Below are 72,089 nucleotides of genomic sequence, written 5' to 3' on the forward strand. Positions count from 1 at the left end.
GCCATCAATCCTGGGTACCATTTTTGTTATGACTCAAATTATGAATGTCTATAATAGTTCCTGTCTTCATTTTAGCCTTTTGAATATACACTTATGACTTTGAGCTAAGAGTACCCAATGGTATGCCTGCCATCTTTCCTTCTTGACCTATGACCTTAAACTAAGCACATTTTTTTTAAAGTACATTTAAACTGAGCATGTTTAGAAATATGCCCACTCCTCAAATGTTTCCTTATATGAACGTGTAAAACATTCCCTAAATAAGATCTCCAGCTTCCTTAGCCGAAGCAAGCTCTGTTTTTTTTTTTTTTTGGAGTAACTCTAAAGTTCTCCTAGCATGTGACAGGTAATAAATTTTGTTATTAATTTGTTATTTCTTTCTGCATTCTTTTATCTTCTGGTTGCGCTTATGGGGCTTCACACAACGGAGAGGAGAAACCACTCTGCTCTGTTGTAATAATGCACTCACCACAAAATCTGTCCAATTCTCCACCTGGTTTCTGACTGTACTGAATATGGCAGAAATGAGAACACCATAGCCTTCGGTCTCCACACAGATTGTTTCTAAATGTGTTCTGGCCCTACAGCTAAGATCTGAGGAGTTATTGTATCATGCAAGGGCAGAGCTTCACCCTAACCTCTATTCTGGGCCTTCCTTTCCTCCTCTGGCCTTCCCCTCCCCCAAACACTTTCAACTCCTTGGTTCTTCATCTTTCCAGTAGCCAGGCCCAAGCTTTATCCTCAGCACACTGCTCTCTGGGCCTCATTTCTGTGGCCACCACCCTCGTGTGGGAATGTTGGCCTCAGTTCCCTCCTCACAGGTGCAGACAATTCTGTGGTGTACCTCACATCACAGAGTTCCCCTGTGGGATCAGGCTGGAGCTACCCATAAGAATCTTTTCCAGAGAGCAAGCCTTTGTTACTTTGGTGACTCACACATCTCGAATACTTCCTTTAAAAATCACCTGCATGCAGATTTTCTTCTCTGAATCTGCTTCAGAAGAACTAACCTTGCCTATTCAAACAAGACTCTGAAACTTTGCCTCTTCTAGTGATACAGAACTAGGAAGTTGTTGTCCTGAAATTTTACTTGTTTTTCTGTGTTAAAAAATGCTGACCCTCTATTTTTTAAAAAAAAATTACAATAAGTTTAGGATTATATGTGAAGAAGGCAATATAATATATAATTAAAAGAAAAAACTAAGGGGAGATTAGTTTCTTTCAAATCCAGTCCAGGAAAATCATGTCCATAGTTAAGAAAAATGGGTATGTCAACAATTCTGGAGTGGGGGAGACTTTCTCTAAAAATTTTTTTGAAATGCTGTGTTCTGAACATGACATGACTATTACACACAGAAACTAAACAGCCGTTACAGCTACCTGCACTATTCCTGTGCAAGACCAAACCAGCTAAGATTCTAGCGCAGATTGAGGGGCAGGGGGCAGGAATGCAAGGCTTCACTCCTATCTGAAGAGCTATTGGGGTTGATGGCTACTGGGGGAGGGATAATCACCTTACTCTAAGGGCAGAGTCAATGGTAAGTTGCCCATGCTCCAATAGATGACCCCACACCCATGAGCATTCAAGCAGCCCTAACTGTACTCAATGAGTTTATGGAGTTGGGAGGGCGATGTGATTGGAAGGTGTAAAGAGATGATGGGGGGAGCAAGCTGAGGGTCGATATTATCAAAATATTTTGTATATGTGTATAAAATTCTCAAATAATAAATTTTAAATATTTAAAAAAAATATTTTTTAAAGGATGCTGAGTCCTTGAGCATATACTAAAGAGTGATTAGATCATATGATAGATTTGCTTTTAGCTTTTTGAGGACTCCCCCTACTGATTTCCAGAACGGCTGCACAAGTTTGCTTTCCCACCAACAGAGAACGAGGATCCCCTTTCTCTGCATCCGCAGCAGCATTTGTTGTCAGCTGTTTTGATAAGTTTGGCCATTCTGACTGGGATGGGATGAAATCCTGAGACTGTTTTAATTTGTATTTCCTTAATTGCTAAAGATGCTGAACACTTTTTTTGGTGTATTTCTCAGTTATTTCTATTTATGCTTTTGAGAATTCTCTGCTCAGAACCACAGCCCATTTTAATTGGGTCATTTGTTTCATTGGCTCTGCTTTTTGAGTTATTTATATATTCTGTATATTAGTCCCCTGTTGGATATATGGCTGGCAAAGGTTCTTTCCCATTCTGTGGGTTTCTTAGTCACTTGACTGATGGTCCCCTTGCCTATATAGAAGCTTTCATAGTTTTATGAGGTCCCACTCTTAAAGTATTGGCATTACCATTGTATTCAGGAAATCCTTTCCTATACCTGTATCTTATAGGGTACTACTGCCTATGTTTTCTTCTAATTTGACACCCTACTCCACAGATACTTGCTCAGCAATGTTCATTACCACCCTTTCCACAAATCAGTAGGAAATGGAAACGATGTAATTGTCTTTCAACAGATGAACGGACACTGAACAAACAGTAGGGAGCTCCAACTAGGGAGGACTGAGTGAGGCCAACACAGTAGAAGGAAGGACTGGGAACAAGTAATACCGAGGTTGTTTGATATAGCTTTATGAAAGGCAGAGAAGCATAAGGGAAAGCCATGGGCATTCTGCTCTTAATAGTAGTGTAATTGTAGCCTGTGTAAAATACAGACATAAACATGAATCATTATAGAAGGCAAAAGTACTTCACAAAAATTATGTATAAATGAATGCTATTGGAGGATTGTTAGCATGGAAGTGTCATGGGTGAGCTCTAGCTGTGCTTAGGAGGTCCTTGCTACCTGTGTGTGTACAAAAGTGACCTGGGGTAGAGTAGAAGGAAGGAAATCCTTAAGACATAGTTGTGGACTGCCCCGGGCTCCAAGAAGGAATCGTGATCCTGACCAGTGCCATGACGGACTGAGCAGGACAAGGAGACCGACATGCAGGCCTGGGGTTGTCTGTCATAGGCCTGCTTGGCACCTCAAGGCACCGAGCAGACGGGCAATACTATGGTGAGCAAATGTATGGTGTGGCATAAAGGAGAGAGAAAGAGACAGAATGGTTCATGTTCTGTGGACAAAGGCGTATCTGGAGAGGTGAAGGAGGTGAGGAGCTGGCTGAAGTGGGTAGCTTGATTGCCACCCAGGGCCATGGTGGTGTCTGGGCCTGGGCTACTGAAGGGGCTTATGTCTGGGTTCATCGTGCTGGTGCAGCTACGGTCTGTGTTGATAATCCACTGCTCCTGATATCACAAAATGCTGAGAGTAGGTCTGTACAGAGTTGGCCCCGCCCCTTCTCTGGCTGCAACACTAGGGAGAACTGGTTCTGCCCCTCAACCACTGAAGCTCTCAGGAAAGAGGGTCCTGCACCTCACCTGGGCCACATGATAGAGCTGACCCTGTTGGCAGGGGCATGGGCGAGTTGGCCCTGAGGGAGCAGGTCGCGCCTGCCATGTGGTGAGGGAAAGATGCCTTCCCTTACCCCTCACTAACTGCAGCAGGTGGGAGACCTCACCCAACCTCTCACCAGCTGCAGCACTCAGGAGAATGGGCCTTGAGGGTGTAAGAGAGGCACAGCTGATACCACCTCCCTGTCTGTGGTATGGCAGTGGGGGTGAGGGAGAGACGCCCTCTCCCCTCGCCCCTACCGCCTCTAGCTGGTAAGGGAACTGACCCACCCCTTTACCAGCTGCAGCACTCAGGAAAGCAGGTCCTGTACCATGTCTAGGCAGCACAGCAGAGTTGACCCTATTGACAGGGGCGGGGGTGAGCTAGCCCGAGAGTGTGAACGTGAGAGATCTGGTCCCACTCCTCACCTGCCATATGGCAGCATGGGTGGGGAGACATGCACCTCCCCCACAAACTCCTCTATGCCTGAGACGGGTGGGAGAGCTGGCCCTGAGGTCCTAGGAGCGGGAGAGCTGCACCTGTCCCTCACCGGTTGCAGCACTCAGAAGAGTAGGCCCTGCACCTCAACAGGACAGCACAGTAGAGCTGAACCTCCTGGTGGAGGTATGAATGAGCCAGTCCAGACGTTGTGAGCATGGGAGACCTGTCCCCATGACTCTTCTGTCATGCTGAGGCTTGGGCAAGAGAGAGATAACCCCCAACCCTCACAGATGAGGGAACTGACCCTCCCTTTACCAGCAATACTCAGGAAAACGGACCCTGCTCCTAGCCTGGGAAGCACAATAGAGTTGACACTGTTGGTGGAGGTGCAGGTGAGCTGGCCCTGAGGATGAGAGAGTGGGGTAGCTGGTCATACTCCTCTCACCTGTCATGTGTCGGTGAAGGCAAGAGAAAGATGTCTTCCCCCGCCCTGCCCCTACCACATGTGGTGGAAAAGGGAGCTCACCCTCCTTCCTATCAACTGTAGCACTCGGGAAAGTGGGTCCTGCTCCTAGTCTGGGCAGCACAGTAGAGCTGACAGGGGTGCAGATGAAACAGCCTGAAAACATGAGCCTGGGAGATCTGCCCCACCCCTCATCTGCCATATGATGGTGTGGGTGGGGAGAGATCCCCCATCCAGCCCTTCACCACCTGTGGCAAGTGGGAGAGCTGTCCCAGCCCCTCACCAGCTGCAGCACTCTGGATAATGGCTCCTGCACCTTGCCTGGGCAACACAATAGAGCTGGCCCTGATGGCGTGGTGTGGGAGAGCAGACCCTGAGGGCAAGAAAGCAGGAGAACTGGCCCCGCCCCTTGCTCATTATTGCACAGGGTGAACTAGCCAGAGCAGTGCTGGAGAACTCACCCTGGTGATGAGGACAGAGAAGAGCTGGTGGGCTGACCAACCCTGCAACTACCCGGGCCCAAGAACCAGGGTTATGAGTTGGCCCACACCAACATCCACCCCATCTATGACCTGCTGGAGCACATGAAGGGAGAAGTACTGCAAACCCAAAGCTCCGGGATATCCGTGACACAGGGCATCAACAGGATAACCAAGAGGAGGCCTAGTGAGGACCCAGCATCAATAGTGTAGCAAAAACCAGAGGCCTCTAACCAGACCAATGACTTGTTGCAATGAACATTTGCAAGTAAAGATATATGGATAAAAGGATTTACTACAGCTTCCATGACGAGATTGATTTTTCCCTTTTTTTTCTTTTTTCTCTTTAAGAAAAGACATAGTATATGTTCAGAAATTTGCTACAATTTTCTGAGGATATGATGAGACAGAAAGAAAGGTAAAACCTTTTAAATAATATAAAATAAAATAAAATAAAATATAATAATATAAAAAAAATAATACACAGGGATGGAGCAAAACAAATAAAAAGAAGGAAAAGAGACCAAGAAAAGGCACAAGAAACATAAAAATACAGAGACCCATAAAAACACTAAACTGGAAGCCATAATATATATGCAAATGACACTGGAAAGAAAAAGTTACATAGCATGAAAAGTTTTATATTGAGCAACTGGGTTAACAGGATGAGCAGCAGTACAGTTCACTGTGATGTAGGGAAAAGGTCAAGTGGTTTTTATGAAAGTGGATTGAGTTGTGTCTGACATGTTACTTCTGAAATTACTGAGATATCCAAGTAGAGAAGTTGAGCAGGCAACTTACTGTGGCAATCAAGAGGAAAGGATGGAGTAAGAGATACACTTTTGAGGATCATTAATGATGGAGAGAGTATTGAAAGTCATGTTGTACCTGGGCGTGGTGGTGTATGCCTGTAATCCCATCACTCAGGAGACTGAAGCAAATGGACTGTGAATATGAGGTTAGCCAGACTACATAGTAAAACTCAAATTTTGTTTTAGGAAACAAAACCCACACAAATAAAACAAAAATAAGATCATATGGCTGAGTTAAATCATGCAGACATTGAGCATTTAGATTATTGGGGCCAGAGGGATGGCTTACCACATAAAGATACTTGCCTTGCAAGCCTTGAGCTCTATCTCTGGAACCCACATGAGGACATAATTCACAAGTTATCCTCTGTCTTCCACACGTGCACAGTGAACATACACGAAATTATAGTATTTAAAAATGTAAAAAGTAGTAAAAGATGATGAAGAAAAGGTAACTTGAACAAAGAAAGAGGAGCAGAATCAGCCTGGGACATAGGAGGAGAATCAGAATTTTATTGCATCTCGGAAACCAAATGCAGACCATATTTCTGCAGTGAACATTGCTCTTCGGAGGTTAATTAATACAAAGATTGAAAGTAGAAATGTAGGCTCTGCATTGTAGAGGTTACTGGGACCTTGAAGAGAGGTGCACGAGGAACAACAGCCATCTAAAAAGAGGAAGAGGAAATAACACACATTTCCCTATTTCCATTTTAAGCATCTGTATTTCAAATGAATTTGAAAAAGCTGTCACAGGCAAAGGTTCTATAAACCAATGATACAAAGGTTTTATCATGGAATTATTTGGGACTCAAGTTTGGCTGGTACCTCTGTTAAGTAATCGATACAGAGTTCACAGTGAGGTATAAGACTTCCAAAATGATGTAGCAGAACGTTGGATTCTGTCATCAGCTGGCCACTAACTTCATATACCAAACAGATGTTGGATAGAGAAAGAAAAAACAAAATAAAACAACAGAAATTCAAGATGAGTTTTTAGATAAAGTATTAATGTTCTGTGATTCCTCCTTACAGCAAAAGCCAAGATACAGCTCCTTTCCTATAGAAAAGTAAAAAGGCATTGGAGCCCATGTGGGGAGTTTAATATACTCCTTATCATGTCAGTAATACTTGACTGACATGATTACTAAGGCCAGGGCTGGCTTTTGATGATAGCAAAGAAGTTACTGTTGCTTCAAAATCACCATACACTCTCAAGTTCAATGAGGGAAAGACACGCACGACTTCTGTACATGGTGTGGCTCACCAGGATTTCTCTTGGTATGACCTAGTGCTGGTTCTAGCCTGAGAGGGTGTGTCAGTTAGGCTCTGTGATAGGACATACAGTCAAAAACTCAGCAATAGCTTAAAAGATAAAATATTTAAGATTTCAATGGACATATTGGGAGTAGTCATGTAGAAAAGCTTGCCAATGAGTTTCCTTTTTCAGTTCTGGCATGACCTTGCCCATAGTGTTGGCAGTGCCAATGGATGCAGGGATACTGTATCAAGAAGTCCCACAAACATTTTCACACTCCACTTTACCAGAGGGGCTGTCCACCCTCTTCTGGATGTGGTGACAACATGGCTGTGGTCACGAACTCTTCCACAATAACAAGGTTATGTGGGTGCTCTTAGCCAGGGAGTAGGCTAAGTAGCTGGTGGTACAAGAGGCATTGACTGTGCTCTTGAGTGAATTGTCATAGGTCTTGTGGTTTATGTCCATCAAAAATCATGGGAGTCTGCAGAATGAGGAGAGAGAATGGTTCTTTCAGCTTCAGCCGTTAAGTGAGCACTGGGATTCTCTGTGGTAGTAAAGACAATGGTGGACTCCACACCAGGCTCTTTAATGGTGTCAAACTATTTTATATCAGTGGGATCTGGCACCTAGAAGAAGGAGATGGCCTTTCACATTAATAACAAGGTTCCCATTCTCAACCTTGGCTGTGCCCCAGAGCTTGATGTGGTCAGAATCACACCGGGACATGAGTTGTATGCTAGGTAGTTCAGGCTAATAAAGGAGTCAGTGGAATTGCACACATCTTTGTTAACAGGGTGTCCAATATAGCCAAACCCATTCATTCCCAACTTCTCTATCATGTGACCTACTCTGCATGAGAAGACATGGCTGTATGGGGAGCAGTGACTAGCAGAGAGCCTATTTATATATTTCTGTGCCTGATCTTGTCTCTAGTTCTATTCCAGTTTCTTAGTTTTCTATTATTTTTATGATCTAAAACTTTATTTGCTTTGATATATTAATATTATTGATAATCAGTATATTTCTTTATGAAATGAAATATTTTCTTTTTCTTATTTTGTGATTACTGCTTTGAATGCAGAATTATATGTCTCTTCTACTATTTAACAGATTTTTCAACTTTGCCAAAGTCTGATAATTAATTTTATTTTATAATTCAGATAAAAACTTAAGCTTACTTCAAGTAATGGATCACTTATTCAGGGATCATAATATTTATCAAATTATAGTGGTTAACCTTCCAAAGTTTTAAGGGGGAAAATTTCTTTCTAAGGCTGTATTTTTTTTTTGTTTGCAAATAGATATTTTAGCAGCTATGTTCGTACATGACTTACAAATACCTCTTCATTCGTTGCACGGAATCTTTAAGACAAAAATAAATAAATGAATGAATAAAGCCAAGGATGTTTATGTAAATTACATAAAATAATTCAAATATCAGAGTATTAACATGTCACAGACATTGTTGTCCCAGCAAGAAACTGCACAAAAACTGTTAATATGCTAACTATAAATCAGTAGTGTCTGCTCTGAAATATAAACTGTGGTGGTTTGAATGAGATGCCCCTCACAAATCTTGGGAATCTGAATACTTGGTTCCCAGTTGGCAGGCCTATTTGAGGATGCTTACGAGACATGTGGCCTTGCTGGAGGAAGTGTGTTGCTGAAGGTGGACTTGAGGTTTCAAAAGGCATGTGCTGTGTCCAGTTCTCTCTCTGTCTCTCTGTCTCTCTCTCTGTCTCTGTCTCTCTCTCTCTCTCTCTCTCTCTCTCTCTCTCTCTCTCTCTCTCTCTCTCCTATTTGTGGCTCACGTTGTGAACTCTCAGCATCCAGCTCCAGTGGCTATGTCTGCCACCTGGCTTCTGTGCCACCCCAATCATTAAGGACCCTAACCCTCTGCAACTGTAGCTCAAAACAAACTCTTGCTTCTATAAGTTGCTTTGGCCGTGGTGTCTTAACACAGCAACATAAAAGTTAACTAACCACATTCGGTTTTTTGAACTCTTATTCTCTGTACTTACACTGAGCTAAGCACTTTTATACATTTTCTAATTGGATTCTCAAATGACTACATGAAACATCCACGTTCATTCTACAGATCAGGGAACTAAAGCTGTGAGGTCACTGTATTAATGAGTGGCACAGGCAGAATTTAAACCAGGTCAATTTGATGCAAAAAACATACATTTTATCAGCTACTCGATTTCTAGAAAGCAAGCAAGTTAAATGATTTATGCGTGTTAGTTTAATTAGGAAGAAATAGCCTATAGAACACAGGACATAACTTAAATGTTTTGGTAACTTGGGTAAGATAGGTCTTCTGGATATAGCTAATAAGGATTTCCTACTGCGAATATTATATATAATTACTTGTGATTTAATAAATTTTAGAATTTGGATTGCACCCTGATTTTTCTAATAATGTTTATTTTTTTAATGACAAAACCAAAAACGCTTTCTGCAAGAATTTCATTAGATCTAAGTTGAGTCAGTATAAATATGTATATATATATATTGGCCTGGACTGAATCTTTGCCAATTAAGAGTTAGACAATGGATCTAACTTCCTTCCTCAGGGGAGGAAGTGGGTAGTGTTGCTTTTCCCTGGCCCCATGGCCACATCTTTCCTTTCCAAGGCGGTACCTGATTAAAAACTGGATTCTGCTGGTCCACTGTTGCCCTCTACTGGTCTTATGGTTGCTCTACTGTTTTGAGCTTCTGTTATTAAAATGCCCTTTACTCACCAAATGACTTCGGTCTTTTGCAAACTAGCCTCTTCACAAGGCATTGTAGACTCTGTTGACTGACAGTGGAACTATGGGTTAGGATCTTGTAATAACCATCTTTTCCTGTCTGCACTTGGATAGGTGTGGGTGGGATAATGAGATCTCCCAAGCTTCAGTTGGCTTGTCCCATGTTTTCCTTATTCTCTGCAACTGTCACTTTGCTTTCGTTTTTGTTGTTGTTGTTCTTAGAGAAAGTTTCATTATGTGGGCCTATCATATATAAGTACAATACATCAATACATTGGCTCAGTCAGAATGATTTCATCCTTTGGAAAGGGGTTGGAGAAACAGAGGTTGACATGTCAGACGCATGACTTTCCTTACAGCCTCTTGGAGAGGCCTAGAAGCTTACTGCAGAGCATTCTGTTAAGTGGCAGAACAGGAATCCAGCCCCACCTTCCTCATTCAGGAGCTCATGACTTTGAACATGCGACTGGATATCTCTGGGCATCAAAGCTGGTAGCTCAACAAAGCATGCAATATTGTCCTTGTTGGCTTATGCAAAGCACATGGAATATAAGTCCCCTGAAATCAATATTAGTACTTGATAAATTCAGATTTAAAGTTTTACGTGATAACAAAGAAAGGTAGGATTGGTGTGTGAACGTGTGGGTAATATGAAGGAAGGCTGAACCTAGTCTTCTCACTGAATGTGTCGTGTATAAAAAACAGAAAATGACTGCCAAATATAATCATGTTTAACGAATGATACAATAAAGTCTACCTACAGTCAATTGTTTTTCTAAGTTAGAAACCTGAGTTTGCAGGCCAGGGACATGGTTCAGCAGGTAAGGGTATTCCACCAAGTCAGAGGGTCTGAATTTGATTCCTGTAACCCACAACACAGAAGGAAAAAACTGACTCCCACAAGTTGTCCTGTGACCTCCACACACATACCTAAGGCACACAAATGGGCACATACCACACACACACACAGACACTATTTTAAAAGTGACTATTATTTCACCTGTTATTTTCTAAAAGAAAACCAAGGTATAGAAAATTTGATAAATTGCAAAAGACCAAACATTCTACAACTATTACAGCCAAATCCATCTTGGTAGTCAGGTTCTTGTGTCTACATTACTAACAGTTCATTCAACTTTGAAACTCGGTGGGAAAATGTTTTATAAAATACCATCATGAATGTTGATATGAAATTATTATTTCTCACCTTCAGAATACTTTTTAGATTACTGTTTTCAAAATGTTTCAGGAGATTCCATTGTTTCCAATTCCCATGTTTGTAGGCCGCTGGTAACTGCTACCCCTTCAATTCTGGATGTTTTGATTTGGACAATTATAACTAAGGCTATATAGGAAATTTCCCTGTACATACATACTTGGATCTTTGGTTGCTTGTGGGTTTTTGTTTGTTTGTTTGTTTGTTTGTTTTTAGCTCCATGACATTGGAACACCACATAATGGTAGGGGTCCCTGACTTATAAGATTTAGGTGAGAAATGAGATTCAAATAAGGTGACATTTTGAAGCTAAGTCTCTAAGATAGTTTTTAAGATTGGTGAATACCCTAACTGTCATCATAGAGCCTTCATCCAGTAACTGATGGAAGCAGATATAGAGATCCACAGCCAAGCACCAGGCCGAGCTCCAGGGGTCCAATCAAAGAGAGAGAAGAGGGATTCTATGAGCAAGGGGCATCAAGAGCATGACAGGGAAACCTACAGAGACAACTGAACCAAGTTAGTGGGAACTCATAAACTTTAGACTGACAGCTGTGGAGCCTGCATGGGACTGGACTAGGCCCTCTGCAAAATCGGGACAGTTGTGTAGCTTGGTCTGTTTAAAGGGCTCCCTGGCAGTAGGATCAGGGTCTACCCCTGGTTCATGAGCTGGCTTTTTAGAGCTCATTACCTATGGTGAGACACCTTGCAGGGGGAGGGGATTGGACCTGCCTCAACTGAATGTACCAGGCTTTGCTGACTCCTCATAGGAGACCTTACCTTTTCAGAGGAGGGAATGAGAGCTGGGTTGGGGTGAGGGGAAAGCTGGGGGGAGGAGTGGGAGAAAGGAAGAGAGGGGGATCTGTGGTTGGTAGGTAAAATGAATAAAAAAATTTCTTAATAAAGAATTAAAAAATAAAAATAAAATAAAATAAAATAGTAAAAAGGGCTTGGTGGCTCAAAGGTAGAACTGGGTATTTAATATGTATAAATCTCTGGTTTTAATCCCCAACCCAGGAACCAGCTAACAAATGTGACCCATATATGTATTTGAAAGATTTAAATACTTGAGCTAGATGAAACCATGCCTTGCCTGCACTTTTTCCACACTGGAATCGTTTTTTTTTGTTTTCTCTCTCATGTGTTACATCGGGACTGGCCTGCAGTTTTCCATCATTCCACTCTTTCCAGTCCCTCCCCCGCCAGCACCTCCCCTTTCCCCAGATTCACTCCTCCTCTGTTTCCCTTCAGAAAAGAGCAGGCTTCCCAGAGGTCTCAACTGAACCCAGCATAACAAGTTACAATAAGACTAGGCACAAACGCTTATATCAAGGCTGGGTGAGGCAACCCAGTAGGAAAAAAAAGAGTCCTAAGAGCAGGCAAAAGAGTCAGCGACACCCCCCACTCCCACTGTTAGGAGTCCCATAAGAACACCACTACATAAGCATATATGCAGAGGAGCTAGATCAGACCCATACAGGCTCCTAGATGGTCACTTCAGTCTCTGTGAGTCCCTAGGAGACCTGGTTAGTCAATTCCGTGGGCCGTGTTCTCATGGTGTCCTCAATCCCTCAGGCTCCTACAATCCCTCCTTCCCCTCTTCCATGGGCTCCCTGAGCTCTGCCTAGTGTTTGGCTGTGGGTCTCTGCTTCCATCAGTTGATGGATGAAACCTCGCTGATAACAATTGGGCCAGGCACTAATCTTTGACTATATTTGAATATCATTAGGTATCATTTTATTGACTTTTTTTTCCCTAGTCATGTTTGGTTCTATTCCTAGGTCTCTGGGGTATCTAGCCTCTGGTTCCTGGTCCTCCAGGCAGTGTTGGGGTGAGCTCCCTCTCATGGCATGGGTCTCAAGTTGGACCAGTCATTGGTTGGCCACTCCCACAAGTTCTGTGCCATCATTACCCCAGCACATCTTGCAGGCAGGACAAACTGTAGGTTGAAGGTTTTGTGGCTGGGTTGGTGTCCCAGTCCCATCACTGGAAGCCTTGCTGGTTTCAGAAGATGGCCAGTTCAGGCTCCTTATCCTCCATTACCAGGAGTCTTCACTAGGGTCACCCCTATAGATTCCAGGGAGTTTCCACTGCTCTAGGTTTCCATATCACCCCCCAAATACTGTCCAATTCCAGTTGTAGCTCCCCATACTCTCTCCCTCCATCTGCTCAACTCTTTTATTCCCATCCTCACACATCCCCAGTCCACCCACAGAATCTATTCTATTTCCCCTTCCCAGGGAGATCAGTGCATCCCCCCTTGGGCCCTCCTTGTTACTTACCCTCTATGAGTCTATGGATTGTAGCATGATTATCCTTTACAGCTGGTTCTACTTATAAGTGAGTACATACCATGTTTTCCTTTCTGGGTCTGGGTTATGTCACTCAGGATTCTTTTTTTCCAGTTTCATCCATTCATGATGCTATTTTGTTTTTCTTTTCTTTTCTTTTTAAAGCCAAAACAGAGTATAGGTTTCTTGCAGTTGTTGATCTGACAGCCCTCAAGGACGTATATGCCACACCATTTTGATATGTTACTCCTAAATTTGCTTTTATTTCAGCTTGCCAGTCTTTGCTACTCAAATCTTGAACTGATCACCTCTGTAACTTCAAACACCAAACCTTATAATTATTACGTTGTAGTTTCATTTTCATCTGTTCCAAATACTTAAATATTTCTCTTGAAGCATTCTTTCTGAATCCTGGTTATTAGGAGTGTTTCAGCATTTCTCAGTTTTTTAGGAATCATTTTTTTTTGTCACCAATTTGTCATTTACGTTAACTGTAGTATGAGAATAGATTCTTAACGACTCAACTCCATATCAGTATTTTTGAGACTTCGTGGCACAGAATACAGACTGTATTGGTAGAATCTCTCTCTTGCTCTGTCTCTCTGTCTCTGTCTCTATCTGTCTGTCTCTCCTTGTCTCGTGTGTGTGAGTGTGTGTGTGTGTGTGTGTGTGTGTGTGTGTGTGTGTGTAGAGAACATTTTTGTTCTTTCTGGAAGTCATCCATGAAGGTGCTATTGAGCTTGCTGCCAGACCACCTGCAGAACTTTCTGGGAAGCTGTCCACATTGTGTTGTGGAACTTTCCTGGGGTGAGCTCACCTGGATGTTGCGCTTGCCAGGTAAACACTGTAGGAGCCAGAAGGGGAAAAGCACACCTGGAGGAAGAGGTCTTTCTTCAGGAGCAGGCTCCCTCTGCTGGTGAAGCTTGGGCTTCTGCTGGAAAGGGATTACCAGATGAAGTTCCACCATGTCACACAACTCCATGAAGGGTAGATTTGGAGCTGATAGATTAGCAGGTGACTCCTGTGCCCAAAGCAGCATCATTTGTAGAACTCTTGCTAACATTTATTACAATGTGGCTTTTTTTTTATCACATTGTAAGCTAGTACAGGGATCATATCAGTAACAAGACTAGGAATTCTAACTTCTCAAGATATCTACAGACTAAGTGGAACCATGGCATTTTCTATGACTCTCACTTATTATTTGTCTCTGAAAAAAAAACTTTTACAAGTAAATTAATTTATCATTAGATGGTGCTATGTGCCCATGTCATTTGACATTCTCCCCAATAGCTAATATTTTAATAATTTCTTTTTATAGTTGTGCCTCTAAAAGTTTATGTAAATGCAACTTAAAATTAAGACATTTACAAAATACTTAAAATGTAAGGCAGATTTCACAAACTAGGTGTGTTTTAGCAAAGAGTAACAAGACAAAGCAAAACCCCCAGAAGGAGGCAGAGCTTGTATATAATTAACATTAATCTGTAAACATGTGTCTCTGCAACATCACACTACCAGGTAAGTCTGTCACTTGCTCTGAGCACTGGGCACCATGCTCACCATTTAGATCTGTTCATCTTGATATTACTTGAACCATCATGAGGCTAGAGCATGAGAATCTGAACCATAGTGAGGGTCCCCTGAGTTGTTACTGTATTCTAGATCATCTTTTCCTTCTCTGTTTCTGAACTTAGAAAAACCTTGAAATTTTCTGTATTGTCCATATCGTACCAAAAAGGGACAAAATAAACTACTAGGACATAATCACATTCATGCATTCATGCAAAATCATACTGCGTATTCATGTATTCTACCAAAACAGTCTGTAGTGGATAAAAACTGATAAACATTTACAAGAGGAACAGACGGTGTTTAGATGCATTGGAATCAACAACAACTACTTACCTATTTAGGGTCCTAAGCATTTACATGTATCTTCCATTGCTCCAATATTCATCTACTGCCATCTGACAGTGACCAACAAGTGATCTCAGTAACATCAGATGGTTCTTATAACCGTATTTATCTCTGTGAGTTACTTTCTAAGTATTATAGCCTATTAAACAAAACCCTTGCTGGTCCTGAAGAGGATTACTTACCCTATCTCTGGTCTCATTTGCACCTTCTTTATTCTTTATTAGGAGCTAACACTCTTTCTGTGTTTGTGTGCTTACCAGTACTGGACAGTGTTGAAACCTGTCTCCATTTCTACCATTTCTCTATGTCAGTTCACATTAAATTACCAAAGAGGTAGAAGAGCAGAAGAGATTCCCTTTCCAAAAAGGCAGGAATGTATTTTTGAAACTATTGTATTTCAGTGTACAATTTGAGGGGTGTAGTGACCATGGCATGCCGGCTTACATTTGCATATTAGTCACTGATAAATTCACACTTCATTTTTTTTTCAAATTTTTAAAGTCAAGGTCAGGTGTAACAGATTTTAAAATATGTTCTAAGAATAACCACTCATTTTAATATTTTCTATCCAGACTGTTCTCTTGTAGAAAGAGTAACCAACCATTTCCAATTTCTGCTTCCTCTTTCTCTTCCTTTCTCTTCTCTTCCTTGCCCTCTTCTTTGACTCCTGAAGACCATTCCAGAACAATTCATCCCAGAGCCACAAAAGAATATAGCAGCGCTATTGGAGAGGGGTCTAAGAGAAGAGAGGAAAGGTAAGACCTGAGAACCCAGAGGACATCCATCTTGTACAGAGATTGGAACCCAAACATTGAACCCAGTGAAGACAAGGGATGTGCTGAGCCATTGAGGGCAGATGATAGGAAGGGGGCATCATAACACGGAACAAAGATGTTGGGAGTCCAAGCAATGAGCAGTGCGGACAGGGTGTGTAGTGGATGGATGTCCCAAAGCTTTATAGCATATTGCATCCATGGCTTTATCTGTACAAAGTGTAAACTTCAATGGTGAATGTCTTGCCCCTACTTGGGTAACCAGAGCTTTAGAGTCCAAGTAGTGCACAGGGCATGGATGGGGTGCTGTTGGAGTTTGAGTGATGGCCTCGTGTTTGAAGTCAGAGCTTGAGAAGCATACTTTATGTGGCCGAGGCAACCTATTGACATTACCATTCAGTGGTGAATATCAAAGTTGATTTCAGTTCCTTTGGATTTAAAAATATAGATTGTCATAAAACTCAAATTTGTATCCTAAGATGAAACACTACTTCTCTGTAGTAATGATATGAATTTGTGCCATTTGATATGTTAACAACTGTTCCTAATAAAGTTCTGTGTTTATTAGCTGTCATAACAGATATGCCTATAGGAAAGCAAGGACAGAATGCTCCTGGTCTAACCACCCTAGCGTCTTTTAATGTCTAAAGAAACATGGGCCAGAATTTTTCACCATTGTAGCATGGAGCAGTCTCATTAGGTATAAAAATTCTGGAGTTACAGGGATTTCTTCCTGTCAGTCTTTCCTGGTAAAGTAAAGCACCATTGCCCCTTTCACATACAAGACTTGGGAGGGCCTATTAGATTACTCTTAACCCACCCTTGAATGGGCTGTTTATGAGTTTGAGAGCCTCTACATTTTATGCATTTCTACATCTCAAATAAAAAATTCAAATGCAAAATATAGGCTCCAGGATTGAGTTTCAACTCATACCACGTTATTGACAATATTCACTGCTGTATTAAATTTCTAAAGAAAGTCAAATTTATGATCAGAAACCTATGGCTCTATAGAAACAACTCTAGTTTTATTTAGAGTGATGATGATGATGATGATTGTGCCAGTTTTTTTTTTTTGTTTTTTTTTTTTTTTTTTTTTTTTTTTTTTTTTTTTTTGTCATTCGCTCAAACTAGGTTCATCTGAGAAGAGGGAATCTCAATTAAGAAAAATGTCTCCATCAGTTTGACTTGTAGGCAAGTCTGTGAGAGCATTTTTGTGATTGATGATGGATGTGGGACAATCTAGTCCACCGTGGATGTTGCTAACCATGGTCAGGTAGTGTTCTATTGTATAAAAATCAGGAGGCAAGCAATGAGGAACAACTCTATAAGCAGTATTTCTCCATGGTTCTGCTTTGGTTTCCACCTCAATTTCCTGCCCTGACTTCCCTTCATGATGGATGGTGAGATGTAGATGAAATAAACCCTTTCATTCGTGAGTTGCTTTTTGTTGTCTTTATGACTGCAAGGATATAATATAAGGATGATGATAATAGTGATGGAAAGAGAGAGAGAGAGAGAGAGAGAGAGAGAGAGAGAGAGAGAGAGAGAGAGAGAGAGAGAACATCATGGAACAAAACTGTCCCTCTGTATCTTTGGCTCATCAGAAGTCATCCCATGTCTAGGATCACAAGAAATGAAGTGTAAGCCATCTTTCCCATGATAACCCTTTGCATGCTGGTCCACTTTTCTTGGCGATATCTATTCTTCCATCACAACTTCTTCCTGCTCCTTCTGAAGCTAAGTAAATGAGATGGCATTCCTCATTATGATCTCTCAGCCACTCTGATTAAGACTCTCCTCTTGTACTTGGGAGTCAAGAGCTGAACACGATGTTCAAAATTCTTTCACCTTCACAACTTTGGTATTAAACTTAGTATTTCCATGCACAAAAATGACATTTGCATTTTATTGACTCTCTAAATATGTCCTGAAGGAAAAGTTACACAAACAGTGTGTTTCAGGTATATATTTATGTGTGTATGTGTGCATGTATGTACTAGAGTGTAGATAGTGTCTCAGCCTGCAGTCCAGGTTGGCATGAAAATTCAACTCTTGCTGTATTTGCTTGAGTTTTGGGATTGTAGATGTGTGTTACTTCACTAGGCTCAGAAATGGAGTCTTAGCCGGGTGGTGGTGGTGGCGGCGGCGGCGGCGGCGGCGGCGGCGGCGGCGGCGGCGCACGCCTTTAATCCCAGCACTCGGGAGGCACAGGCAGGTGGATCTTTGTGAGTTCAAGGCCAGCCTGGGCTACAGAGCGAGATTCAGGAAAGGCGCAAAGCTACACAGAGAAACCCTGTCTCGAAAAACCGAGAAAAAAAAAAAAAAAGAAAGAAAGAAATGGAGTCTTAAGACCAAAAATCTTAGTGCTGAAATACTTATTTTAACATTATAAACATTCATAACTTTTCACTGAAATCTGAAGTTCTGGTATATATTGAAGAAAACCCCTTGGTTTCAGAAGGCCTGTTTCCTTGGCAGATAAGGATAGGTTTTAATTAGGTGGTCTCTTCAAATTTGTTTTTGTTTGAATTTAAAAAGCAGCATGTTTTGAACATTTAAAAAGTAGAATTCAGATATTATACCCAAATATTTCAGACGTTTAGTATCGGTAGTGCAGTGACAAGCTTTCCTGATAGTTTCTCTGATATTCCATGAGATGGTGCTATGTCACTATATAATAAGTTAGTTTTTACCATTTCTCAAAGCTTGTCTATGAAGGAATCATCAGTTGCAATCATTATTTCAAAAGCTATTGGAGTAAATAATAATAGCAATAGTAAAAATATCTAATTTATAAATAATAAGTACTAAAATTCACTATGTAAATTAAGTTGAAATTTTTCATTAAATACCCAATAGTAAGCATACTAAGATTTGTGGAACATATGTTAGTCTACACTGAGAACTGCCAGTCCAATTTAACATAAGCTTTCAAGTGTGCCTGAGGTAAGATTTAGTTATTTAATATATTTATTGGGGAAAACTCATCTTTCTAACTCCACCCAGTAGTCCTATTAGCTCATAAATGCTCCATGTCATTGGCATGCACCTAAATAATAGTTATCAACAGCTATGTCTGCTAGACGCCTTAGGGCCAATCAGGACAGACATAGGATTAGCCAGGATTCAGTCATAACAACAGAAATTATCTATTTTAAGCAGATAGTTATTTGATATAGAATTGTGTTTCTAACAGAGCCTGGAAATGTTAAATGAAAATGGTGATGGGGAAGGCAGGTGTATTTAGGGAGTCTAGAGGGTGTCTTGTGTTTGCTGTCCTGTGTTTTGGATCAGAATGTGACTACATTCAGAAACAAGAAACAGCTGCCAGCTTCACAGCTGCTCTGTAGAATTTGAGGCTGTGGTTTGCCCAGGGATGGGATGTCATTGTGACAGTAATGCTGAGTGAGAATTCAAGGTGTTTGCTGCAAAACTCGTACCTGCTGAGTCCATTATTCCTAATCCCAGCGTCCTCTAGTGCTATCTTATTTGCACAGGCGTTCCAGAGTGTAGATGGTAAGGGAATCAGGAAAGTGGTTCCCATGGTTTCAGCCATTAAAATAAACAGTGCAATGTATAAAACAGTCAAACAGTGATGAGGTTTGCCAACAGTATCTATACACATGGTGTGGGACATTTGGAATTCCCTTGACGGCAGAATAGTGTTGTCTTTTTACAAGATAATCTTTATGAAATATTTATTTTCATTTAACCATGTGAGAAATTCTTTTGGTTTGACCATGTCATTGCATTTTTGTAGAGAAATTCTAAAACAAGCAATCAAAAGCAAAACAAGTAAATACAGAAATACAGAAGGTCTTTGTTGACAGCCCAGATCTGGCTCTTGGTGTTTTCTTTAGGTGAAAATGTTTTCACATAATTCAAATGCATATTTATACCAACATTGCATGCTTGAAAGCCTTTACATTTGCAACTTATGGTGCAACCAAAAAGGAAATGAGATAAAGGAAGGGAGTCAGTAAGACTCAGACCACATGTGCACCTGCTACGGACTCCAACAACCTGAATTTGTTCCTTGGAACCCACATGGTGGGAAGAAAGAACCAACTGATCCTTGCAATTTGTCCTCTGACCTCCATACACATGCTGGAGCATGCACCTTACCCCTGCCCCACCATTAATAATTGTAAAAATACTTTAATAAGTGGAGGAAGGAGAAGAGGTGGAGGGAGGGAGGGAGGGAGGAAGGGGGGAAGGGAAGGGGGAGGAGCTAATGCCCAAAAATATTTATTTAATATCTATCTTGGAATGAGAAAGAGGAGAGGCCTTGGTCAAAAGTGCCTGAGCATTAATCTTGACTTTTTGGCAGTCCTAGAAATAACATCCACTACTTTGCACATGCCAGGCAAGGCCTTTACCATGGAATCCTAGAAACTCAAGGCATCATACACCAAGGACACAGACTGAACATAGGAAAAGAAAAACGCAAAGTAAAGTATGAATGCTGAAGCAGAAGGCTTGCTTCTCAGACATGAGTGTCTTCTTGGTCACATGACTCATAACCACACCAGTATTGGGGATATCACCCTCCAAGCTCTGGAACCTGAGACGGGGAGTCTTAACATCTATGCTATGTTGTTGTTATGTGGATTGTGGTGGTGCCTGTTCTCAAAGCATTTGTCAGATCATGTGCTATGATTTCCATCTGAAATGTCCCATGGGCTTCTGCCTTGCATGCATATTCTTCAGCATTGGGAAGTGTTAGAAGCGTTAGGTTGTGAGCTTGGCGGGAGGAGGTGGATCACTGGGCTTTTGAAAGTGTTACTCACATACACAAGAGCTTTACTCAATCTCTCACCTTCTGGGTCTGTACCATGTGAGGAGTCTCTGCTACATTCTCCGACTGCCATGATCTTTGCCTTGCCTTTCCTGTTCCGATGGCTGTACCTTCGACACTGTGAGCCCAAAATAAACCCTCCCTCCTGTAACTTATTTCTACCAGGTATTTTACAGCCGTAAGAATGCAGTATGTGTAACGGCTGCTGGGTGGCGCCATTGTGCCACCCAAGTTTGATTGTCATTGTCAATGGAAAGGACTGCGTTAGCTGAGCAAACTGGAAAGTGCTATCTACTTTTTGGAATTGATAATGAAATGGTAGCAGAAAGATCTGGAATTCTGTATTGTGTGAAATCAGCAAGTGAGAGGGATTCTCAAAGGAGAAAATGGCCAAGGAGGAGTGAGGAGCGAATGGTTCTGTGAAGACCAGCCAAGTGGTAAGGTTATCACTAAGTTTGAGGAGGGGCTGTTCATCAATAGTGATTCACTTCCCATTTTATGAACTGCTTTTATCCTTTCTACTTATGCCTATACAACCACATATATACATAAAGTGTCCATTGAGATGGTTTTCATAGTGCTTTGAGCTGGCAGGTAACATCATTGCCATGGTTACTAATTGTCCACAGAGAAAAAAAGTATAGATGTCCTCTGTTCTTGCTGGGTCTGACTCAGTCACCAACTACTTGCTCTATTTTGCCTTTGTGCTTCGTTATTTCTTTCCCTCCATCTCTTTCCCTCTCTCTTCACACACACAGCTTTGGAAAAAGTAACTGTTACTAACTAAATTGTTCCCATAAAGTTATAAAAGAAAAATAGTAATACAAATCCTAACTACTTGACTTTGAATTTATTACTGAACAAATGGGAGTTAGATGACCAAAAATGGCTAACATGGATCCTATTTAGAAATTTTCTATTTTCAGAAGCTAACACTGGAGGAAAAGAGAATATTAATGTAAATGATAAAATGTTGGACAATTGTAATAATGTTTCTTACATCTTTGATATGACAATGAGAAGGTTTCTCCTATTTTGTACTGGAATTTTTTGTCTTTAAAAGTAATCAGAGCTCTTTGAAATTTCTGAAGTCCCATCATGCATCCCTAATAGTATTTGAGAAGCCACAAATCTAAAATAAAACATTGCATGTGCTATCATAGCCCATTATTATCAAAGTCTCTCACACAGCTTTGGCTCTATTCATATGCTAATTTTTCTCCTTAAATTGCTATTACTCATGGAATCCATGAGAGATATGTTTCCTTTATATGTTTTGCAGAGGTAGTAATAGATGGATGCCGGGTATCAAGCTGTAAAGCCGTCATTTATACACAACATTGTCATAATTTAAAAATAATGAATTCATTAGCTCTGTTGGAGCTAGACATCATCAGCACCATAAAAGTGCTCAGCAAATATATTTGAGAGTTTATTTTTCTCTGTGGATTTTTGTGTCTGTTGGTTTTTCACATTTTGTTCCCTGGTAAACTTGAGGCAAATACTGTAGAGCAAAAGGCAGACATTTTGGAAAGCTGACATTAGTGCTGAGTTCATAGAGTTGTAAGCTCTTCATAGGTCTGGGGGACAGAATGGAAGACCACCAATTGATCATTATAGACAAAAAGCTGCTGTCACATTGCAGTATGCAGGCCCAGGCTTTCTGTGTTGATGAATTTCACTTTCTTCAGAAAACAGTGTTAGAACACCTTCTTACCTGAAGTAAATGATGGTTAGAATGGCACACTGTCCTGTCATTACATTGTAGGCAATAATAGCATCTGCCATTTGTTTCTCATTGAGTAGATTAGCTAGTAAAAATGGGTATGTATGCATATACATACATATTCTACTCGGAGTATCGTTTCTTCTGTTTGTAGACAGGGTGAAAATATAAAAGTTACTAAGATTATTTATTTTAAGTACTGTGAGTTGAAATGTCATGACCTTTCATAGAATGGCTACATAAAGGCATAGTTGGAAGTTTAAGCTATTTTTTTAAATAGCTTATTTTTATATTGAGTCTAAGGTTTGTTGGAAAATAGACACAATCTTCCCCTTTTAGAGATAAAATAATTCAAAGTTAGTAACAGCTATAAATATCAGTCTTCATTTACTCTTCAACAGATTTTGCATGTCTTGCTGTAGCCTCCTATTGGGAGTTTTCCCCCATCCATCATTGTAGAGTTGGGTCATGTTACTTGGTTTTGGTATATGGTATGGTTGCAGCTATGATTCATACAGATTCAAACAGAATACTGAAGAGTGTTTGTGTGGCATGTTTGTTCTTTTACGTCTCTATCACTGCCAAGAGAGAACAACTCTACATAGGTCAGCGATCTCAGAAGACTGAGATAGCCCACCTCAGCAGAGCCCTGGAAGAGCTTGAGTTAGGTGGAGGAGAAAGATTTTGTTTATATACCTCTGAGCTGTAGGGCTATTTGATACATACTATTGTGAAAAAAGTTGACAGATACACAAATCTGTAAACAATGTGTTGGCACATACTAGGTTTAAATTAACATATAATGAAATGATTCTTTCTTCATTCATTGTTACTCATAATAACTGTTAGACCAAAATTTGGGGTAGTTTGAATTATAAGTAATTTTTTAATTTTTTTATTTATTAGCTCATCTATTATATCCTCACCACAGCTTCCCCTCCCTCCTGTCCTCCCAGTCCTCTATCCCCTCCCCCCAACAATTCATTCCTACTTTCCCTACAGTAAAGGGCGGGCCTCCCAAGGATACCAACCAAACATGGCATATCAACTTGCAATAAGATGAGGTACCTCCTCTTTTAAAAAGGCTGGACGAGGCAACCCAGTAGAGAGGAAAGGATCTCAAGAGCAGGCTAAAGAGTCAGAGACACCTCTCACTCACACTGTTACGAGTCCCACAAGAACACCAAGCTATACAATCATAACATATATGCAGAGGACTTAAGTCAGACTCATGCAGGCTCCATGATTGTCAGTTCAGTCTCTGTGAGGCCCCATGAACCCAGGTTCATTGATTCCGTGGGTTTTCTTGTGGTGTCCTGTAAACTCATATGGGTCTGAATTGGTTCATACATTTTTATTTCTTGGAGTTTTTTTTTCTTGAGATTTATAGACTCCTTACCCTACTATATTTCTTCTAAGAAACAATCTAAAGCTAATTCTCTGTGTATAGTCTTTGAATTTGACAAATAATACACTTCGTAGAACTCAAAAGAAGGGTATTCCACTATCTGAATGACTCATTTGGCAATTTCTTATTCTGTTGTTGATTATTTTACAAAATTAGTTTTTGAATAATCATTTCTAGTTAGTTTTTAACATTAAAGCTAATTTTCTCGGAATTTATTCTAATTGTGTTATAATAATGTAAATCTGTAGTGAGCACCATTGACCTTTGAGCTCTTTAGTCTTCAAAGTCAACCATTTAATGGATCCTCTCCTGATCAAAAGTGGAAAAGAACACCAACAGGCTATCCACTGCCAAATGGTCAGCCCGAGAACATTACATACAAGTAACATTATATAGGCCAATCAGGTTGCACTTATGCATTTAGGGGTATATCTATATCTGTATAACATATGTGTATTAAATAGGTATGCTTGTATAATATATATTATGTACATACATACACATATACATTTAACAACAATCAGTGAAAACCTGCCATGGATTTGAAATAAAGCAATGAAGACTATATGGGAAGGTTTGGAGGTAGGAAAGGGAAAGGGGAAATGATATTACTGATGCAGAGGGGTCCAGCCCCCAGCAGGTCAGGGAAACTGGAGAGAAGATGTAGAGTAGGCAAACTACTGGACAGACACACAGACATGCACAGGAACTTTATCTGAGGGCCAAAGCTTAAGTCTTCATTTTATGTTTCTCTCTGCTGGTTGTTCTTACTCTGTACTTTTTCTGTTCTGCTCTTCTACGCCAATGTTTTCTTTTTTCTTCTTCCCTGTTGTTCTCCTTCTAGATCTTTCCTATTATTCTCCTTCTACTTCTTCCCTGTTTCCTCTTCTACATCTTTCCTTCTCTCTTTCTCTTATTTTTCTCTTACCCCTTTTATAGCTCCTCATACAAAGATTTCTGCACAAGAAAAGATTACCTCCTAACCATAAGTTACATATTTTCTAAAAATAAATGAAAATCTTTACAAAAGAAGAAACCAGATTAAGATCACAAGTTACATGTTTCCCTTAGAAGCCCACAAGTAGTTCAACATTTTTCTTTATATTAATTTTTCCACCATAACATCTTCACCCCAAAGCAATGATTCTTTTATAATAGATTAACAAAATTTTAAGCAAGCTAAGTCTATTTCAATCAGTTCCTTTCGTCCTGGCAGGCAGCTGTTATGGTTTCAGTGTAGCAGATTTCTACTGTTAATTCTACTCTAGAGAAACATAAAACAAGTGGTCAGTTCACCGTCTATTTTCCTTTATGCACAATAGGGTCATTTAATTTCCTTTCACAACTTTGTTTTTCCAAGGTGCATACTGGAGCTTGTGATAAATACTGTAAGTTACATGACCAAGGAACTCAAGCCTAACCTTGGATGTAGAGATATAATTGTTTTCTTTAATCATCCACCTGTTTTTCCACAGGCAGAATTCATGGGTCTATAATTCATGAAACTTTTTTGTTCTTATTTTTTTATCTTCTGCAAATCTCACATCTAACAAAGGGGAAGGTAACTTTTAGCCTATATTTGCCTTTTTTTGTATCTCTTATTGGAATAATTGGCAGTATAACCTAAACCATTTCCCTAACCATCTTTGCTAACTGTCCTAACCACCTGTATCTTTTTGGCTGACTCAGATAGTCCAGTTAAATCATAGATCTAACTAATCATCATTGCTCTTATAAAAATCATCTTCATTATGATCTGCAAGTAAACTGCCCAGTGAGGAGTGGGACTTTCCCAAGAAACAATCACACTATACTAGATACAATGGGATCCTCTCACATAGAATCATGTCATGAGTCATGCCAAATATAGCAAGAAGACGACAGCAGCAAGCGAGAGGAAGCACAGCAGGAGCAAGGGGCATTCTGGGAACAATCCTCCCATGGCTTTGCCTTTCCAGGATGCACCCAGAGTAGCCTTGTTATCCTCTGGCCTTATGCCATAAGCTCCATTGCTGACTGCAGCTCCTCTGACATGGCCACTGACATATTATAATTTCAAAAAACAAAAGAAATAATTTTAAAATTAAATAAAAAAAAACCCTAACACTAGAGACCAAAAACATATCCTAATGACTTCAGGAATTATTATCACATATGTAGCTTACTATCATAATTGGTTTCTAAATGCACAAGCACATGCAAACACACACACAAACACACACACATACACACACACACACACACACACACACACATACACACACACACCAAATTATGAATAGTCATGTTAGCAGTATCACAGTGTTGAAGAACTGTTCCTATGATGGTGATCGGGGATCACACACTCTAAAGCCTAACCCCTTTTCGAAGACGTGCACAGCTTTTTAATGTAAAAGTGTATAACCTTATCTTTTAGGTCCTTTCACTTCTCTGGGTCTCTATAAACCCTCCTAATTTGCACAGTTCACTCATTGTATGAGAACAACTCACAGAAGATAACAAAGCCACTGATACTAAGATGAAATGGGTGACAGAGAACACCAAAACTGCTTTAATTGAGTTGTCCTAGAGAAACCGATGCTGCTTTTAGACGTTGAGTATGACTACATCACTCTGTCTGCCTTCTACACTCAGCTACCTTCCTCCCTCTGTGGCAGCATGCACTCTGAGCTACACCTCAGTGTGTTGATCATGTAAGCCCTCTCGTCTTGCAAGAAATCCAGTTACCGTTTTGTGACACCTGCTCTGAGATTCACATGAGTGCTTTGCTGTTCCTCTTCCCTCACTGTTGACTACACTGTTGTTTGCTGTTCCTCTTCCCTCACTGTTGGCTACACTGTTGTTTTTGCTGTTCCTCTTCCCTCACTGTTGACTACACTGTTGTTTGCTGTTCCTCTTCCCTCACTGTTGGCTACACTGTTGTTTTTGCTGTTCCTCTTCCCTCACTGTTGACTACACTGTTGTTTGCTGTTCCTCTTCCCTCACTGTTGGCTACACTGTTGTTTGCTGTTCCTCTTCTCTCACTGTTGGCTACACTGTTGTTTGCTGTTCCTCTTCCCTCACTGTTGGCTACACTGTTGTTTTTGCTGTTCCTCTTCCCTCACTGTTGGCTACACTGCTGTTTGCTGTTCCTCTTCCCTCACTGTTGGCTACACTGTTGTTTGTTTGCTGTTCCTCTTCCCTCACTGTTGGCTACACTGTTGTTTTTGCTGTTCTTCTTCCCTCACTGTTGGCTACACTGTTGTTTGCTGTTCCTCTTCCCTCACTGTTGGCTACAATGTTGTTTGGCAGCCATTTGTAGTTTTGCCTTTCCATTAGACAGTGAACATTTTCAGAGCAGAAGTCAACACAATGCTTAGAACGTCACTGATCTCCTGAATATATCTACAGAGTAACAACAGGGATCCAGTTTCTTTTGTAATAATGAGGAGACAAAAATCTGGTTAAAAGTCCTTGGTCAGCCATGACTATCCATTGTAACAGTTAAGCATTACTAAAAGTTTTCCCAAAACTAAGTTGATCTCAAAATTTTTTAAATTTTTTTTTTATTTTAGCATGTGAATTTCTCTTATATATTAAACAACTTTCCGATCTTCCTGAAACATCTATAGGCATGTGATTTCAGCCATTTACTGAAGTATGGAGTTGCATCAATGTCCTATCTTTGAATGCACTAAAATTCTGTTGTCTTTAAAATAATTTCTAAAACCACAATAACATGTGTCATTTTTCTACATATCCAGATCCTTATAAACTTATTACAAACCCCATTTCTTGAGAATTCCTTTTTAAAACTTGGTTATTTATAGTTTCCACACTCTATCAAAATTACTTTAATTTCTGTTTCTCTCAGTAATTTGATATAATTTAATGAGCAAATTATTTCTTATTCATTCTAAGATAAATTTAAGTGTAAGATATTAAATAGTGGTGAACTACAGGTTACAAAGAACAATATCAATGTTTCTGCAATGATCCTTTTAATAACAGATATAATTTGACATTAATAATTACAGGTTATAGTTAGGAATATATATATGTCTGTGTAGATATACATTTGAAAAAAGAGACCATGAATTTGAAGGAGGACAGGGAGGGGTATTTAGGAGAGTTTGGGGGGAGGAAAGAGGAGGGAAAAGTGTTATAATTCCCATTCTTAAAAAAATGATCAAAAATGCCAGGCGATGGTGGCACACACCTTTCGTCGCAGCTCTTGGAAGGCAGAGGTAGGCAGATCTCAGTGAGTTTGAGGCCAGCATGGTCTACAAAGTGAGTTCCAGGACAGCCAGGACTGTTACACAGAGAAACTCTGTCTCGAAAAAACAAAACAAAACAAAATGCAAGCAAACAACAAACAAACAAATTAAGTACAGTATGCAATTAGAAGAATTAACCTGGGTAAAAAATATTGACTAACCCTGTGCCTCCATACTGGAGATGGGCTATTGAGGCTATTCACTGACTGATAGGAGATGAATTGGTACGTGCAAATACCTCCAGAAACACAAAATTAAATTTATTTGAATTGAATCACTGGCAGTTAAGAAAGCTGAAGATGCCTAGTAGCTCTCTAGAATGATTGTTTTTAAGGAAAACTAACTCAGGAGGAAAAAAAGTTGTTCAGCTTCTTATAATCACAAAGCTACTAACAGATCCTCATAAGGCAAGAGGTTCCTAGAATTTTCCACTTGAGACTCTTTCCACAAAAATAGGATTGTTAACCTAGAATGTAGGTATATTGATAGATACAACAGGTAATACAAATGTTGTATAACAGTTTCATCCAAGATTGGAATGTTCCATCCTGCAGGAGGCACCTTAAGCTGGAAAGTAAACAACTCAAAATAACTTCAGGAAATCCCAGAAACTGACCAGAGTCACTAAGCCCCTCCCTACCAAAGTATCAATCTTCAAAGAAGATTCTGAGACCAGGCCCACTGCCTGGGAGAAGCAGAAGCCAGTTGAGCTGTGGGAAAAGGTTTAGACTACAGTTGTTTGGAAAAGGACACTCTCCAACCTGATGAGCTACATGGAGAATGTGCAGTGTGCTCCAGGTTTCCCAGCTTTTATGAGCTGTCACTCATGCTGGGGTGGGCCAGCTGTCATTGAGCCATTTATGCTCCTGTAAGTAATCCCAATAAAACTCATTGATTCACCAAATATAACTTTTATGGTATCCATACTTGGGTTTGTTGTGGGATCCCTAACTGTGGTGAGTAAAAGTGTGTGTTGCATCTCCCCAGGAAAATTTTTTGTCACACAGCAGCACACCAAACATTTACTGATGATAAATTTTGAAAATGCATTTTAAAACAATTCTTCAGAGTACACATAATTTTACAATTTATTACAAATGAAAAAAATTGCATACTAATTAGATGTATATGCTTATTCATTTTTATATGAAGAGATGAATTGTGGCCAGAAACTTGATACTGCAGGATATGGAACACATTTCTCAGAGTCCAATGCTGATTTTTAGAATTGTCAAATGCTGAGAACAATGTATCATGTAAATACACAGCACAGAATGGCAACAATATGTTTAGGGCCATTTCAGAAATTGTTGGACTAATGTCCTAATCACAAGCAGGAATTAATCTAATATTTCTTTTGGAACTCAAGTTGTCAATTTAAACAGCAATTTTGAAAACCAAGTATTCAGCCATAAAGATAAACTAATTTGATATGCACTGAATATTATTAAAAGTTCTAATTTTCCATGCTAAACTGTGATACTTCCATAAGAGCAGAAAACATAGCATTTATTTATGTGTGTTTGTATATGTGTATGTGTAAGGATTTTTCTGACACAAAGGCATCTTGGCAATTGGGAGTCAAGTAATACCACAGTCACACCACACAACAATCCTCACACAAGAGGTTTATTGGGAAAGATACAAGAAGGTGCCTGTCTCTGCTCAGGAGAGAAGCAGCAGAGAACTGAGCAGAAGGTAGACTTTATATAGAGTTTCTTAGGGTGCAGAATTTTCCAGGGTGCCCTGGGATTGGAGGAATTCTGTGGTTTGATCTTGGGGCAAGCCTAGAGATTTTAGGCTTTTGGTAAGTTTTTTCACCCAGAAGTGGGCTTGGACCTTTTACCTTATAGTTAGGATTTCCAAGTCTTGGAGCTCTGGGGCAGGCCACGGGCATGTGATTTTCCTCTTGCCTGTTACCCTACAGTGCTCTTACCTACCTTCTATGTGTAGAAGTCAGAGGACAACTTAGAGGAGTTGGTTCTCTCCTTCTACCATGTGGGTCCAGAGAATCAAACTCAGGTTGAATTCAGACCATCAGGCTTGAGGGGAAGTGTATTTGCCTACTGAGCCATTTCTTGGGCAGGGACAGTAAATTAATAACATTCAACAGTTTCAAATCTGAGCCTAAGTGTTTCAGAAAGTTTTATTGGTGGTATCATCATGAAAACATGCATAGGACAAAGTGCATGTTGTTGTTCGGTTGGAACCCCTGCTTATCCCTGCACAAGCTGGGACACCCATCTGCCATACTTCCTCCAATCACACTGGCACTTAGAAAACTGAACAATGGAATGGCACCAAAAGCTCAGTTCAGCGTTTCTGGCAGCCCACACAACCTGCCTTCCTGATGTGGTCAGCACACCCAAGTGCCCACCCAGGGGCTTAGCTTTTGACCATACTTGGGCACAGTCCCAGCTCCTGGCTGATATGTCATCACCCTTCATCCAAAGTCTATAAAACCTCCCTGCCTTAGCCCAGGTGCAGGACTTCCCTGGCCATGTTCTTCGGTACAGGTGAACCCGCAATGGAGCAATGCCAAATAAATCTGCATTTATTTAGCTCTTAATCTGGTCTGATGTGGCCTTTTGCATCAGCAGAAACCTATCATCTATGTGTTCAGAGCCAAGGCTTCTGTGAAGGTGCATGATTAAATTAAATCAATTCAGCCAGAAACAATCTAGATTCGTCATGCATTTGTTTTTCAATTGTGGTTTTGTTGTTGCACATTCAAAATCCTGAGCTAGCAACTAGATTGAGAGCATATACCATTCTTGCATAGGGGCTGAGCTTTTCCTGTGATCCATGTCAGTCAGCTTACAAACATCTGTAACTCCAGCTCCAAGAGATTTGTTGCCCTCTTTAGGCTTCCCCAAGCACCTGCATTAATGTGTACTAACCCACACATAGACACATTATTGTATGAGCGATTTTTTTCCTGGGGAGAAGCCCCCCCCACACACAAACACATTTATTAACCCCAGAAAGAGAGCCCATGAGAAACCTAAGTAGCAATTGTATCAATGCCCAATTTACTGAACCAAAAGATTTTTTTTTCTTTTCTTTTTCTTTTTTTTTTTTGGTTTTTCAAGACAAGGTTTCTCTGCATAGTTTTGGTGCCTGTCCTGGACCTCACTCTGTAGACCAGGCTGGCCTCGAACTCTCAGGAGGCTCTGCCTCCTGAGTGCTGGGATTAAAGGCGTGTGCCACCACCACCACCACCACCACCACCACCACCACCACCACTACCACCACCACCACCACCACCACCACCACCACCACCACCACTACCACCACCACCACCACCACTTGGCCCCCAATGGATATCTTTTTAATTAGAGTTACTAACAGGAGCATGGGTGAGGGGTAATGTTGCTTACAAAGAGCAGAGATAACTCAAAAGCAGCTGCATCATTCATCCCAACATGGGTGAAAACTCCCCCAAACCTGTAATTTGGAGCTGTCTACCCAGTCTATAGGTAGCTCTGCAGTCAGAATACCTGAGAACATCACTTTCTGCTATGGGCTGCTCAGAGTCTCTACCCGAAGCAACTGTTTACTTCTTCTTACACCGTTGGGTAGGGGCCCTTAAGAATCTTCCATGTTTTTGTTCTTCCTCTGCTCTTCTTAAGAAAATGTTTCTGAGCCGGGCGGTGGTGGCGCACGCCTTTAATCTCAGCACTCGGGAGGCAGAGCCAGGTGGATCTCTGTGAGTTCGAGGCCAGCCTGGGCTACCAAGTGAGTTCCAGGAGAGGCGCAAAGCTACACAGAGAAACCCTGTCTCGAAAAACAAAAACAAAAACAAAAAAATGTTTCAATTTGAATATAATGATGCAAGTCAGAGGAACATGCCATAAACATACATACACATATACCTAATTCAAAATTTAAAAAAATATTTTATTTTAAAGAAGCTAAGTTAAAAGGCACAGATTGTTGGGCCAGAAAATGAGTCCCTATTAGAAATGAAATCACTTCTTTAAAAAAAAAAAAAAACAGTTTATCCTTGTTTAAAACTTGGTCATATCTTCATAACTCACTGAAGGCCATTGTCTTTAGAATTTGTAATACACGGACTTGAGAAAGACTGCTTCTCTTGAAGAGTGATCTGTCCTCATTATTTGGTTGCCTTTTATAGTTTCCTCTTCTCCTCCCTGTCCCCATATTTGTCTTAAAATTTCCAGAATAAATAATTGAAATTTATAGAGAATTGTATCCTCAATTACGATCCTCTTACATACTCACACCATTCTGTATTTATGAAATACATGGGAAGTCGGATTCAGAGGGATAGTGGCCCTGGTCATCTCTTACTTAGTCCCTCCCCTCTTGATGTCATTGGGACCTTCAGAAGACTAATATCACCCACCAGTCAGCGATCTGTACCCACCATTCTGTGAAATAAGGGATGTAAAGCTAAGAACCCCATTGATTTTTATTTAAATGTAATAAATTTAATAATTTAAAACCTACTCAGAAATGAGAATCAATAACATATATACACCTAATACCTACTAGCTTTTTATAATTTTAGGAACTAAGTAAAAAAAATAATAAAAACACAAAAATTCTCTGAGGACTGACTCCTCTCCTTCTCTCCCAAACAAAGCTGCCAAGATGCTTTGTAGAACATAGGAAACCCAGTCAATTCTGTGTACAGTGCACTTCCAAACTCATTAGTTCTGAAGCATTGCTTATAATTCCACCTGTGATTACCTCTGTGTAGGACGAAAAAAAAAAGGAAATTGATGGTACCAGTCTCAAAGTGTGAGGAGCTCTCAGCAGAAAGCTTTGATGGTCACATGCTGTTGTAAAAAGAGAAGACAAAACCCAGTATTGGGTATGCTCAAAGTCAGAACTGAATTTTTTGTTTGTTTTGTTTTGTTTTTTGAGACAGGGTTTCTCTGTGTAACAGCTTTAGCTGTCCTGGAACTCACTCTGTAGGCTAGGCTGGCCTGACACTCACAAACATCCATCTGCCTCTGCTGCTCACGTGCTGGGATTAAAGGTATGTGCTACTGCTGCCCTACTAAACATTTTGTTTTAAACACAGAGGTCAGGCATATGATTTTTCCAGATTACAATAAGTGATTGAGTCATTAGTGGTACTCTTACCCTGAGAGGAAATGTCATGAAACACGACAGAATCCACTAATGAGAGTTTTATTAAGAGAAAAGGACAGACAAGTGCTCAGGCCTGCGGAAGAGACACGTGTGTGGAGAAGAAGAAGAAAGCCGGGAATATGGCGCTGGCTTATAAAGGCTGGGTGGCCCACGTGTACACAGGTCGATGTGGCTACTCCACGCATGCATGTAGATAGCATGGTTGCGTTGCGCGCTCCATGCAAAGCCAAGGGGTCCTGGTCACGAGAGATGCCTTGGCCTGGAAATGGCTATTTTGACCCAGAACTGGCTAGGAGGAAGTGTCTAGGTCTGCCTGACGTGCCCAACTTGGGGGCATGTTGTGAATCTATCAATTAGTCCCCACTTTGATTTCTCTTAAGATAATAGAAGATTTGAAAGGAAAATACCCAACGTACGTTGCAACAGCCTGGAAGAATCTGAACCTTCAGGTCTGCCAGGCAGACATGATGACATCAGACCAGTGTGGAAGAGCAGAGCGAAGTCTAATGCAGAACGGAGTGCTGTGTGCAAGTTCTCTCAGTGCAGGGTGTAATTAGACCTGAATATGGTCCTCTAAAGTATCCACATCGTAATTCAAAAGGGTGAGAATCACACAGGCATCTGCCATACTGTCCATTTTGAGAAGTGTGCCTGGGTCAGACAAGTCTCCTGTGGGTGTTGATTGTAGGGAGTCAGGGAATTAATGCTGCTTCCTCAACTTTCTGGTCTACAGAACCCCAAGACAGTTCCTCATTGTTCTGTCATTTTAAAAACACCGGATGCTGTGTTTAACATACACTGAGGGCAGGAAATATTTGGCAGAGACTTCCAGAGATTACTCTGTGTAACTGTTTTTTTTTTTTTTTTTTTTATTCACTATCAGTGAATATGAATCAGGAGCGTTGAGCGCTGTGGTCAAAGCGTGGAGCTCAGTAAATAAATTCCCATCTTTAGTTAGGAGTACTAGATATTTTATGCAGCAAAGGACCATTCATATGCTCCAGACTTTCTGAGCTCCCGGGAAGATGACAGGTCCAAAGGACACTAAACAAGAAAAATGGGACATAAATACAAAGTCGTGAAGCACCAGTGTTGGCGTTTATTGAGCAGAAAGCTGACTCTGCCACAGCTGTCATTGTCTTTTCTCTTTTAAGTTTATCCTCAACACAATTCAAATTTGACAATCCCGACAATCCACTGTCTTTCTGAGATAACCGAGTAGAAACTAAGTTAAAAGTTTGAACTTGTTGAAATCTCTCCTAACTATTAAATCTTTCCTAGCAGTAGAAAAAGTGAATTTCTGTTTGCTTATTCTTTTGCAATGAACATATGATTACATTTTTAATGAAGAAGTAATAACAGGATATTAAAGCAAATAGAATTCTGCCTGCATGACACAAACACTTTAGGAGTACTAGCAGTGGAGACACTGAAAGTTGATGCCGAATAGAAAAGATGTGGGAATCCCACTGTGATGTACCAACCAGTGTTAAACTGTTATTAAGAACTGTGCTTTGATTTGTGGATTTCTATTCACTGCATTACTGTCCTGGGTGTCATGACTTGTGACAAATTATCTCTACTATCCCAAAGAGTCAAAGAGTTCTTGCAGTTTGTATAAGGTAACTAAAGAAATCAATTCTTTTATGTGCCCTCTCATATAAGTATACATATAAACTCATGGTCAACTTGTAATAGAATTATCCCTCAAGACTGGAGAGACTTTGTTACAGCAGTTTGGAGGCTGGTCCTCAATTACAATGGAGGACCTGGTAGAAAGATGAGGCTAAGACCATTGAACAATGGAGTAGGGCTAGAGGTATGGAAATCTCCCAAAACCAACTTCTAGGAGAGGGAGATTATGCTAATGTAGAAAGACAATCTTTATATTATGACCACACCCTGGCTTTATGCAAAGCAGCAGCCTTAAGTGCTTGGGACAGAATTGAAGAAGTAGGAAAGAAAATTGAGTCATTTACTAAAGTCATATAGGGCCCAAAAGAAATCTTCAGTGATTTCTTACAAAGATTGACTTCAGCAGTAAATAGAATGATACCAAATTCAGAAGCTAGACAAAGAATAATTGAATCTCTGGCTTTTGAAAATGCTAGTGCACAATGCAAAAAGGGCAATTAGGCCATTAAAGGCAAGATCAGCACTTGGAGGATGGATCCAAGATACAATCAATATTGAATCCCATAACCATGATGATGCTTGGATAGGAAAGGTGATTTCCAGAGGTTTGAAGAAAAATCAAAATGTCAGATGTTTCAATTGCAGCAAACAAGGTCAACTAAAAAGGGGTGGTAAACAGGGTGTTCCTAGAAACAATGGTTTTGGTAAGAATAATCCCAACAGAATGCCCGTCCCTTCTGGATTATGGAGAAGGTGTGGCAAAGGCAGGCATTGGACTAATAAATGGATTATGTAGATTTCAGGTTAAAGATCAAGACATTTTCTTTCTTTACAGTGACCCCCCCCCCCATTTTTAAAAGACTTCTAAACAAACAAAAACACAGAACAACCCACTTAAAGGCTTTCTGTCTTCTAAATCTGCTGAAACTCATAATTTTTATCTTAAACTTAATCACTAAAAACAGTAGATTTTTCTCTCTACTCATATTGCTTGAATGTAATCCTCTTATAATACCTTTCAATTTTCGCTTACTTTTTGTTATTTGAAAGAAACCTCTGATTCTTTCTGTTTTATCAGTTTGAAAGCCTGAAGCTTTTAAATTGTATAATTGGGGAAGTAATGAAATGTTCTTTCATAGTAATCCTAAATATATAAGTATGTAGTCATACTTTTCTTTGGGCCATCAGCTGACAGATAACACCATGGGGACTTATTATTAATGATGAAAGCTCAGCCTTAGCTTATGCTTGTTCCACTAGCTCTCATAACTGAAAGTAACCTGCTTTCACCTTTCTCTCATTCTGTATGTCCGACTCCCTCCATGTCTCTTTGGCATCTCCTCCTACTTCATCTCTCTGCCCAGAAGTCCCACCTATACCTCCTGCCTAGCTATTGGCTGTTCAGCTCTTTATTAAACCAATCATAGCAATATATCTTCACACTGTGCACAAATATTCTACAATGTAAGTGTACACTAATAGAACCTTCCAATATATGAAGCACATGGTATTGAATTAATTAAAAGAAATTCAGAAACCTAGAAAAGAGTGGATAGCTTAGTGCCACTTAGCTGAAACCAACTTATACACATTATGTGTTCTGATTATAACATGAATTCTAATACTATAATTTTCATGTATTTGGGAATGATAGCCACAGATCTATGGAAACCAATTGAAACCACAAATTTATTTGAATTATTTATTAACTAAAATACTGTCTCTCAGCACCAGTCTTATTCAACCCTCCTGAAATCTTCACAGAATCATTGTAGGGTATTTAGTATGATCAGTACATTACAGAGAAAGAATCTGAGAAAACATTAACTAATTACTTGGTTAAAATATTTATTGAACTAGAGTTCTAACCAAAGATTTCTGAGCTTTTAACCACTGCACTGTAAGACATTTGAGAAGAAAAGCACCTTATTTCAGTGAAGGGACTAGATGCCCATTGGTGGAGCAATACTGACTGTGTATCATTTGTAACTAAATTCCATTGTACATCTTATTGTACATATTAAAACAGAAAATTACACGACAAAATTCAACATATTTTCCCCAATGGAGGTTGACAAGGAGACAGTAAATATATAAAGGACATGGGTAACCACAGATACTTATTTTAGAACTTGAAATCAAACGACTTATATACATCTTATATTAGAAAAAATAAAAACCTTATTACTTATTTAACATTGAACAAAACACTAAAAACACATTAAAAGCAAACTCTTAGACTGAGAAATCTTGTCATGAGGAAAATTTGAAATATTATTTAAAAGTAAAATAATAATGTATTTGTTATACTTAAGTAATTTTCACAAAAGTGTGCTTCAGGAAAAGAGGAAAAAAATTAACAATAATATTGATAATTATAAGACCTCCAACTCTAAGAATTAACAAATATAATTATAAGATTACAGGACTGAGATTAATGCATAAATTGCTAGCTCTTGGAAAAACCTGATAGAAATAAGGAAAAGAATGTTCTAAATTAGGGAGAATAAAGAAATCCACTGGATTTTAATTAAAACTTATATACAACCTTAAGAACCTTTAACAGCATAATGTATAATGAAAATAAAATAAGAAGTAATTACATGCTTATTTAGTGTGATGACAATTTTGTAAAATTTACTTATTTTGGTCTGCACAAGATTAAGCCAGTTAAAATTTTTAGTGTGGATTGGGCAGGGGCTTCTGAGGCCCCACACCAAGCCAAGGAGCTATTGGCAGGGAAAGAGTCACTTTTAATTAGGAGTATGGTCTCAAGTAGGTTTCCCACACCCACCCTCACATGCTTATGGACAATACTAATTGGACTCTGTGGGTTAAAATGTAAATTAGTAAATAAAATTATAAAAGGAAAACATGAAGTTGGGAGGGAAATATAATGGGAACATGAGTCATGGATGTAATCAAGATACATTGTGTACCTTTATAAAATTTTCAAAGAATAAAGAACAATTAAAAAACAAAATCAGAGTGAATGGTACCCAAGAAACTACAGCAAAATTGTTGTTCGACCTCTCTATATACAAACACACGCATGTACATACACATAAATGCACACACACACAAACACAAATATGTAGATGTAACCAACCATCTTATTAAATAAGAAACACAGAGCCAATGCAAAGACGAAAGCCAAGAGATCAGAACTAAGAGCCTTACCCGCCTGCTGCAGCTAGCCTCTTCAGCCAAGAGACTTCTCCGAAAGAAACCTACTTCCTGTCTGTTTGTCTTTATATAGACTTTCTGTTCTGCCTTCTCATTGGTTGTAAAACCAACCACATGACTGCCTCGTCACTGCCTGTCTGTATAGACCTCCATGTCTTCTATGGTTGGTATTAAGATTAAAGGCGTGTGTCTCCAATGTTGGCTGTATCCTTGAACACACAGAGATCTACCTAGCTCTGCCTACCAAGTGCTGGGATTAAAGGCGTGCACCACCAATGCCCAGCTTTTGCTACGGCTCTAATAGCTATGACCCCTGGGCAACTTTATTTATTAACATACAATTAAAATCACATTTCAATACAAATAAAATACCACCATAAATATAGAGATAAAATAAATGAGGAAAATTTAGCAGGCTTCAAAAATGACATGCTCTAGCCACTAGTCTTAGCTTAAATGATACTCAAATAAAAGCTTTCAAATAGCCATGATTTATTCCCTCAGGATGATAGCAACTTTTCTCATCAATCTTTCAGTCTAATGGATTTAAATAAGTTTCAACATAACCAGCATTGGAGAATAAACACTTTATTATAAATGAGAATAAGCATTTATTATATTTTTCCTGTTTTATAAGTTCACTTACACTGTTTCTGATCTCATATTTTTAGAAGAACACAAATTAAAACCATTTTCTTCTTGCTGTTATTTTTTCTATGTGAAAAGATGGTCTGCCTGGATGTGTCTCCAGTAGTCAATAAGTGAAGAGCCTGTTTGAGGGATTAGGAACTAGGCTTGACATTTATTTGTCCTTTCTATTATTTTTCAATATTAAAATTCATTTTAAACAATCTGAGAGGTAGCAGAGCTCCTTTAAACTGACCCAAAACACAGATCAAAATATTATTTCACAGAAAAGAATGTCAAAATATATCCTAGATATAGTCAGCTGAACAATGGTTCAAAGATCACACCAAATTCCTGCTGTTTGTAGTTGGATAGCTGAGTTCACATATGTTGATGGCTCCATCAATAATTTTTCCAGGGTACTCTGTATGTTGTTTTATTTCCAATGGAAATGAAATGAGATCGCTTTCAGACTAATCAGGCCACTCAGAGTATAAGCAGGGTGGTCAGTCTCTTCTTGGCTCCTTGGAATATAATTGTATTGATGAGAGAGTGGAAAGATGTGTGAATGAAATCTAAGGCTTTCCTAAGAAGGAAAACATAGAAAATTTATGTTAGATAGGCAGCTGTCAATTGAATAAATGAAAATGTTTGGAGATAATACATACAAACCTAGACTTTTAGAAAACTCTGAATGTAGTTAAACTAAATAGTTCCTGTGAAGCAACAACCAGCCAGAGTTGGAAAAAAAATCATATGACCTTCTATGACAAGCATTTCATTTTGAGTTTGCCAGTGTCTGTCTCTTTCATTGGATTTTATTTTTTTCCATTGGTTATTGCCTGGCCCTGCTAAAAGACTGAATTTATAACCCATTCTACATGTTAGGAATATTCAAGAACATACACATTTCTAATTTCCTTGACAAAATCCATACTGTAACATAATTCATGAGAGAGTCTAAAGTATCAATATACATCATGTAACACAATTCAAGAACTAGTCTAAAATATAAATATGTATTATGAATAGGGGATTATATTTATATATGAAATGTAATGCTTTATTAACAATATAGCAACATGATATATCCACCAATGTTATTAATGTATTTTTATTATATTCCCTCTGTCATATCATCTTTGCAATTGATATTTCCTCATCACTGTTTTAAATTCATTCTTGTCAAACTTTTGAGAGAAAGCTGAAAATAAATTCCCTTTGAAAGTTCAAAAGTGCTCACCAATAGGAACATAATTTTCAATACCCTTTAGTATTTGAAACAAGTTGATTTCACAAAATGTGAACATTTCCCCATGTTTTTCAGTACTGAGCTTTTTCCTCTTTTACAATCAAATACAATTTGCTTAGAAAGAACAACTTGTGATTTAAAGAAAATACCATAGTTTATAATGATAAGGTTCTGGTAAAAAAAAAAAAATTTAGCAAGTAATGACTACCCAGTGAAAACATTTAAGTAAGACCTGGCTCAACCTAGTGTGAAGTGGCATGTGATGATGCTTGTCCTTACTGGCTCTCCTCATCGCCTCCCCAGGAGGGTGAACAATTTTTGTTTGAATAGGTGAACATAAGATTCCTCTAGGGAAAAAATTAAGACTCAAAGTTGTGTAAAAGCTCTTGAATCTCCTGTCAAAAGTGGTATGTTTTGTTAAAGTGAACAACATAAATCAAAGAACTTGTGGATTTAATTACCCCAAATACTTGGATAAAACTATTTTCCCTTTTGCTGCTGTACAGCTGCTCCTTTCTATAAATCCTGTCAACAAGGAGACCATTTTTACTGACTCAAATTGCTAAAGATCTACAGCCAATAAACTATTAAAAACATGGAAACAGAAGGAGCACTCTCAAACTCCTCCTATGAAGCCAGGATAATTCTTACTATCAAAACTAGGGAAAGACAAGAAAACACATAGGGAAGCCAGGAAACTAGAAATTGGCTACTGGAATGGACACCTGGTGGGAGGAAAGACGGTGAAGTACAAGTACAATAAAATAGAAGGAAGACCGGGGTGGTAAGGTTCAAACACAGAGGTAGGCGGAGAATGGAGACCTAAGGTATTGGTGGAAGACTTAACCAACACAAAGGATGTAAGAAAACCCCATATGGAGACATACGCTCTTCCAAATCAAGAAAACTTGATTTAGAAGGACTAGTACAACAAAAGTGGCCAACGACTTGCTTGTGAAGTGTTTAAAATGAAAAATTCAAGTGACGGTTTCTACTGAATATCCATTGTTTTTCAATCATCATAAAGCATGAAAACCATTACGTTGAACAATTTTAAGTCAAGAACCATCTATATTCATCTCCACCTATTTAGTTTGATGTATATACCATAATAGGTGTATATTATACAGGTCTACACATGTAGACATATTCCCACACATATTAATCATCTGGATCTACATCCAACTATTTAGGTATATATATATAAATAGTTGGATATATATACCTATATATAAATATATAATATATATTTAGGTATATATATAATTTTAGGTATATACATAATTTAGGTATATATACATTATTATATATATTTATACACATAGGCATGTGTCTGTACATATAACTCATTCTTTTATCTACTACAATCACTCAAATGTTTTTGAGATAAACAGTTTCAGACAAAATGTTTATAATTTCATATCCCAAGTGCAATATGTATTGTTAGGTAAAATTATACATTGCTAAGCCCAACCTACTTTATGGCATCATCTTTCCATCTCCATGGTAAGTGATGTCTCTACCATATCATCTCTTTATCACAGGGGCATAGCAATGTGAAGATCTCTAGACAGGGAGCAAGTTGATAAGGAACTTTATACCACATCATGACCTTGACATAAAAATGGAAAAGAATGTGAAATTCTTAAGCTCTGTATTGTCAAATCTCTCTTGTAGCAATGGAGAAAAAAACCATTTGGGCATTTTTCTTAAGACTTTTAGCAAGAATAAAAATTGTGAGAGTTATTGCTTCACAAAATGAACTTGTCATGGATAATGACACTTAGCATCATTTACCTTGCATTCAATGCCCCATTTTATTTAAGATGCCCTTTGCTCTTTATAACACAATTGCTTCTTTCTAAGATAGTTCACTTGCATTACTTAATTTCTTCTTGTTGGATTCCTGAAAGTGAGGATCATATACTGTTTCTGTAGAAATTGGTCAATGCCATAGGAAATTAATGAGCTATAGGCAGCCCACAGCATAAATCCAATGCAATTTATGCCAGTGGTGGATGGATAGTCTAGTGATTGCCATTACAGCATGGGAATTGCTACATATTCCTTTAGGAAATATGAATTAGTTAGAAACTAATGGTGTTTCTGGAAAAGAAGTAAATGTATTTTAGTCCTCATATACGTGTACTATTGTTCAATCAATTCTCATCAATGTTACTAGAAATTATCTCTATTTTAGCATTTTTAATGATGTATTTATTTTATTTTGAGTAATGAGATATCAAAGCCACTTGAAACTGAATGCTTGGTTGTGGAGTTAATATTACTAGACCTTTTCTATTTCTGACAAATGGTTGAAATATGCTTTCTAGTGGTGGTATTGACTCTACCTCTTCCCTATGTCATTCGGACATCATTTATTGAATTTACTATTTAGGGCCTGTATATTAACGTTTTACGTGAATATCATATTAATTCCTATTTTTTACGCAACATCACAGGGTATCCTGCCATTCATTTATGATTATCAGCACATCAGCATCACAAATGGAAAGGACCATAATGCTACCAGGAAACAGGACTTTTCAATTTAACCTCAGCACACACCTTCTCTAGCAAATGATATCCTTATTATTCAATATCAGCCAGTAAGCAAACTTCTGGGAAAAATAAAGGATACTAAATAATAAATACTAAGTAATACTCTCCCTAGTATTATTATAAAACAATAAACCTGTAATTAATGTACAAATGTGTTAGTTTATTCAGAAAAAAAGTAGAAATCTAAACCAGCAATATTACCTCATCAGGTGTATTGAGTTTTTAATAAAGCCTGTTATGGTGATTTTTTAAAAGAAAAATCTCCACTGTACTCAGTGCATGAGTTGGCTGTTTGAAACCTGGGGCTTTTAGAGGGACACTTGGCTCAGCCAGGGAGGAGGGGACTGGACCTGCCTGGACTGAATCTACCAGGTTGATCTCAATCCTCAGGGGAGTCAGGGGAGTCTTTGCCCTGGAGGAAATGGGAATAGGGGGTGGGCTGGGGGGAAGGTGGGGGGGGTCCGGGAAGGGGGAGAAGAAGGGAATCAGTGGCTGATATGTAAAATTAAATTAAATTATAAAATTAAAAAAAGTGTTAAAAAGCCAACCGAGGCCAATAAAATCCTACCTGCCATTAAAAAAAAAAAAGTAAAGAGTAATCTTTTTAATTCATAATTTTAATGATTTTGAAAACTACAGCAACATCCTTTCTAAAATTGATGTGATATTAATACCATAATATCAGAATAGATAAAATGATTAGGAATTGGCCAGTCATATTAGTTCAGTGTGCAAGATCCATGAATTAGGGCAATCATCCCTTAGCAGCACACAGTCTCAGATGCAATGCCATCCTTATAACAGAGTGTATTTCTTTTCTTTTTTTACTGAAGTTTTGGGACTTTATTTTTTTCCCTTTATTTTACATACCGACCACAGTTTCCCCTCTCTCCTCTCCTCCTGTTCCTTCCCCTGACTCCCCTATATCCACCTCCCCATCAACCCACTCCTCCTCTGTCTCCATTCAGAAAGGAGCAGGCATCCCACAGGCTTGATAGCATATCAAGTTGAGGTAGGACCTAGCTCCTCCCCCTGTAAAAAGGCTAGGCAAGGTAATCCAGCATGGGAACAGGTTCCCAAAAGCCGGCTAAGTGCCAGGGGTAGGTCCTGATTTCACTGCTAAGAACCTTACAAACATATCAAGCTACACAACTGCCACACACGTGCAGAGGGCCTAGGTCGGTCCCATGCAGACTCCCTAACTGTTGTCCAGAGTCCATGTGCTTGGCTCTATAGTGTATTTCTAGGACCAACCTTAAACCAACCACATTGCAATTTGCATTATCGTCAGTTTACCAGGCTATCCGTCAATACATGCCCGCAATCCAGGGTTGGTCAAGAGGGACCAATTGGTTGCTGGCTTCTTACTAAGAGTGCCCAGTTAATAATCCTTTTGATTTTGTTTTTTTTCTTTCCTTTTTTTTCTTTTGTTGCCTGTCTTTGAGAGAGGGAGGGGCCTAGAGCTGGGTGAGTGGGGAGAAGAACGGATCCTGGAGGAGTTGGGGGAGTTGAAACCGTAATCAGAATATATTGTATGAAAAAATTATGTTTCAATAGAAGAAATCTCTTCTTCTCTTTCTTGAACAGTTTGTTTCCCAGAAAGACAAGCAGAAATGTGAATTTTAAGTACAGCCTGAAAGAATTTATTGAGAACCTGACAAGGTACTCTTTGTAAGTCAGATGCAATCACCAGCCTGGGAAGTGAGAGCCCTTGTCTCCAACACTACTTTTGTTTCATCTAATTTGTTAGTAACCAGTAATTCCGAGTATGCTTCCGTTTGGTTGAGGCTCAGAAAGCTTCCTCAGTGTCTTTGATTTCAGGCATGCAAGTAATAAATTCTTATCAACTGACTTCAGTATGACCTGTTCCTTATAACTGGAAAGATTCACATACAGTGCTTTACAATAGTAAAAACAAAGCAAAGAAGTGAATGTTCCATGGTGATAGCCCACATCGTAAAGGCAGGCAGACCTCACAGTGCCACTAAAGGCTTTATGCCAGTCAGCAGTGATTGCACACTTTCCCTAGATTATATGAACAATGTAAAATGCTGTTGGTTGAATTATCATGCTTGTTTGTGTAGTTGATAGTTTAAAAAAATGTTTTTTTTTAAAAAAACTGGAAAACCTATAAATGAATTTTATTGTTTTATTGTATTTATTTCCTTAATGTTTTTTTTTTATTTTAAAACACAATCACATCATTTTCCCCATTCCTTTCCTCCTTCCAGCCTCTCCTATGTCCTCTCCAATCTCTTCTATGTCCCCTACTCTCTAATTCATGGCATCTTTTTCTCTGATTATCATTGTTAAATATATATAAATACAACCTGCTGAGTCTGTTTGGTGTTGCCTGTATGTATATGATTTCAGGAATGACCACTTGGCATTGGATAACCAATTAAGGGCTCATCATTTAAATTTTAAAAAGCCTATATTTGCATTATATTTTAAATGTTTGTTTGAAATGAGACATGCTTTAGTATGATTCAAAGTAAACAAATATGATATTTTCTCCAGGGTCTCTATCCAACCGAGGATTAAGTCATTTGCAAGTCGACTTCCAGTTAAAATTCCATGACACCACATGAATTGATGGGCACAAACGTATACAAAATATGAAAACTGGTTTTGAAGGCCTACGAAGCTCTATTTACTGTTTGGCATTGGATACTCAAATTAGGAAACTGTAGTGATAAATAAAACTCCTATCACAGTCACACCAATGCATTATGGGTCCCTATGGGTGACAGTGTGCAGTCACCAGGGCTTATGCTATTTTACATAATGTCTTAACTGTATTAAAATAAAGGCTCATAGTCTGGGTTGCTTTCCCAGCTTCCCTGTCCTGTAAGCTACCACTCTCATTGCCATTTGTAGAAAATGCCTCTTTTTTTTTTTCACAAGGACACCATTTTAATAGTGAATTACATTAAGATGCAATGTCTGCTAAATTATAAAAATTGCTTTAAAATATATTGACTCAATTATACTCATTTCCTTTATGTAGACATTTTTCAAATACTGCATAATGAAATAAATTGAAAACATAATCATTACAGCATGTGGCAAATAATTTCATATCTGCCTAACATTGTTCTCAAATTTTAAATTAATGCTTAATGCACTAAACTTTATTAATGAAAATACTACATTCACACAGTTCCTAAAATCATAGCTAGAAGGGGCCTTAGAAAATAATCACACTTGCATGAAATACTGACAAATAATTTATACATCATTTCTACACAGCATTCTGTGCATACCATGTATAATCTTGACATCATCAATTATAATTTTGGATACACTGATGTTAAACTTACAATTTTAACACTTAAAAGATAATCGTTCCTGTCCATCAGTTGATAAATGGGTAAACAAAACATGGTACACATTCATTCTATGGAATATTTAGCCATAAAAAAGGAACGGAAATACCTCTTTTAACACTGAATGTGGACTGGGAGAACCTGCTGGTTCCAGTGCTCCAATGACACTCCAGGGATTTGAGACAAACGTCTTTGAGCACAAAGGAGCAAAAATCCAGAATATAAAAAAGGACACACTCCAATGTTTATATGAACTTGCTTGCTCTCTTAGACAAAAGTACCTGAAAGTCATGAGCTCTAATGGAACTTATATTTCATAAGAAACAGTAGTCCATTGTTTACATTATTTGCTTAAAACTCCAGCTTATAGACAGTGCTTTATTTTCCGTCTTAAGGTAAAACTGGTTAATGCAGATAGCATGAGAACATGTGTATTTTTCCTACTTCTTGTCCCTCTCTGTTTCAAACAGGCAACTGTGACTAACTCATAAACCTGTCATGAACATGTTGTATTAAGTAAAAACACACATCCTCAAAGGACAAAAATATAAAGGTTAGATAAGAAAATCAAGAAAATTTTAAAGTGTGAGAAAATAGGCAGTCATTTGTGTGTGTGTGTGTGTGTGTGTGTGTGTGTGTGTGTGTGTGTGTGTGTGTACCTGCAAATGCACACGCTGAATCATGTGGAGGCAATGGATCAACCTCAGGTACCATTTCTCAGATGTTATCTACCCTGTTTCTTGAAATAGTGTCTTTCATTGGCCTAGAACTTGCCAAATAGGCTAGGATAGCTGGCCAATGAGTCCTTGGGATCTGCCTGGCTTTAGAATTAGAAGCATGTTTTATCATACCCAGATATTCTTTTATGTGTCTTCTAGAGACTAAAACTGGGTTCTCCTGTTTACAAGGTAAGTACTTAACAAACTGATATATCTCCTCAGCTCTAATAGCCAACTATTAACATTACTCATATATCCATCAAATAATATATCCACCACTTTTTTTTGTTTTTAAACAATCTCAGAGTTAACATAAAATCAGTACATACCTGAGTACTGTAATAGTATTTATTTTAAAAGTCATTTGTATTAGACTTTTCACTGGTGGGAGTCACATCCATTTAGACAGATCTATATTGATCCAAGTAGTTATCAAATATTTACTGAGTGAAGAATTATGTCTCATATAAAGAATATTTGTAAGAGGAAAATTACATTTGTCCCAGTAATACTTTTTAATGTTACTATTTCCTTTTAAAGATTGTTGAGGCCTACATTATGTTGAGACCTATGGTTTCTGATTATACTTTTCAGTTATTAGGCAAGCTTTTAAAATTATTTAATTTTTTTTCTTTTTCTTTTCTCCCCCCTGCCCCTCTCCTTTCTTTGACACACATTCTCTCTCCCTTCATCTTCCTCTCTCCCACCCTTTCTCTCTGATGTAGAGCTACAGTAAGATAGCCTTCTGCACTCCAGGAAAAGAGCCCATATCAAAACTCCATAGCACAGGAAGGAACATGTTTTGAAGATTATTGTCTCATTCTGTATCCTTCTCCCTCAATCTTCAGCCCCCACAGACTACCATTTTACTTTGTGTTTGAGTTCAAGTCTTCTAGGCTCCTCATGTAAGTGTGATCATGAAGTATTAGTCTTTACGTTCCTTGTTTATTTCAGTTTCTATAATGTCCTCCAGTTCCATCTACCCATCTATGTTACATGTATGACAGAATTGTTTTCAAAGCCGCATGGACTCTCCTTTGTATATATGGCACATTTTTATCCATTTATTTATTGACACTTGGGTTGATTTTTTATGTTGTTGTTAATATTTCTGCAGTGAATATGGGAGACAGACTGACTTCTGTTTTAAACATGCTAATCTTTCATGTAGACATGCTTACAGGCTTCTTATTCTTACTGTACTACTGAACTGCACTTTAACTGGCACAAACTGACGAGGATTCTCAGTAAAAAGTGAGAAGCCTGCATTATATGTCAACTTCTCTTTTATAAATGGGCATTATATGGCTTGATTTACAACAGTGGAAAATTGAATTTATATTGCTGTCTGTTTTGTCTGTTTTTAAATACATTTGGATCATAGTCGCCTTGTGTGAATAGTGATCCTTATTATTTATTTTAGTTTATTCTTTGAAAATTTCTTTGAAATTAGATATAATTATTTCATGTTCCTCCTCCCTTTCCTTCCCTCCAAGCCTTTCTATGTACTGCCACCATTGTTCTCTCAAATCCATAGCCTCTATTTCTTTAATTGTTGTCATGCACATATGGATATGTAGTCCTAATATATATAAATGCAACTTGCTCATTCTGTATAATGTTACATGTGTGGACATGATTTCAAGGCTGACCACTTGGTATTGGAGAACTGTAAGGATCTATCTATCCATTGCATGATAAGTTTCTACTACAGTCTTGATTATTTAAGCCCCACCCATTTTCTTCTTAAACTTATCTTAGAAGAAAGAACAACAATACCAAAACAGATCAAAGCTTGTAAAGGACATTGGTGCTGAGTATGCCTCTAGCCAAACTTGAACACTAATGATACAGTTAAGACTTCCGTGGTTTGTGGCAGACACTTTTGACTTGGTGGGAAAACCATAGCAACACTGACAATATGTCCCCCTGCTCCTGTGTTGCCTCTGGTGAACTCATTTTGATGATGTTTCTTGTATAGTGGCATTCTTATGCATTTGTACTCCTCTGAATGTTTGCTGTGGGACACAATTGTTTGTATTGATCTCTATATATTCTCTTAATTACATAATCTATAATTCTCTTATATGATTTTCTTAACTAGCTGAGACTAGTGTATACAAGATAATTCCATCATTTATTGCACAAGTTCTTCAAGACTGCAGACACTGGGAAGTGTTTGCTTCTCCATGAATATCTAAACTTTGCATAATGATTAGTCACTCAGAAGTATCTAAGAAATAAAACCTGAGCAGTGAATGAATCCCTGCATCAAACAGACAACTAATTCAGGATATCTTAACAATCTTTATGAGTCCTAGAGTCATCGTAAACACTGGTAAATGTGTGAAAAGCCATGTGGCAAACTCTCACTACTAGGAGCTGAGTTCCTGCTACTGTGCCTTCCATGCCAAGATGGACTCAAGTCCAGTGAAGCCAAGAGATCAAGTAAAACCCCTCAGAACTGGCTGATTTTGTGTCAATGTGACGCAAGCTAGAGTCATCAGAGAAGAAGCCTCAGTTGAGGAAATGCCTCCATGAGATGCAGCTGTAAGCCATCTTCTCAAGTGATCAATGGGGGAGAGCCCAGCCCATTGTGGGTGGTACTATTCCTGGGCTGGTGGTCCTGGGTTTTATAAGAAAGCAGGCTGAGCAAGCCAGGGGAGCAAACAAGTAAGTAGCTCCCCTCCATGGCCTCTGCACCAGCTCCTGCCCCCAGGTTTCTGCCCTTGTTTGAGTTCCTGTCCTGACTTCCTTTGGTGATGAAAGTGCTGTGGAAGTGTAAGCCTAAGAAAGCCTTTCCCCCTCAACTTGCTGTTTGATCTTGGTGTTTCATCGAAGCATTAGAAACCCTAACTAAGACACCCTCCTACTTTACTTCTGCCAGATATCCTATCATAGTGAGGAGAAAAATAACTAGTTTTATTAACCAATCCAAAGCTCAGAAGAATTTCCTTGGCTTTTTATGGAAAACCCATTCCCCCCAAATTACCTGTCTCTTAAATATGGCCCGGATTCTGATAACTTCCAGTAATCCAAGAAACATCATAAAGCAAAAGGATAGCTCTTTCCTTTTCCTTACTCTTCTCTGTAACTCCTAACAATTATTGAGCTTCAAAACATATTAAGCTTTCCCAAGCAAGTACAGCCTACTCAAGAACCCACAGCTCACTCTGTGTCTACCCTACACATGTCAGAATTGCTCACAGGTCACAAATGGCTCAGATTGCACCAATATGTTGCTCCAATTAGAAAGTTTTCTGATTCAACGCAAGTTTATGTTCAGAAGAAGAGAAGCGTTGAGGAGCCACACTGCTGACCCTTTCAAAAGAAGATCCTCTTCCCTGAGTTGGACAATCCGTGCTTATCATTTATACCTTTGAATATATCAGTTATTGGTGGAAGAGTGCAATGGGAGAAGTCTAGAAACATGAAATCCTGACCTGACTATAAATGAAGAGCAGGACACACTCTATGCTTTACCCTAATGGCACATCTAAGCTGAGGAACAGCTGGAAGCTCTGGGCTACCCTTCACTGTTATAAGTGGTGATTGGGTGTTGAGTGTTGATTTAGGACCTGTGAGACATGCCCTTCATTCTTATTAGTAGTGGATAATTAATGTAATTAGTTGGCCCAGACATTTTTCTCTTGGAGGATTCTTTATAGAATTAAAAAACATACAGATGCCAAAACTAGTCCTACAGAATCAGTTATACCAAAAATAGTAACTAGAGAATGTGGAACCATGAACAAAAAAATTATGATATTAGAGATAAATTCCAACCATGGTTCCACTTTTAATCAGCTGTGTGGTTTTGTGTAAATGTGAATTGCAATGATATTGTCATCAAGTTATTTTTCAGAATATTAAGTGATCTAAAGTATATAAAAATGTTTCAATGTGTTGATTATCTTCTCTTTCTATGCTTAAGCAACCTAAGCCTTTTAAATGTACTTCAAATACTGACAAAGTTTTGAATTTTCAATTTAATTTACTTTAATAATCATACACTCTTTATCAGCAAAGGGAATTTTAATCTATGAATTCCTCCCTTCTCAATTCCTGTCCCTGAAATCATCGTATCACCTTAGTGTGGTTCTTGATACCAAGCTTTCTATTTAACTCTATGACAAAGGGTGGTTTCCTCTGAGAGTTTGACTTCTGAGTTCTCTATATAAAGTCTTCTGGTTGGGTAACTGATTCATATGCTTTAACATAAGCCAGAATTATCCATGCTATATAGAGATGAAGCTGATGTACAGGAAACGTCATTCAGTTATGACTCCAACTCTTCCACAACGTGCAGCAAGCAAAAGAGGAGACTATTTTTAAGTGCTTTTACGCAGATTCTCTCAGGCTCATAAATGAGCACAGGAAATGATCTTGAGGGGGAAAAGTGCAGTGAAGCCATGCTTGAGGAACACATCGACTGAGAATAGCTCAACACCAATGTAATGTGAGTTTGGAGGCTCTGAAGGCACACAGTGAAAAAGAAAATGACTTTCCTTCCCTACTCAGAAGAGAAGCCAGCTATTGATACTGCATTGGTTTCAAGTGGCAATCTTCTGCTTAAGCAAAGACATTCTCCACGCCAACTGTGGATTAACGACAGTGATGGTGTTCATGCAGTATGCCCTTAGACTCAGGCCTACAACAATGAGTCACTTGGTAAAATGTTCAAAGTTGTTTGTTTGTTTGTTTGTTTGTTTTTAACCCTCCCAGAGCTTCTCCATTGGTGTTCATTACAGAAAACAAATTATGGTGGTGGTGTCTTCTCAGTCCACCATTCCCTGAGAAGTCAGCACGGAGCAGGGATAACTTTTGAAAACTTTGTTATGGGTAGGTTTTCTTTTTGATGATTTTCACTCATCCTTCTCTTTCATACTCCATAGACTTGCCAGGGAAATACATTCAGTACATGGCCTTCTTTTTTCCCCAGATTTATGGAGAAGAAGTCTCAAGCTTCTCATCTAGTTGCTACAAAAACTTCCCGTTAAGATGTTAACTTTAAATTATCTTCAGGAGACGTTTTTAAAAGGAAATTTGAATCATTATTCTTCCTAACACCATAAAGTGAAAAAAGTTTTGGAAATTGTTAGTGTGCTTTTTATAGAACATCTAAAATTATCCAGTTACAGCACAGAGGTGACCAATACAGAACCAACAGCCAGAGGTGAGCGATGTTGCTTTAATTGCCTGGTTTTTAAGGTAGAAAGCTCCTGCTTTTTCTGGTGTCAGGTACAACAGTTGTGTTGCAAAGAACTGAGCAGGGTTTTTGTGTGAGAATGGGGATGGTGATAAACATTCTACCCCTAACCTGTCTTAGATTCAAACAACTTCCATAGAGTCATTTCTGAGGATCATGTGAGTCCTTGAACTATAACAGTATAAGCATATGATTTATATATGCTTATAAGCACATATATAAGCACAGTATAGCACGTAGCTTAATGTGATTAACATAATGAGCTATATATCCACCATATTTTGTTTTCAAGTCTATTGGTTACACATTCTAAGGCTATTTATTCAACCAGGGAATATGTATTCTATAATAAAATCATATTTTCTGTTCTGTAAGTTTTCAAGAAAGTTCAATTCAGTTAACAGTTTTTTTTTTTTTTTACAATACTAATTACATTAAAGGCATTGTGCAAAGTTCCTGGCAATAAAAATGAGGAAGTATGGTCTTACCATTCAAAGCAATGTATTATTTTCATTATTGAGATTTATGCTATAAGCATATGTGTAAGTACAGAATGTATACTATTACACACAAAATACACCACTACTTTTGAAATACTTATTAGGAATGCATTTATATGACCACACAGAGTAGAGATGGATAATCAATAATAGGGTTTAGATTATATGAATATAGGAATGACATATACTGAATTAAAAATAAATACACTTAATAAAATGTACAAAAATATTTTTTTCTGGGAGAATATTATAAGAAAACAATCCAGACCCAAGGAACTCAGAACATTTGTATGCTAAGGTTGAGACAAGGGAGATAGAATGAGACAGAGACATGAAGCTGTGGATTGAATCAAACATTCTATATTAGGTATATATTATGTCATAGAGGTACTATGATATAATCAGATTTCCAATTAAAATCTTTTCCAGAAATATTTAAAATAGACAAACTGTAAGCTGTTAGAGTCATAAAAAAACAATTTATTCTACTATTACATTGAATCCCAGTACCCAAGAGTGAAATTAGTGAATGTTTTTATTTAAACTATTCTATATGTGAAAGACTAACAAATATCCTTTACATGCATCTTAATCATTTTTAATTAGCACTATTTTTAGCTGACAAGACCATGATTGCCCACAATCTTAGGATAGTGGTTAGATGTACTTACAATGTAGAAAGATTAAATCAAAGGAACATTCCCATTACCTTGCTTACCCATCATTTTCATGAGAAAAATCTAAGTTTATTTACTGTTATTTTACTCTTAGTTATTTAAAATATACACAATTACTGACGGAAGTCACCTGCCATGCAATCATTCTCTAAGTGTATTTGTCCTGTACATCAGATATTACCCTTTGTCCAACAACTTCAGTTCTCTTCACCCCATCCCCCAGGAAGATACATAGAATCAGTATATCAGAGACATTACCATGCCTCAATCTTCATTGTACTTTTATTTACAATAGTGAAGACATGGAATCAACCTGTGCAGCAGATGAATGGGTAAAGAAAATGTGGTGCATAGGTAAGATAAAGTATCATTCAGCTTTTCTTGCTGAAGACTGGTGGTTCTCAGGATTCTGCCAGGCTTTCGGTGCCACATTATCACTATTTAAGCACCCACCTTCATTGACTGGGTCTCAACATCTTCAGAGTGCAAACAGCCATTGCTGGACTACCCAAATGGCATCCTATAAACCAATCCAATAAATCTCCTTTGCAGTACATATTGGTTCTATGGTTCTATTCCTCTGGAAGACCCTGGCTAACACAAACATGAATGAGCTTGAGGAGCATCATATTGAGGGAAAGAAGACAGATGTAGGAAGAGAAAGCTCACAGGGTCCCACTTAAATGTGGACCCTGTAGGATAAACTCATAGAGGTAGAAAGTGCCATGACAGTCCTCAAATTTTTATTTTTTGAAGAAGAATCTATATCCTTACTCCAGTAAAGATCTACCATACTGAAATCATTCTTCCTAAATACAGTTCATCACAGAATACATGACCCAAGAAAGTAATGATTTGACCAAGCAAACAGAATGAGGAGCACAGTTATAGTTTGGTCTGAATGGAGCACAGTGGGAGTCTGGAAACATTTAAGGGTAGTTCATGTTGAAAGTGGGAACCAAGCTGAGTCTTAAAGAAGTAGGATTCTTGAGATGGATGGATAGTTGTTTTTCACAGAAATAGAGGTGTTGATAGGCATTGAAACTTTACATCAGAAAAAGTAAATGGCTAAGTCAAGAATACAGCAGACCATAATAATCAGCTTGAACAGGCTTTATAAGATACCACAGAAATTTCTTTTCTGGAAGTTAAATGATAAAATCTATCAGAAGTTTAGTTTGTTTCTCTTTTTGTAGAACAGTTACATAAACTTAAGCTGTTGCATTTATCTATTGTCTTCTCCAGAAATAATGATTCCAATCACAATAAGTTTACATGACAAACATATGATTGGCTTGTGGCTACATTTTATGCATTACATTCTTTAAAATAAAGTTTTGAGCCAGGCAGTGGAGCACATGCCTTTAATCCCAGCACTTGGGAGGCAGAGCCAGGCGGATCTCTGTGAGTTCGAGGCCAGCCTGGGCTACCAAATGAGTTCCAGGAAAGGCGCAAAGCTACACAGAGAAACCCTGTCTCAAAAAACCAAAACCAAAACCAACAACAAAATAAAGTTTTGAGAAATATTCAATTAATAAAATGTGGAAAATAAATGAATTATATTCTTCCTTTAAATAATGAAAGCTTAAAAATAGTAGGCCAACAACTAGAGCTGTTGTTCCTATAATGAGTAACAAATTGGTTTTGTCTAAATACTGAAGAGTAAGCTTTGGAGAGGGTAACAGAAATAGAATGACCATTTAAGAAATATTGATCTCCTGTCTGCCACCACCATTCTAAGGACAGAAATAAAATCTTTATAGCCTGGAGAATTTGGGAGTAAATGACCTGAGCCTGTTATTTTCCAAGTCATATCTGCAATTGTCAGTGTTTTTAATGGTAATATAATTTATTTGGACATGAAACTAACCTGCTCCTCACAACCCCTAAGAAACTTATTTTGTTTTGAAAAACGAAAGGAAAGTATTTATTTAAAGTGTTTCATTAAATTTAAACTTAAATGCAACAATACACCCTTTAAATTGTTTTATTAAGCAAAGGTGCATGAATAGGTCAGGAAGAAAATAAATAAATATGGTTGATTGACACATAGAAAAAGTTGTACCCCCTCATCATCATATCCTGGCCCACAACTTGGGCAGAAGCCCCTGCTCTACTAGAGACCACAGTGGTGCCCAGAACCCCAGGTAAGATGCTGACTGTGGACCACCAACACTTCCTCAGAGTCTGCCCAGCTTTCCCCAACAGAGACCCCCACCCTTGTTTGCCATATTATGGCCCACAAAATTCCTTAGGAAAAAGTAAGAATTCTACATTTTATTCTAAACTTACAAGATTTTGTTTAAAATGGCAAATTAATACAGTTATAAGCACACAAATTGATGTTTTTCTTTCATTTTTCTTTATTAAATTTTCTACTCACTTCAAATACTATCCACAGATGCCCCCCTCCTCCCTCCTCCCACCCCTGAGCCCTTTTTCCCAAGCCACCCCGCATCCCCATATCCCCCAAATCGAGGTCTCCCATGAGGAGTCAGCAGAGCCCAGCACACTGAGCCTAGGCAGGTCCAAGCCCCTTCCCACTGCACCAAGGCTGTGCAAGGTGTCAAACCTAGGCACCAGGTTCCAGAAGCCTGCCCATAGAGCAGGGACAGTTCCCGATCCACCTGCCTGGATGCCCCCCAAACAGTTCAAGCCAAACAACCGTCTTCCATATCCAGAGGGCCTAGTCCAGTCCCATGGGGGCTCCACAGCCACCAGTCCACAGTTCATGGGCTTCCACTAGTGTGGCCGGTCATCTCTGCATGTCCTCCCATCATGATCTCGACGTCCCTCACCTGCAGTATCTCTCCTCTCTCTCATCAATTGGATTTCTGGAGCTTAGCCTGGTGCCTGGCCGTGGATCTCTGTATCTGCCTCCATCAGTCACTGGACAAAGGCTCTATGATGACAGCTAGGTTATTTGCTAGGCTGGTCACCAGAGTAGACTGGTCTGGGCACCTTCTGGACCACTGCCAGCAGACCAAGGTGGGGTCAACCTTGTGGATTCCTGAGAGCCTCCCCAGCATCCTGCCTCTTCCTATTCCCATGATGTCCTCATCTATCATGGTATCTTCCTCCCTGCCCTCCCACTCTGTCCCTGTTCCAGCTTGACCCTCCCATTTCCCTATGTTCTCATCCCCCACTCCTGGCCCTCTGCCACCCCCCTACACCAGTCTACTCATGTGGATCTCATCCACTTCTCCTTCACAGGGTCATCCATGTGTCCCTCCTAAGGTCTTTCCCTGTTAGCTAGCCTCTCTGGAGTTGTGGGTTGCAGTCTGACCATCCCTTCCCTCACATTTAGTATCCACTTATGAGTGAGTACATACTATGTTTGTCCTTTTGAGTCTGGGTTACCTCACTCAAGATGATACTCTGAGGTACCATCTTACACCTGTCAGAATGGCTAAGATCAAAACCACTGAAGACAGCTTATGTTGGAGAGGATGTGGAGCAAGGGGAACACTCCTCCATGGTTGGTGGGAATGCAAACTTGTACAACCACTCTGGAAATCAGTATGGTGGTTTCTCAGAAAATTGAGAATTAGTCTTCCTCAAGACCCAATTATACCACTCTTGGGCATATACCCAAGGCATGCTCAATCTTACTGCAAGGACACATGCTCAGCTATGTTCATATCAGCATTATTTGTAATAGCAAGAACCTGGAAACAACCTAGATGCCCCTCAACTGAAGAATGGATAAAGAAAATATGGCACATATACACAATGGAGTACTACTCAGCAGTAAAAAACAATGATATCATGAAATTTGCAGGCAAATGGATAGAACAAACTGATCTTTTTGGAGGACTGGTCAATCCTACACTTTGATGAGCAAATACCATTCAGTGGAATGTATTTGGAAGACAATAGGCTAAAACATACCACAAATTTCAAAATATTTACTCACTTTGTCTAAGTCACTCCTCTCTTTGGAATTTGTCTTTGCAAATAAAGTTGGATTTTGACAAATATTTATAAAAGGAAATATCTTTCAGTATAAGCTTACAACAGTGAAAAACCAGAAATGGCATAAATACCCAAAATTCAGAGATGGTTTTTAATGGATCATGATTTATCTACACACTAGATTTATATGTGCTGTCAAATATGAAAGAAGTTACGGAAATTGCATTTAAAAGTTATAACTTCTTTTTACTCTTTCTCTCAAAATATGATCACTCATATGTCATCAGAAAACCATAAAGCAACTCCTGATATATGAATTTGGCATGAGATAGTCCCACAATCTTTTTAGATTATTAACTGAGGTTTATGTTCGTGTATTTGTTTCTTGTGGCTGACATACCAAATTACCACCAATTTGGTGACTTAAAACATGAATTTGCCTCACAGCTCTGGAGGGCAAAATTTGAATGCAGTACACTGGGATGTGCTGAAGGATATTTGATCATACTGTGAACCCCAAGATTCTGTTATTTAAATAAATTCAAACCATAGGTTAAAAGGCAGAGCAAGCAGCCAGTTGACTAGAAGTAACCACAGAGAGGGAGGGGAAGTCTTGAGGTCAGAGAGACAGAGAGAGAGGCACAGGAAGTAGAAGGGAGGCACATCTGGTTGGAGGAGTTTTGTTTCAGACCAAGTAGTAGAGAACACTCTTTCTGAGATGGCAGAGTAGGAAGGTCAGCCAGCTGCTTTCTCTGCCTCTCTGAGCTGGCAGGTTTCTCCCCAGTGTCTGGCTCCTGAGTCTTTATTGGTAAAATAAAATGATACCTAGACAAAACACATTTGCCTCCCTATGTGAAGGAAGCCGAGGCAGTGGCAGAAGCAGAACCAACAGGACATTAAAGCTCCCCTAGGACCGTAGCCTCAGCAGAGGTGGTGGCAGATGTGGAGGTGCAGTCAGCAGCTGAGGCAGGGGTAGGTTCGGGTGCAGCCACTGTGCCACGGGTAAAACAACAGGGCTGAATCTGGGGTGTCCGCACAACAGCGCTCCATGAAAATCTAAGCAAGGAAGAACTCTTATCTTTTCCTCATTCAGCTTCTAGTAGCTGCCATCAGTTCATGGCTAGTGGTAGTCACAGTATAATCTCCGTCTCTGTTGTCACATTACTGCAACCTTTTCTATGTCAAGTCTCTTACACTTTTCTCTAAAACATCCAGGATGTATTAATTCACTTCAGGATGAGCCAGATAATGTCTCAGGAATACTATGTACACCATCCATTTTTAACATATAATGTATTAAATTCACAGATATCAGATATTAGGATATGGGTAGCTTTTGGTGATAGTAGTGGCTATTCTTATTTTATTTAAAAAAATCATAGTTGTCCATTGTATTTTACTATTTCAACAGTGATCCACAAGGACCGTGATTTCTATTGAAAATTATATCTTAGTGTTGGTAGAATTATTTCTGACCAATCTATCTTTCTGCGTGACTGCTCCAAATGTGGCTGGTTCTACAACAGTATAGGAGAGATCTGATACTCATTCAAAAGTTATTGTTGCCAAATTAAAAAGGGAAACATCACATAAGATGACTATGCCCCATAATTTTAAAAAATCCAGTGTCTATATGTTCTCATCAACAGAATATGGAAGAGAAGAATAAAGACGCTGTATTTAAGTCACTTCCCACAGTATCTGGTGTTGTCCTTTTTAAAAACTGTGGCTGCCTTTTAAGCCATGGCTGTCCTAATCCGCAACTGCACCTCGGCAGCGGCCTGCAGCAGCTTGATGGCAAGGCCCACAGCATGAGGGGATTCTGTTCTCTCAGGCACCCACTCTTTCAAAGCTACCAAGGGAACTTACCTAAATCTCTGTCCCTCTAAAGAACTCAAGATTCAAAGGTTGAAGTAGAATTCTGCTCCTCAGAGAGGCTGAGCATCAAGTCACTTACCTCCTCTCCTTGCTTGTGTCTCCCCAAAAGCCCTCCTCCTCCTCCCAGTCCCCACTTAAAAGCCCCACTCCACCTGGCCCCTCCCTATCACTCCCTGTCAGCTAGTTGCCAGATGCAGCCTCCTGGCCACAGGTGAATTTTATTTAATCAAACAAATGTAACACACCTTTGTATCATTAAACAAATGTTCCAGAGCATAAACAAAAGTAACACACCTTAAAGTAATGTTCTATGACACCGTGGCAGCACAGTCAAGCTAGAAGCAGAGAGTGCATGGTAAGAAGGAGAGTTTTGTTAGGAGATGCCATGCACCAAAAGAATGCCTGTTACTCTCACAGACTTTGTTATTGACACTGAGACTCACAGGAGAATGCTGTTTGATTAAGGGGCTGTTATCACCCTCAAACAAATCCGTGAAACTGAAAAACCACTAGTTTTGCCTCTTTTATTACCATAGGTTTGATGGTTTACCTTTGTCCAGCAAACTTGTTATTTTTTTTGTCTATTTTTTTATTTTAATTTTTTTTTTGAATAGTTCTCACATAGCTCAGGCTAGCTTTGAACTCCTGATCCTCTTGCCTCTCCCTCCCAAATTCTGAGTTTGGACCAGTGTTGATCCAATGCCTGGTGCTGGATGGACTGGCACTCTTCCAACTGAGCTGTATCTCTGGCTCAAGATGAGGTGGTGGTTGTAGTTGTTTTGAGAGAAGGCCTCACTGTGTAGCTTTAGGTGGCCTAGAACTCACAGACATTCATCTGCCTTTGCCTCCCAAGTGCTGGGATTCACAGCATGGGGTACTGTAGCACGAATCCTAATTGGTCTTTTTTGCTTGTTTGTTTTTTCTCTTTTTTAATTTAAAAATTTTTATTCATTTTACATACCTACCACATTCCTCTTCCTGCTTCCCCCCCCACCCAGTGTTCCCCTCCCCATACCCCATCCCTTCCTCCAAAAGGGTAAGTGTTATGATATTATGCACAGGGGACCCCGGCTGGCTGGGCCAGGGTATCCTGCTTGTGCAGGGAAACATGCTGGGCAGATGCAGCAGCAGACAGTCATTCATACCCCAGGCACTGCATCCCCATGGAAATAAGTTTGTTATAGTAGAGAGATGAAGAGAAAGATAAGGAAAGAGGGAGACAGAAAGAGAGAGGGGAGAGAGAGAGAGAGAAGAGGGGGAGGAGAGGGGTTGAGGGTGCACACCTTGTGGGAATGGAGGGGGGCAGTTCTCTTTTTTAAAGGAGACTTTAAATCAGGACACTGGGCAGGTCTTTAAGGGGAGGGTCAGAATACTAACACTCCTCCATTTTGATTATTATAAAAAGTGAGTTATGGATAGCAAGTGGGGGAACAAGGGCGCTGAATTCTCAAGACTGCTTTCTGCTGACAAGGGATGAAGTGGGGAGGGGGAAGCCGGGAGTCACACATGACCACGGGAGACCTCAGACGTCTGTTCTTTGAGGGAGCTGAGAAGGTGGGTTGCAGCAGGAGCTTGGGGGGAATGGCACACCAACATAGCATCTGCTATTTCTCTGGAGGTCAGGCAGGAGCAGTAAATCTGCAAAATATGCTCGAAAAATGGGTGGCATTGAAAACGTGCTCTAAAGATTGTTGGTTTTCATCAGACCAGATTTCTTGATACAGAGGCAGAACTTTACCCAGGAACCTGTAGGTATCTGTAAGACAGCTGGAATAGATTTATATTATAGCAAAAGGGTTAAAAATCCATAGAAATTCAAGGACTCTTAAGAACTGTTTGTAGTTAATGTTCTATCAATTTATCAAAGCTGCATTTACCAATATTAAAACTTTGAACCTCTGGAGTTATATCTGAAACCAATCTATCCTGTAAAAAACTAGTCTAAACTATACTATGAAGTCTGTGAATGAGGCATACCTGTCTATATTTTTAACAGGAAACTTATTAATGATCTATCAAGGTGCTTCTAGTCTTGGGATTGGGGCTGTTAAACGGATACCCTAGTCATCAAACATCATCAGATTTGAGTAGGATAAATTTAAGAAGAAGTGAGACAGCTTTCCACCTACCTAGGCAGCAATCCCAAGTCTTACTGTGGTCACAGGGGGGACAGAGGCCCCAAAGGCAGCACTTGTTCAGCTGATAGGCCCAGAAGATCTGACAGATTTTTTTCAGTGGAGTAGAAATCTGGGGAGGTCATCCTACTTGTCTTGGCAGAGAAGACAATTGATCCCTATTGCTCCTCTTATTCGCAGTCTGGACAGGATCTCAGCTTTTCACTGCATGGCTTGCCTTGCCATAAGCTTCTGGGTGGAAATTCTTCTGCAACCATCTCTCTTCTTGGAGAAGATACAGGATGCTGCCAGGAGCTGACATGTGTCTCTATCATAAAAAGTCTTTTATATTAAATGCCATATACTCATATCTCTAAAGGTGTTTGAGGACTGGGGAACAAAATCTGTTAGATGTATATAAATTAACTTTGAGAGCATATATATATATATATATATATATATATATAAATTAAATCTGAATACACAGTTTTCTCAGTTAGTTATAGCTTAATGAAGTTAGCAAGGACAGGGAGGCTTACATTTTTAAGCCAGAATAGACCTTGAGTAAGAAGAGACATTTTTTAAGGCATTGGCAGTGATATCTGAGTTTATTACCATTTTTAAGGCCCTATAGCTGTAGTTCTGATCCTTGAGTACAGCCAGATTATAATTCTGAATGATTGATGTAGAAATAACTATTTCTTAAGGTCATACAACACCTCCCTAGTTCTGCATAAAGAAGGTCAAGTGTCCCATCCTATTGCAGAATTATTTTACTTAATAAATATCAATTGACAATATTGACTCCAGTTTCCTGGTACATCAATGATCATTTGGTAGCCAATTTGTCCCCAATGTCGGGGTTTTTACCTTTAACCCTGCCTTCAAGCCTATCTCAGGAAGAGGGAACACAGGATGACTCACACTCCTTCATAACTGCTTCAAGCTGAAAGAGGGCACAGGTGTTCAGGACCCTGGCTAGTCAAAGGGAAGAGGGAACCCAGGCAATGTGGTATTTATCAGAAGTATGTGGTCATCTGACCTAGCTGTAGAGGCAGGAAATAATTATAAGATACAGACTAGAGAGACAAGAGTTAAAATTTTATGAGCAGAAGTTAAATTTTTATGAATTTATTTGGAACCTCCTGGCCCATGGTCTGCGTAATTGGGAAAGGGAGACCAGGAGAGAGAGAAATACCATGCTCAGGAATAGACAGGTGAGGAAAATTCATTTATCTGGAGCTTGTTTGACCTCTCTGAAATGTATCCAATGATTTCTTTTGAACCTATGAAGTTTATATGAATTTTTATTTTATAAAAGGAAATAAATGTTTTAGATATATTAGTATTATCAATCAGTACTGGAATCCATATTGTAGAAGAGCAGACAATGGGTATCTGCAGAACAGCAGAAGTAGACTCATACCCTGGAGTCCTAGCAGAATTACAGATTTGTGTTAAAATGCATGTATAACTAGTATTTATATCCTGAACCATTTATCAAGAGACCTCAAAACTGCTCCCAAGGAAAGGTTCAAGATCTCTCAAATGTCTTCTGCAATATCAAAACTAAAGTACATGGCATTTTAAAAAGTTTTAAAACCTCTCAAGCATTAGTGCTGCTAACCAATCCCTGCATGGGAGAAGCCCCACCCATAGGCAACTGAAAGCTCCCAGAGTTCTTTTCAGCCTCATCGCCAGGAGTGATGATGCCCGAGAGCCAAGGATAGGTCTCTGGGCCCTGCCCACAGGAGCATGCTAGTGGCCAAAGAGGAATGAGCACAGAGACCATGCTGTGGCCAGAGGCTCCAGTGAGTCCTCTCTCCCATGCTTGAGCCACTGACAGGAAGTGGCTTTTTGCTGCCATTAATAAAGACGGTGGTAAGGTCATATGACCTGTTCCCCTTTGATCTTAGCAAAGATGGTGTCTGCCTGACCACATGATTGCCCTTATCAAATATGGCGACTGACCACATGGTCATGTGGGTTTAAACTGAGCAGATAAGGAACATATACACTGAAGCACTTAAAAGTCAGTCAGAAAGAAATATAGGTGGCCACATCAGTCATACATTTCCATTCACACACAGGAAATAGACTTTTTGAAAGAAAGACGAAGAAAAGTTTTTCTGGGAAATGTTTATGGTTAATGCCTTGGAGCTCGGAGCCGGTGCTGTGGAGGGGAATGAGAAACAGAGTAGCAGTGCAGCCCAGTAGGAGAGAGGGACCCCTTGGGCTACTGCTTGGTGGGAGCAGCCTCAGAGGAACGAACCCAGGCCATGGGTCAGTGGCTGTGGTCGGGGTGGGGGCTATGTTCCACCTGGCTAACCCCAACAGCATGAGCAGTTGTGGCAGCAGTAGCATCAGAAATACAGTCAAGTGACCAGATATTCCTGTGGCTACTCAGCCACCACTTTCGCTTGGCGGCTGGTAGGGTGGGGCTTAGGGCTGCTCACCAAGGTCCTGAGGGTGGAACAGGTGGATGAGGTCCTGGCAACAGAGTTAAGTGACAGAGAAAAAAGATTTAAGAGATAAAATTACAGACAAGGAGAGGAATTAGAGGCAAAAGACAGGCAAAGAAAGTGAGGTTCTCCTGTTGGGTAATTTTACATGTCTCAGAAAAGAACCTGGTGACAGGTCATGATGTAATTGCTTAGCAGAGACTGGAGGAGCATGGTGAGTGGGCAATAAGGAAGGAGCTGGGATAGGAGAGGGTAGCACATTTTTCACAGTGAGGTACAAGGTCCAGCCGACTGACCTCCAGAGTCCCAGAGGGTCAGCAAGGACCGATGAACAGTGCAAGATAGCCAGAGGACTGTCATACCAAAGGCTGTGTATGGGCCATAGAATTGAGTGGGCACAGGCTGTCTCCATATTTCATTGCATAGGGACAAGGCCTGGAGGATCTAGCACGAAACTTAGACAATCTTATTAATAAAAACAAACCTGGAGCCAGGTATTGGGGTGAATGCTGGAAGATCAGAGAAGCAGAACAAGCCACAGCCACCTCACCTTGCCAATTCCTCAGCTGATTTTGTTTCCTCAGACTGGATGCCTTTCAGCTGAACTGTGCTGCTCAAAAGCCTAAAAGCTTAACCAGTCTAGTTCCTGGTCCTCACACTTTATATACCTTTCTGCTTTCTGCCATCACTTCCTGGGATTAAAGGCGTGAGTTACCATGCCTGGCTGTTTCCAGTGTGGCTTTAAACTCACAGAGATCCCAATGGATCTCTGCCTTCCAAGTGATAGAATTAAAGGCGTGTGTGCCACCATTTTCTGGCCTCTGTATCTAGTGGCTGTTCTGTTCTCTGACCCCACATAAGTTTATTAGGGTGCACAAAATTTTGGGGAACATAATATCACCACAGTTAAGATATTGCATGTGAGGGACCCCAGCTGGCCAGGCCAAGGTATCCCACACATTCAGGGAAACATGCTGGGCAGATGCAGCAGCAGACAGTTATACATACCCCAGGCACTGCATCTATGTGGAAAGAAGTTTATAATAGAGAGATGAAGAGAAAGATAGGGAAAGAGGGAGACAGAAAGAGAGAGAGAGTTCTGCTTCTCTGATCTTCCAGCATTCACTCTCTCTCCTCTCGGGAGAGAGAGAAGGGGGGACAGGAGAGGGATTGAGGGTGCACAACTTGTAGGAATGGAAGGGGAGAGGCAGTTCTCTTTTTTTAAAGGGGACATTACATCAGGATGCTGGATGGGTCTTCAAGGGCGGGTTTACAAGGGGAAGGTTGGAATACTAACAGTAAGGCCTCCCATGGGGAGTCAGCAAAGCCTGGAACATTCAGATAAAGTAGGACCAAGCCCCTTCCCCCTGCATCAGGGCTGAACAAGGCATCCCACCATAGGTAATGGGCTCCAGAAAGCCAGCTCATGCACCAGGGATAGATTCTGATCCCACTGCCAGGGACTCCTCAAACAGACCAAGCTACACAACTGTCAATCATATGCAGAGGGTCTAGTCTGGTCCCAGGCAGGTTCCACAGCTGTTGGTCTAAAGTTCATGAGTTCCTTTGAGCTTGGTTCAGTTTTCTTTTTAGATGTCCCCATCATTATCTAGCTCATATAATCCCTCTTCCCTCTCTTCAACTGGACTCCCAGATCTCACCCTAGTGCTTGGCTGTGGATCTCTGCATCTGCTTCCATCAGTTACTGGATGAAGGCTCTATGATGACAAATCTGATTACTGGAGGAGGCCAGTTCAGGCACCCTCTCCACTATTGCTAGTAGTCTGATATAAATACCTGAAGCCAGATAATGGGATAAATGCTGAAAGTTCAGAAAGACAGAGGAAGAAGCCACAGCCACCTCACCAACTCCTCAGCAGAAAGGACTGAGCTCCTTTCTACTCCTATCTTATATTCCTTTTGCCACTCAGCCATATCATCTCAACCACCCAAGTGCTGAGATTAAAGGTGTGTGTGCCTCCCAAGCGCCGGGAGCAAAGGTATGAGATCCCAAGTCCTGAGATTAAAGGTGTATGCCACCACTGCCTGGCTGTAGTGATATATTGTGTACCCTAATAAACTACGCTGGGGATCAGAGGACAGAGCCAGACACTAGATTAGACATAGAGGCTAGAGAGTGGTAGCACACATGCCTTTAATCCTATTACTTGGGAGGCAGAGATCTGTCTGGATATCTATGAGTTCATGGCCACACTGGGAACAGAGACAAGCAGTAGTGGCATATGCCTTTAATCCCAACACTTGAGATCTCATGCCTTTGCTTGGAAAGCACACATGCCTTTAATCCCAGGAAGTGACATGGCTGGGTGGAGAATGGTACATAAGGCATGAGGAGACAGGAACTAAGCAGCAGTTCAACTGAGACCCTCAGGAGTGAGGACTGAGAAGCATTTGGTCTGAGGATTTATGGAAACAGGATCAGCTGAGGAGTTGGTGAGGTGAGGGTAGCTGTGGCTTGTTCTGCTTCTCTGATCTTTCAGCGTTCACGCCAATATCTGGCTCCAGGTTTTTTTTTATTAATAAGACCATTTAGCAATTCATGTCATACCTGGCCTCTATGGTTAACTAGCATCTGGCTTTGCTCTCTGATCTTCAGGCAAGCTTTATTTGTTAGATCAGGCTACCACACTCAATTCAAGCCTAATTAAATTTGTTTTGAGAGTATATTATAATTACATCATTTCTCCCCTCCTTTCCCTCCATACAAATTCTGCCCTGCTCTCTTTCAAACTCACTGCTTTCTTTTTCGTTAATTGTTACATGTATATATGTCTATGTAGATACACATCTATTCCTGAATATAACCTATTCCATCTGTGTAAAATCACTTGCATCTATGTTTTCAGGGCTGACCATTGGGTAGTGAATAGCCATTTGGTGTTCTCTTCCCTTGGGGAAGACTGTTCCTTCTGCTCTCGCATTCCTTTGTTGCCTGCAGCTCTTTGTTACAGTTTTACTGCATCTTTGATAAAATGAGCCTGGAGGACATTATGCTAATTCAAATAAGTCAGCCACAGAAAAGCAAGTGCTTCACACTTTCAGTTATATAAAGAATCTGGAAAAACGTGTAACCTACAGAAGTAAATCAAAGAATAGGGGCTATGAGAGACCGTGGAGAGGCTTAGGGAATGGAGAAAAGGGAGAAGCTGGTCAAAGAATAAAAAGTATCAGTGAGATACGATGAATATAATAGGGTGCACAGCATGATGATTAGAGGTAATAATACAAATTCCCAAACCACTAAACAACAGATTTTTAAATATTTGCAGTAAGCAGAGGGAGATTATGGATGTCTTAGTTGATTTAGTTTTTCACAGTATACACAGAATGAAATGGGTGAAATAAAACTGAAGTACAATTCTTTAGCAAACATTTCAAGCTGGAATGTGAAGGCAATAAGTAAAATAAACAGGTTTCATCAGTTGCTGGTAACACTTGTCAGCAGAACAATTAATTACTTCTTTAAGTCCCTTTTTCCTATTATCTGTTATCTTTTCTTTTCTCCCTTCTCTATGCATTCCTTAATCACCAGGCTAAAAGCGAGGATCAAACTCTTGGCATGTGCTACATGATTTCAATGGCTGAGAATTAGTTACTTTTCTCATTATTGTGATGAAATGCCAACAAGAGCTGCTAATAAGAAGAAGGGTTTACTTTGTCTCACAGTTTGAGGATGCTGGGTCATGGCCAGGAAGGCAAGGCTGTAGAAGCATGAAGAGTTACACTGAGTCCACACTCAGGAAGCAGAGAGTGACAAACGTCTGTTTACCTTGCTTTGTCCTTTGTAGGTCAGGCCAGAGCTCTAGCCCATGGAATGGTGCTGCTTACATTCAGGGTGACTTTTTCCACCTCAAAGAACCCTGTTGAGAAACTCTCACAGACATTAGTCTCCTAGATGATGTAGACATTGATTGTCAAGTGGAAATCAACATTAACTATCAAAGCAGATACCTCCAAATTTTAGGAGTCATTGGGTATTTGAAAGCCCAAGGATATTCTGTAATGTGTTCAGATGAAAAGGAAATCTTGCCAACTCCACAGTTCTACATTAACTTTCTGTTCTCCATTGGTAGGTACAATCAGGGTAGGAGGAACAAGTCATCTATACTGTTTAAAGGACCTTGAGTTCACTTAGCAACTCTGAATTGGAGAAATGTTACACTTCCATTCCAGGCTTTGTACCTTTTCAATAGTTAGATCAGGCTACGTACTCCATTCATTTTTGCCCTTAGCACAATATACTTCACACACACACACACACACACACACATACACACACACACACACACACACACACACACACACACACACGTAGTGGGGAGGGAGTGATTGCATGTCCATTTGAAGGTCAGAGGACAACTTTTAGGAGCTGGTTATCTCCTTCTACCATGTGGGCTCTGGAAATCAAACTCAAGTCATCAGGCATGGTGGCAAACACCATTATCCTGTCATCCCTCCGATTTTTCTTCTGAAAATTTAATCTTGAGATAATTGTATTCGTAGGTAATTGTAAGAGATAACACAAAGATTTTGTGTAACTTCTATCCAAGTAACTATTATCTAGAAGGTAATATTTTGTATAAATGAGGTACAATGGCACACCAAGAAGGAGACATGGATGCAGTGTGCAATATCATGAAGGGTTCTCCAGTTTTTTCATGCTCTGATCCGTCAGTGTGTTTATTGGTAGAATTTTGTCACCTGAATGGATTTGTATAATCACCATCAAGGAAACAAAGAGATCCATCATTACAAGTGAATTAGTTACTTTTCTCTTGCCGTGATATAACACCATGACCAAGAACAATTTACAGAAGGAAGAGGCTACTTAGGCTTCCAGTTCCTGAGGAAGAGTCCATAATGGCAGGTGGGGGCAGGGTAGGGGGAATGGTTGGAGGCAGAAACTGGCTGATTGCATTTCCATCCATACACGAGGAGTAGAGAGACAGCAAGCTAGAAGGGAGCAGAGCTGCTATGAACTCTCAAAGCCTGCTCCCCCAATATATTTTTACCAACAGAGTTCCAAAAGTTTTACACTCTTCCCCAAACTGCACCACAAGTGCGTAAATCGATGAGCCTATGGGGGACATTCGCCATTCAATCCATCACAATAAGCATCCCTTGTGCTATCTTTTTCTAACCTTACTTCCTCTCTCCTTGACCCCAATAACCATTAAGTAGATAGCAATCCATCTCCTTGCTCCATTTGTTTTCAAGGGTGTTTTTATGATCATAGACTATACAAACTAGAGAGATTGGCTTTTTTCACCCACCATAATTCCACAAAGATTCAATTTGTTGTATTAAAAGTATATGCCATTTTTCTTTAAATAACATACTATGGTGCGGAAATATCACAGCTTATGACACAATTTGTTCACTATAAGACACTAGGGTGTATCCTGGTCACATTTCTCTGAAGACACAACCAGTGTAAACAGTGTAAAGATCATAGACAGATGACTATGTTGTGGGGTTGTGGACTAACAATTGGCTCACAAAATTATATTGTTTAAGAAGTCCCACAATAAGTTTGATACTTCTTGAAACAGTAAAGATGATTTTATTCAAGACTATTGTGCTGGGGTCTTGCAATAGAGGGTAAAGAAAGGGTGGGGGGGGCCATAAAATTTTCCTAGTGAGATCTGAGCTTGCTTTACCCAGCAGGGCTGCATTAAGGGATGGCTTGACCACATGCATGGAAGGGTCTGCACTTGGCTGTGCTAGGGGGAGGTCTTTTGCCCTGCCCCTTGGCATTCCTATAAAAAGCTCTTTTGAAGAGACAGAAGGGGCTGGTGAATATTGATCCAGGCCCTTCTGAAGCTATCCTGTGTTTTTGTCTGTCTCTTCTCCACACGATCTTTCTATTTAAATATTTCTTATTCCTGTCTCCTCATGAGCACCCTGGGGAAAAGTGGGAGCCGGCCTTCCACAGATGGTACCAGGACATGGGGCATAGGTTCAGGGACTCCCACAGAACAGGAACTTAACTAGGGACTTGGTGAAAGGAGACTGGGGGCATCACGGAGCGGGGGGCATGCCCAATGATGAATTAAAAGTAAAGGCAACAGTATACTATTTTTGCGAGTATATAGATGAAGTAAAGCGGTGGAGAGAAAAACTGAAGTGAGAAGCTAGGCTGCAGTGAGTATCTCTCTCTGTCTAGGTTTCTTTCTCTCTCTTAATTTCTATCTATTAAAATTAGGAAAAAATATAGGGTTCAATATAAGAATATTGGGTAAGAAGAAACTTAGGTAGAAAAAATTTAGGGTAAGATAGAATATAGGAATATAGTGTAGGAAAAAAAATCTAGAAAAGCGACAAGACAGGGAAATTGTGTTTTGGGGACTCTGAATACAAACTCCGGGAGGAAGAAATGGAGTCAGGCAAAAGTAGTATGAGGAAAACAGGCAGAAAAAGATTCCTGTGGAAGCTTTTGGCCTGTGGACAGCTTAAATCTGAGTTTTGAGCAGCAGTGGAAAAATGTTTCCATGAAGCAGAAGCAGTTGAGACAAACCCCTTTGCTTCAGTGCCGCTGGATAAAACCGCTTGCTGAAAACACTGTTCAATCAGGGTCAGTTCCTTCTTGGCCACGAAGCTGAATTTAAGGAACAGAAGTCTTGGGATAAGACAAGTGAGGAACTGAAGGGCTTAAAAAAAATCTAGTAATTTCTCTTACTCAAAAAACTGGAAGCTCTTTACATCCCATCTTCTTTCTGCAAGAGCAAAATTAGACTTACCTGGAGGAAACATCATTCAGAATAGGAAAATCACCTGTAATTACCGTAGCATAAAAATCCCCTAGAGCATTGCAAACCCTCACTGCAAGGAAAAGGGCAAGGGCAAGATCTAATCCCCTAGCTGTAGCTGCAATGGCAGCAATGGAAAAGTTGAGGCAGAACTTGGTCGTACAAATGAGAAAGAAATGGGATGCAAGCCTCTACCCCCAGAACTGAAAGCAGTTAGCAGAGGGCTGAATGGTAGCCTGAGCGCACATGTGTGACCTGCTCTGAGAACAGTGCCAGGTGAAAAGTTTGATTAGGGAGGTACAAAGAGTCTGATTAGGGAGGTACACCAGTATGAAAACTTCCTGTGGCAAAAGAGCAAAAGCTCAAATACAGACTGTGTGAACAGAACTGGGAATACCGTGACCACAACTGGCTACAGCTGAGTTTTCTCCCAGACCCAGAAAAGGCAGCTTGGGAAATGTAGTTTGTAACAGCATGGCAGGATAGGCAGGCCTGAAGGAAAACACAGAGACGGGGACAAAAAAATGTTCCTCATAATAGAACAGCAGGACCCCGAAGGGAAATATCATGTGAATGCATGTTCCAATTCCTTTTAAACAGCTTAAGGAGTTAAAAATGGCTTACTGCCAGAATAGCCCCCAAACCCCAAAATGCCACTTTGTCCACAAGCTTTGTTAGCCTTACCTCTTGAAAACAGGAAACAGGTAAAAGCTTGCCTGTCAGGAGGCAATTAAAATGCTAATGCCATTTGTCAACAAGCCACTTTGAAACCCTTTAGAAAGCAAGGAAAAGCAGTCTGAACACTGGGAAATTGCTTTGGATGTAGAAAAACTTATGGGCAAATAAGAAACTTGGGTTGTGCTTGAGATGCAAGAGAAAAACACTGGCATCATTAAAACACCTCACGGCAATCTTAAGATGCAGCTTTAAAACATTAAGAAGAGGGAATTTTACCCCCAACCTGCTGGCTGCCTGAGTTTGGTACAATGTGCAGAACATAGAAATGTCAGCTCTAATAATACCATAGCTGCTGATAGAACCTGGAGCCACACCACTTCTAGTGGCAAATTAATGTGTGGCCCCTTTAAGAAACAGTTTGAGTCTCAGACTTCTCAGGAAAACTAACCAAAAGGGCTGCTGGAACTGAGTGCTCAGGAAAGCTAGTTTCAGCAAATTATGGCACTCAGGGGAGGGGCAATAAGTAAAGGGACAGCCCCCTGGCTGGCAACCATCCACTACTGGGTACACTTCTGCCAGTTCCGGAATGGCTGAGAGGGCCCGGCAGGAAAGGTGGCTTTGGGGGAGTGATGTCATCACCAGTGTTACAGGCCCCCTAGCAGCAAATGTTACAGCCCCCTGGCAATGGCACCCACTGAATTCTGGAGTCTTGGGAGCTGGATACCAAGACTCCAGAGCCACTGATAAATTAGGCTCTGATTTTAAACTGTCAGGAAAGCTTTCAGGATATCTGATTGTGAACTTGAGGCAGTTTTGAGTTCACCTACAATTTTAACTGTGGTGACTCACAATTTGCATACTCTCTGCCTTGTGGGAAGATAATGTAAATAGTTCAGTTAAAAGATCTCTTCTAGAAGTTTGCTAAGTAGTCAATGTAAGTTTGTAAAAAATATAAATATGTGCAGTAATATTCATGCTAGTTGTAAATATGTATAGTAATGTTCATACTAGAGTTATGCTAAATTATTAATGAACCATGGTTTGGTGAAGCCAAGGGAATCTTTAAGTTTGATGCAGTTTATTTGATGTGTTTGCATCAAGAGTTTTAATTTAGAAAAGGGCTTGGCACAGCTAAGGCTGTTATATACATCTTAGACCCATTCAAAAAGAACATTCCATCTTTATCATCCTTTGCTCCTTTACTGGGAGGTGTGGCAGCCCAGGGATCACTGTGAATGTTCCAACCACTTGCAAGCTCTTTGTAGGGATCTGAGTCAGAACTGAGTTAGGCTCTGTACCCCCTCTTGCCAGAGGCTGGTAGTCAAAGATGGGCAACTTTCTTCTTGCTAGCTTCCAACCTAAGTCAGAGTAGGCTTGATGGAAAGTGTATCTCCATGACAGGTAAGGAAGATTAGTAAAGAAGGACAAGCTAAGACAAGCACAGTCTATCTAGAGGATTTGTTTG

Source organism: Peromyscus eremicus, chromosome 13 (assembly GCF_949786415.1).
Source record: "Peromyscus eremicus chromosome 13, PerEre_H2_v1, whole genome shotgun sequence".
NCBI classification, from domain to species: domain Eukaryota; kingdom Metazoa; phylum Chordata; class Mammalia; order Rodentia; family Cricetidae; genus Peromyscus; species Peromyscus eremicus.